We start from the raw sequence: 61,532 nt of genomic DNA on the forward strand, positions 1-61,532 counted from the left end.
GATGGTTAAAGTTTTCATTCCTTGGATGGTAAGAAGACTGGAGACAATGACTCCAAATTTGCATCGCAACGTATCAAATAAGTGAGTTATGCCCGGGGTGGAGACAGGATTTTGCCCCATGCGACGGCAACTAAACTCCTTATAATTCTCAAAATTTCTTGTGGGGGCAATGGGCAGATGTTTTTTTTCATCGTTGTTATCAGTTGTAGTAGTATATAAACTCTTATAACTTTAAAAAATTCTTGTGAAGACAAGTGCCCCGACATTACCCTCACTATAAGTCCACCCATGGCCATTGATCAAATATCTACAACTATTTTTGAGCATTTTAAATTTATAAATGGGAAAAGGTTGCTTAGACCAAGGGACCATGTGGAGCTTCCATTGAAGTGCTCATTTGAGTCATGTGCCCCAAATGACACCTCAGCCCTCTAGATTTTGTGATCTAGACTGAGTTTGAAAATGGAGATTTTCAAAAAAAAAAAGAAAAGGGCTTAAGTTTGAAAATGGATGCATGGCCATTGAATTGCCAAATTTAAAATTTAAATCCAATGATGAAATTTCTTTCTTTTTAAAATTTTTGCTTTTGGGAGTTCATAAAATTCTATGCTCTACATACATGTCATATCTGATCGTGATTTATTTTTGTGTCACGTGGACATGTGGTCCATAGAGATAGGTGATTCTTCTGTCCATATAACTATATTTATATAATAAAAAACACAATAGTTGTCTCCTCCAACGTTTAACTCCCATAAAACTTCAATCTTGAATGCATCTCAAGAAGTAATTTAATATTATTCCTTTTTTCTTTCATCATTTTTCAAGAATATCTCTTCAATTTTATTGCTTTCTTTCTTCTACTTTTTACTAATACTCCTCCACCTTCATTGCCTTTACCTTTCTATGTACATATTCTATGCTGAAATTTTCTCTCTAAATAACCAATCAGTCTTGGTTTTTTCAATACAGGTGCCATCAAGCCAGCTTAGAACAACAATTTCGTAACAACAAATTAGTGTTCATAAAATTGAACTGTTGAAGGGATTTTCTTGAAAAGGGAAAAGAAGATAAAAGACAATAAGGATAAAAATTGAGACAAAGGGGGATAACCATCCTGTTCTATAATAGAGCCGTTCCATATTGACTTCTTTCAACACTGCACTGACGTGGTGGTGTGCATGGAATCATAGATGCATTTGACTAGTATCTTGAGGAAAAGCATCTATGGCTCTGACATTCTGTACACACCTTCACGTCAGCAAAGTGTTGTCAGCTTAGCATTTTTCTTTATGGTGGAAAGAGAGAAGTTGTATAATATAATTCTGTATTTCTTTCAAAAGAGAGAGAGAGAGAGGGAGAGAGGAGAAAATTTGTTTAGTAGTATTCTGTTTTTCTTCCAAGTTATTAGGTGGCTGTACGGGAGGGAAGAAGATGGGAGGGTCATATGCTGACGTGTCAAACAAATCCGACCCCATCACACTTGACACAAACAAAAGCTTATATATTCATGCTCAACTCCTTGTTGAAAACACAAATAACAGAAGAAGAAAACCCCAAAACAGGAGAAAAGTTAAAGCTTGGATGGAAGAAATGCAGCGTTCCCTCGAGCAAACACCGATATGGGCAGTTTCCTTTGTCTGCTTGGTCCTCATTCTCCTCTCTATTCTCATTGAGGCTGCTCTCAACCTTCTAACCAATGTATGTATATATGTATGTATGTATGTTTTTTTTTTTTTTTGATAACCTTGTATGTATACTTCTATGCAAGCATGTCTGTGGAACTAATAACCTATTTGACACTTGAGATGCTTTTCTCTCTTTTAGTTCTTCAAAACAAGGAAAAGAAAGTCTCTCAATAGGGCTTTGGGGAAGATCAAAACAGGTCAGTCTGAGTCTCTAAATTTCTCTTAAAACATATATCAGTGAGTTATCATTATAGTTTTAACATATGGGAATTTATTGCTTTTTCTTTTTGGCTTAGTGTAGAACTAATGATATTGGGTTTCATATCGCTACTCTTGACGATCAGCGAAGTCCCCATATCTAAAATCTGCGTAACCAAAGCCATTGGGAACTCCTTCCTTCCTTGCAAACCTCCCCATGATTCTAAAGAACCAGAAGTTTTCACAGCAACTCAGATTATGAATTCAAACTCGTCGCTTCCTACTGAAATTATAAATGAATCCTCCTGTGAGTCAAAGGTGAGGAGTAACACGGTGCTCAAGTTTTTCTAATAAAAAATTCTACATAGATTTTTTATTTCTATTTCAATGTTTGTAAAATTGGGTTTTGGCTATTCCAATTGGAGGACTGATTGTATCGATGTCTTGATTGGTGATGGACACAGGGAATGATTTCTCTATTGTCAAGGGAAGGGGTGGAGCAGCTCCATATCTTCATCTTTGTATTGGCAGTGTTTCATGTTCTATACTGTGTCCTAACCATGTGTCTTGGGACAGCTAAGGTAAGAATGTCGCATTCATGAAATTTTCCTTTAAGTAAATAAAAAATTTCGATTATATTGGCGTGTTTGGCTGCAGGGATTTATATGTCTTGACCCAATTAAATATTAATTAAAGGGCAAGAATTAAAGATGGTTTAGTGAGAACTTAGTTACATGCATGACCCTTGCACAAATAAGCTACAATAGTCAAAGGTTCCAAAGTCCACACAACCTAATATCACTTGATGATGCAAGTCAACTTCGTTGTATTCAAAGTATTAAGCATCAGTTTAAACTTGTGTCAAGAAAATATATATTTTTTATGAAAATAATATTGAAAAATATCTTTTTTCAATGGCTGTAACATTGTTTATTTGATAAATAGTAGAAATTGTTTTGGTCACGGAAAATTCAATAAGGAATTTCACATGACCCCAATCTACAAATTGCACAGCACCTAAAGTGTGTAATTTTGTAAATTGGGGAGGTCCTCAATACATGTGGCTTCATGTGATCTCTTCATCCGGGATTCCATGAAATCCTGGATTGAATTTATGTGAGTAATTTTACTTTTTATTTTTGAAAAATAGGGTGTTTTACAGAAAAAAAAAAAAAAAAAAAGTTATAGTATTTTAGAAAAATTATTGAACCGGTCGTGTTTTTTAATATACTTACAAAAACAGCAACCAGAAATATTTTGTGATTGTTTCCTTTTGGAGTCGTCCTACGGTACTGCCTTCATTGGACACTGTTTCAACACTGAACTGATGTGGCTGTTCACAGATAGCCACGGATTTCTTTTCTCGAGATACAAATAAAGAAATCCACAATTCTCTGTGCACCACTACATCACTAATCCATAGGATTTTGCCCACGTTGGGGCAACCAAGAGTGGAAAAAATTTTGTGGGGACAACTAAGGCCTGCTTGGTACTGCGTAAATCTTTTGTAAATGCAAAAGATTTACACCGCAAATGATTTGCAGTACTTTTTGGACTGCAAACTATTTGCTGAAATTTGTGAAGGGCTTAAGAGGTTCATGCAAAAAAATTCAGAATGTAAACAAGTATTTATAAATTAGATTCCAACAAATCATTTGCATTTGCAAATGATTTGCTTCGTACAAGCAGGGTCTTAGTAAAAAAGAAAAAAGAAAAAGAATATTTGTGAGGGCAACTAAGAGTGAAAATTTTTTTTGTGGGACCAACAGTACCGGCAGATTTTTGTATCCACCATTAAAATCTGTCGCAATACCTCACTAATCCGTAGACTTTGAAAATTATTGTGAGAGCAAGTGCCCCCACTCTAAATCCACCCTTGTTGAACAGTGTCCAATGAAGTTAGTTCAGAATTTTTCTTTTCTTAAATATGGCTGGTGCAGCAATATGTGGCAAAATAATGACAGTGTTATTAATTTTTTATTTTTTTCTTGAAAATTTCTATTGCATGGGCCCGATCAGCATCTCTTGATTTATTTTATTTCATGGTATCTTTCTTATTTCTTACTTCTTTTTATAATATATTGAGGTTGTTTTATTTTCTTTGACTTTTATGTATAATTTTTCATTTTTAAAATGCTTAGATGAGGAAGTGGAAAACATGGGAGGAGGAGACCCGAACACTTGAATATCAAATTGCCAATGGTAAACCTTTAAATAATCTTCTTTTTGAAATTCAATTATCTTTTTATTATTTTTACATTCACTCATAGTTCTTTATTAAAATCCAGCCGTAGCAATCCGTACATTTAGCTGATGAAGACAATGGCCAAACTTACAAACGATTGGGATGGTTGGCATTAGGGGCGGAGCTAGAATTTTGCCCATGTGGGGGTAACCAAGAGTAAAAAAAAATTTGTGAGGGCAACTAAGAGTGAAAATAAAAATAGTTGTGGAAGCAATTAAGACTGGGAAAAAAAATTATGGGGGCAATAAGGGCAAATTATTTTATCCATCGTTAAAATTTGTACCAATAACTCACTAATTCATAGACTTTGAAAATTCTTGAGGGGGCAAGTGCCCCCACTGTAAATCTGCCCCTAGTTGGCATCACCAATATTATAATACTATACTATGTTCTTATATCGTATTTAGGTACCTCTAAGGACTAGTTGAATGGTAAGGGAGACTGAATGTGCTCCCCAGGTCACACCTTCGAATCTCTATATGCCCCATTCATATAAAAGTGACTATATTTAACTACTGTTTATTGTGAATATGTACCAATTAGTCTCTTAGTAAAGAATAAGGACCAATTAAGCCCCACTTAATAAAGTATTAATCTATTAAGGATCTTTTGAAGAATATTTTAAGAAAAATGCCTAAAATACCCTTGTAACAACTTTACGTGATTTGATCTAAAAATATATTGAGTCAAATAAAAAACTTGACAAATTTTTTTATTATTAATATTTTTGTGAAAATTAAAAATGATTTTTATTTATTTATTAAAAGTTATTCATAAATTTAATATAATTTTATTTAACTCATTTGAGTCAACTTGCTAATTTTTTAGTTGAATCAAATCGATAAAGATTGAAACTGAGTTTTAAAATTATGGTTTATTTATTTAAATTTATTTATATATTTTAATGAATCTAATATCAATAGATGAAATCAGTTTGATAATGATGACCATACTCATCTCTATTATGATCGTCATTATTGTAGTTATCGTCATCATCATCTATGTGAGTTAAAGATTTTACTAGTTTTGGGAAGAGAAAACAATGATTTTTTTTCTTCTTTCATTAAGATTTTTTTTTCATTGATATGTAAAAGATGACCATAATCAAGGGCATGTCATTAACTTTAAAACATGGGAGTGTCACAAATATTATCAAATAAACACGTTTCTTTAAATCCTACAAATCCTTGAAAGGGTAATTATGACATTTTTGCTTCAAAATTCCTTTTTAGACTAATATTTGATCAAATGAGCATTAAAGAGTCCATAATTTTTCAAAATGGACTTTTTGGTATATATTTTCAAAAAATAGGTCTTTGCAGTCATTGTCCCTTTTTGGTTTCACCAAAAACTCAAATATACAGATCCAAGAAGATTCAGACTTACTCGTCAAACATCATTTGGAAGGCGACACCTGAAGTGTTGGAGTGGCCAACCTTTTCTGATCTGGCCAGTAAGTTTTCTCAATCTATTGTTTTAATTAATCATCTATAATATATGGACAGAATTGTTAGAGAATTCTAATATACATATTAGAATTGATAATTAGAATCTTTATACTAAATTGAGGGAAAACTTTCAAGCTCTTATCCCCCTTCAAAAATTTGGTAGAACCCTTTCTTTTAGATGTATGATACGTGGTGCTTTGAGGGAGGTATCCCAAATATAAACAAAAAAGTAGGGGGTGTGAAATATTCACAAAGATTATGCATGTAGGAGGGGGATTCCTCCAAAATTTTGAAGCTGGTCGTTTAAAAGTGGGACTCGTAAATTGGAATCTCTTTTCTTTTTATTAAGAGTATGAAATGGTTCAATTTCTGATTTCTGATCATTTCTGAGCCTCCACACTTGCTCTAGTTTCATGGATCCAAACTTGAAATTGAAAATCCTAGGAACTACAACCAAAATATATAATATATTACAAAGGAAGTTCGACATACTATATATTAAATATTTGTAATACCGTTCAATCTTGTTGCACTTTTTAGTTTTTGTTCCACTAATTGTAGATCAAGTATTTATTGCTTGATTGACTTATTCACACAACCAACGAATCTAATCGCTGCTCAACATCATGGTATTGGTGCTACACATGATCAGATACATGAACACTCTTAAAGAAGAATATTAACATTTTTTTTTCTTTTTGAATTAGGTTTGCTTCCTTAGACAATTCAGCAGTTCCGTCACCAAATCTGATTATTTCACCCTCCGCAATGGGTTCATCGTGGTAAGTCCAATTGAGCTACAAGACTACATTGTAATGTGATATAAAGTGCATATTTTGGCCTGACTAGTATAGTCTACTTGTAATCTGAACCCAGTCCCCTTCAGTCTTGGTTGGATCTAGAGCTGATACCAAATATCAATATGTAAAATAAATGGGATACTTCCCCCGAACTCCTTTATCGCGATCCTTCTAAGGGTTATTGGAAAACTCGTTATTTTTCTCATTTTATCAGACTACCCATTTATTCGGAACTTGACTGACTGCTTTCATTTCTACTTTCCATAAGCAGGCACGAGCTCTTTTTTTAATCCGAAACCAACGTTAGTAACCCATTGAGATGCCAACACAAGTTTACAGTGCAGTACTAATGTTTGCCTGATTATAATGTGTGATTATTTAGGCGCACTTTACAGAAGGGAGCAATTTCGATTTCCAAAAGTTCCTCGCTCGAGTTTACGATAGAGATTTCGTACAGGTGGTAGGCATCAGGTAAACTTCACATAAAATTACCAACAACTCCAATTCACACAAATCAAATAAACTAACACACATATTGCATATACACGTAAGTGATGGAAATGTAAAATTCAGCATTATAAATATATAACTCCTTACATGTTTCTGCAGCGTCTGGATATGGATATTGTCAATAGTTTTAATGGTTTTCTCTGCACATGGTACAATCTCTTCTCTTTAATATATAATCTTGTTTAGATTCAATTTGTTTTATTGTTCAAAATCTGTTTCTCACTTAATTTACATGCAGGATTCTATAACTACTTCTGGCTACCCTTTATTCCTTTACTGGTGAGATCAAGAAGCATTATACTTCTGTTATTAATTGACATATAGTAACCAATCAAAACTATTTGTACAAAAATAACATCTTGTTGTTGTATCGAAGCATATAAATGTTGACTAATTTCGTTAAGGTTGAACTTAGTAAAATGAAATGGTTGAATAATTGAAAAATCGGATTATTCAGGAATACACATTGAATCCTCAACCATGCATTGAATTTATTTTGTTAACTTTTTGGTGCAGCTTGGTCTGATTGTGGGCACAAAGTTGGAAGTTATTATAACTAAAATGTGTCTGAAGAGTCATAAAGAGACGGTCGTTCGAGGGGCTTTGCTTGTCAAGCCTAATGACGATCTCTTCTGGTTTGGTCGACCACAATGTATTCTTCATATCATCCATTTTATCTTATTCCAGGTAAAGAATTAATAGACCTTAATGACCATATAGGTGATATATCTATGTCATAAATTTTGTGTATTTTTATATATATGTTTAGATCCTGAACATATATTGCTATTGGGCCTCCTTGCAGAACTCCTTTCAACTAGCATTCTTCACCTGGACATGGGTAGGTATCTTAATTAATTCAAAGTTTAAGGGATAATAATGAATCCAAGTAAGTACTGATCACTCTAGTCGACAACAACAGTACGAGTACGGCTTAAGATCTTGCTTCCATCGAGAGACAGTTGACATTGCTCTAAGAATCACCATGGGTGTGATCACTCAATTCCTTTGTGGTTATGTGACCCTCCCTCTCTATGTATTAGTCACGCAGGTACGTGGGAACTTATATGAACGTGTTAACTTGCTTAAAATGAATTAAATAAGATAATATATTGTTATCGAAATTAATCATAATTTATTTTTACTAATTAATAATAAAATTTGTGTCATGTACAAGTCCCTCCTACAAGTAATTTATGTTCTTCTTTTGTTACTTTTAGAATAATTTAATAATATTTTCTAAAAGAATATATTTCTTTCGAATTTTATTGTATGCTGGAATTTTCTCACCAAAATCTGACTTTTATGTACCTGATATTTTATTAATTTGGTTGATATTTAAATGGTCGGCATTTACCGTTCACCAAAATCTTTCGTGATGTACCGAAATATATACAAGAAGAAACTATCACACAAAATTTCATATTGGATCTTGCGAAAATAGAAACATCTTGATATATTTCTTAGAAATTCATAAAAATAAAAATAAATATTTCAATATAATACTATATGTACTTACCCATATTTCCCACCATCTTTATCACAATTTAAGATATGACAAGGGTAGTTCCATTCAGAGGTGCACATTGCAAAATTAACCCAAGTCTGAGACTAGATTACACTATCTTTCTAATGAATCTTGATTTCACTGTTGTTTGTTGAGCAGATGGGTACAAGCATGAAGGCAACTGTATTCACCGACAGTGTTGTGAAGGGTCTTAAACAATGGCGCAAACTTGCACGACGGAACCTGTCACGAAGCAAATCCAATTCAACGAAACATTCAACTGACGCCACCGAAACTTCATTGTCTGACATAGAGTCGGGTCTTCAGGAATACGACCATGTCCCTCCCCTGCCACTCACAAGCAGTCCTACACCTGAAAACACTGATGAGGCAACACAACACAAGATCATCACTAAAGGTACCTATGACGGTGAGATATCCTTTGGGACCTCTTGGAAAGAGTTGGGAAGTAGGAAGGAAATTGAAAACATCACTTCTTCCTTAGATGAAACTGCATCGGATATCTAGACTTATTGGGCTAATGTCCCTCTAATATTATTATCTTGTACATTAATCTTCATCTTCTATTCATCATCATCATCATCATCATCATCATCAAAGCCTTATCACAAGGATTTGGGGTCAGCTAAATGAATCTCATTCCTCCATTCCACTGTCCAATGCCATGTCTTTTGTTATCGAAAGTGTATGTATATTTATTTTCTTGAGGATGTATATATTACTCCCATGGGAGCTGGGAAGGACCACGACCCAGCACTATACTAAAATAATTTTGGAGCCACTAGAATCCTGATCAGCAAGAATGCCATGAAGAATAAAAGAAAAAGGTTTAATTACAAATTTTGGCAAGAAATTCAGATGATAATTTTCTAAATTTTGATTTAGAAAAGATGATTTGGGCATGATTTCTTGAAAACCATTAGCATTGAACTTGAATACATGCAACTAGAGCCATGGCCGAATCTGTTAAAATATGAATTATAAAGATGCACACACTTTCAATAACCCAATGGTTGTGAAAAACATCTCGCGCAATTAACCAAATTATCTTCTGCCAGTCAAAAGATATTGAGAAATTGCAAAATCAAAAGGGTAATTTAATTTATTAAACAAATGTTTTTGTACTTTATATTTTATTTTACTTAAGCTTGAATCCTCAACTGTCAGGGAAATAAATTTGTCATTAAATCTCCCTTGAATCTAATCTTTTTTAAATTGAAAGTTCGTTATTATGAATAATGTTGAAGTGACCTCAAGATTGTATCTCACATCTAACTTTCTTGACATAAAAGTGTATAGGAACCATAGATGTTTTTTCACTCATATCTCGATGAAAGGCATTTATGGTTCTTATACACTTTCACGTTAGGAAAATGCGATGTGACGTAGCATGTGAATCAATAGATATAATAGGTAAAGAAGTAATCATTTAAAAGAAAATAAAGTATGAAGTTAAAAAATAGAATAATTTACCAAAACGGTAGAGTTTTCGAAATTAATTCCTAAAACGGTACACTGTAGCAATTAATTCCGAAAACGGTAAATTTACCGTTTTCGGAATTAATATTTTTTACCAAAACTGTAAAAACAGTAAAATATATATATTTTTTACCGAAAATACCCTTTTTTTGTTTTACATATATATTTATAATTTTAACCATTAAAAAATGAAAATCCAACTAAAAAGTTTCACTCTCTTTCGGTAATCCAACAATAATATGTATTTATAATTTTTTTTTACCAAAATCAATTTTATTTTCGTAATTTCAGTCAAAAAATAAAAAAGGGCATTTTCGGTATAAAAAAATACATTTTACTGTTTTTACCATTTTGGTAAAAAAAATTAATTCCGAAAACGGTAAATTTACCGTTTTCAGAATTAATTGCTACAGTGTACCGTTTTCGGAATTAATCGAAATGTTGTGCATGTTTTGGTAAATCTGCCTAAAAAATAAGTAATTAAGAGAGAAAATATAATTGAATTGATTAAATTTCATTTTTGAAACTCTTCATATACATAATTTCGTCATAACAAGTTAAAAACATTCTAAAATATCAAAAAGTAATTTTTCTAAATTATCTATAAATGATAGAAACTTTCTATAACTTAAAGAATAAAAACGAAATTAGAACAAAAATAAAAATTAGAAAACAAATTAAAACCTAAACAAATTAGAAACTAAACAAAATAGAAACTTTCAAAAGTTGAAATAGAAACCAACCTACTTCTAAATAATGTAAAACTAAAATAGCCTAAATGCATATGACTAAAATTAAAATTGGGTTGAGTATTGACCCAACCAGATCAACTCGAACCAGGTTGGTCAAATCCGAGTTGACTAAATTTGATTGAGTCAATTCCGTCTGAAAATTTTGATCTTCCTCTGGTAGATGTCTTACATCAAATATGAGGTCACTCCAACACGATTCTATTCTTATATTTCTTAGGAGAGTTGATATAGTTATAGCGCCGTGTTGAAGTGACTGTGTTATTCACTTCATTTCACACAGCGCTAATGAGGAGGTGTGCACAGAACCATAGATGCTTCTCACACGTATCTTGAAAAAATATATTTATGCATGGTTCCGTACACACCTCCATGTCAGCACAGTGTGAAACCCAGTGAATGTCGCAGTCACTCCATCATTTTCCATAGTTAATATTCACTCTATTTCAAATGGTGAGTGCATGTATAGTAAGCTTGGATATATTCTTATGAGGTGAACTTTCCAATTGGTCATTTGACCAAGTTGACCTTTGGTCATACGAAAATAGTGCAACCCTCCATCTCAACCATTGTATTTTGATATTTATGATTGATTGGATCCATCAGATGCCTCAATTACAAAATTAATGGGTTGTGTAAACCCATTAAAAAGGGTGCATTACAAATACAATCCATCCATAATATTGGGTGATGGGTCAAGATATCAAAGAAATAAGCAATATTTTTCTATGTAATTTGTGGATCTGTTGTAGTAGTGCAAATTCAAACAGATTTTATCGTGTGCTACTACACTTTATTATATCCTGGAATCGAATTTTCCAGTAACCTTCGAAACTGTGGAGGCAAATATCTTCCGAAAGAAAGAAAAACGAAGAAAAAGATAACAAAAAAGAGGCCAAAAACCAAATCTCCCTAATTCTTCATACCAAAAACTAAAGTTTCTCAATTATACCAATCCTAGTTGATTGAACCCAATTACCTTAGATGACTCAAATTTGAACCCAACCCCTAAAAGCCCAACCTAGGAACCAAATAATCCAAATACATCATTAAACTTCAACGGAGCCCAAAATTTATCCGATGGCTTAGATTATAAGATTAGCTCATACCACAAACCCAACCTGACTAGTTTGGCACAAATTATCCTAAACACATCATCTAACTTCAAACCAATCTAAATCCCTTCAATGGCCTGGATCTAAGCTAGACCAATGCACCTTAGCAACTTAACAAATAATCTAGACCACTTTTAAATCTATATGATAAATTTCAATCCAAACCCAAACACCTTCAATGGATCAGATGTCAGACCTTCATATCCTAGGAACCCAGCCAAAGGTCCAGATCTCCATAAAACATATGGAGAGAGCAATGGATTAGTTTTAAAATAATAATAATAATAATAAACTATGGACCTTAAGTAAGGACCCAGTTCAATTCGGGTGGAACCCAATCCTAATAGCTTCTATTTTCATAACCTAATCCTCGAATCATGATAGATCTAAGTTAAGGTCTGACTCTTATTAGAAATTCAAAGTCAAATTTAATTTCCAATCAGTAAAACTAAGTGGCAACTCCTGCCTTATTACCTCGTACTATAAAATAAAATAAAAAAAGATAAATAGTAGGAATCAATTTAAAAGTGATTGGACTCAACCCAACAATGGGTCCAAGGCTTCCACATATAATAGGTAAATGAGGCCGGATTATATAAAGTCAGGGTGGAGGATTGAAACCCTCCTCCCACACCTCAACGCTTGCAACGTAAACCACAATTCAAAAAATTTTGAAAATCAGAGATTTTAAGCATTAATTCCATGGATTGTGGCTTACATGGCAACGTTTTAGATGTGAGAGGAGGGTTTCTACTTTCTAACCCCCACCCTGAGTGCATATATACGATTCACACTCTAGGTAAATATACATATAATCTAAAATTTTAGTGGAACATTAATAATTTATATTTTGTACAACCATATTCCTTCCATAAATATATTTAAGAGATAACGTATTCTACACATGGTGTCAACGTAACATAATCCTCCTTTATCAAGGCTTAGCACCAATGTATAATGTAAAGAGGCCACCACAAACAGTCCCTAAAAATCATGTATATTAATTAAAGCATAAATAAATAAAAATTAAAAGGTTTGATTATTTATATATAAATATAAATATTAAATTAATTTAAAAATATCCTGAAATTTGCAATTCAATCCCAACCATCTGCATAATTGGCAAATTCACCAATTATTTTAGGATATATTAACTAGGAGCATATAGACGGAGATGACAGGTGGGGTCAAGAAACCTATAATTCCTTATACTCTAATGTATCTTCTACCTGCTGTGTCGGTTGTATTTGGACACTAGTACCCCAGTTGCCACGTGGTGCCAGGCTGCCAACCACTAGGGTGAGAGCAATGAAATTAAATGGAGTGCAACTACCTTCAAATTTATTAAAACAGCATAAATGACCAAAATATCCTCGCCTTGACCCCGTGAAGCTAACATGGGAACAACCAGATTAACAATTAATTATTACTAATTCAATAATAATTTAAGAATAAGATCTTGGAGACCAAATGTTAGGTAATTCATCCAATACCAAGTGAATGATACTTTCCGATTCATACTCTTTGAAATGTTTATTTGGAACTAATGAATCAACTACGTACTTCTGTGAATCACTCCGGATCTAGGGGTGGGTTGTTCCAAAATCAGATAACGATTATGATCATAAGACTCTCTATCTTTCTAAAATCCAATTAGGTCGACAAGTCAGATCCACTGCCGCTAGCTATTGGTATGGACCTAGAACTACTTACTCTTTTCATAATAATAATGAAAGTGTTAATCCCAAAGGGTTGACTCAATAGCAATTTCAGACTGATAAGCAGTAAACACTACATGAAAATTAGAAAATTCGATAGAAAAAATTGACGGACAAAGGTCCACGAATTTTAGAAATTAAATTTTGACGGTCTAAAACTGTCAAAATTCTTGATGTTCACAAATTTGATGGTTTAAAGCTATTGAATTTCTTCCATCCTTCATTAATTTGATAATTTTATCCCGTCGAAAAAAAAAATTTGACAATGAAAAATTCAACTCCAATTTAACCCTTTGGTCTGTCAAATTTGGATTTTTTTCACATTGTGTAACACCCGTAGGCCGTGCGTTCAATACCCAGTATGAGCATTAATTCCTCAAAGGCCACCCGTGATGGTGCACCCTCAATTACCTGGTACGAGTGATGTGCAAGCATTGCATGTCCCCCTACACTAATCTTTAGACAAGACCATGGTCTATATATTAGGCAAACCCCAGATTATCAAAATAATAATGGAAATGTTATTTTGAATTTTTTATGTCAATAGAAGGAATCTTGTTTTCCTATTCAATTTTATTTTAAATTTTACCTTAATTAATTTCAATATATTCATATATTGTCTTATTACCTAAACTTCTAGGCCTTTTATCTTCCTCATTTTTTTTTTTTCAGAACCTTGGACTTAATTATACTTTCTGTCAAGGTAAAACTGATCTTCATTTTAAATGATTAAACCATTAGTCCTAATTGATTTTTTTTTATATATAATAATGGATATACAGTAATTTAGTAAATGAGGGCATCTATAGTAGGATATAAAGTGACAAAAAAAATTTGCATTTTATTCATTTGTTTTGCTTGTAGGGTTTGTCTTGATTCAGCTTTATAGACAGCTCATTCCAACATGTTCCCACCTCCCACATCTTATCCCATAAATCCCCCCATCCCATCTCCAACACTCACCACAACTCTCATTACTCCCATGGCCTCTCCATCACCTTTAGCTCTCATTCTTCTCTCCCTAACACCATTTCTCTTCTTCATCACTCCTTTACAAGTCCATGCCCAATCGGCTCCTGCCCCGGGACCTCCCGGCCCTATCAATCTCACTGGAATTCTCGACAAGGCTGGCCAATACACCACTTTAATTCGCCTCCTTAAATCAACACAAGTCGCTAACCAGATCGAAAACCAACTCAATTCATCCGACCAAGGCATGACCATATTTGCTCCAATCGATAACGCATTCAACAACCTAAAGGCCGGAGCACTTAACGAACTCTCAGTGCAACAACAAGTCGAGCTTGTGTTGTACCACATTTTGCCTAAATACTATAGCTTGGCCATGCTTCAGACTGTTAGCAACCCGGTACGAACACAGGCAACTGGCCAAGACGGCGGAGCGTTTGGCCTTAATTTCACTAGTGCTGCAAACCAAGTGAATGTATCGACGGGTATTGTTGAGACTCAGCTTAACAATGCACTTCGACAGGATTTCCCATTAGCGATTTATCAAGTGGATAAGGTGTTGTTACCATTCGATCTGTTCGGGCCTAAGCCTCCTGCAGCATCTCCAAAACCTTCGAAAGCTCCTTCAGACGCATCGAAGAAGTCCCCAACATCATCAGGTGGAGAGCCCTCGGCATCGGAGGACTCGAATTCGGGTTTGAAAGGGAGGAATGTTGGGTTGGGTTTGGTTAGTGGGATTGGTTTGATTTGCATTAGTGTTCTCTGGTGAGGGGAGATATGGATGGTAATGGTATATATGGTTGTTCTTCGTGGGATAATTGCCTCCACTTGTTGTTTGGCATTCATCTCTATATTCTTATTGTTGTTGTTTTTTTCCTCCTTTTTTTTTTTTTTTTTCTATATTCATGTCATTATTTTAATTTTTTTTTCTTTATTGTTTTGTGAATTAATAATTGATCTGGTTTTTTTACATTGAAGAATACGAGGCCCTTCTTTTATTTCTTTTCCTGTTTTGGACATAACTAACACTGGTGAATTTAAGCTAGCTACTCTCATGGTTTACATATAATGATATAAATAATTATAAATGTTTTTATAAAATAAAATAGATTATAAGATTATTTTTTATTTAAATAATTAAAGAGTCAATGCACACGATCTTGGTACACAGCTGACGTGACAAGGGCACAGAACCATAGATCGTTTTACGTGATTGGTTTGTCCAACATGATATTTATGTGCATCCTATCACAAGCAAAATTACAAATGAGGAGTGAAAATAAAGAGTAAAAATAGACTAATTATATGTTTTTGGTGTTTCTATAGACTAATTACATCAAATTTTTCTTAGATATAACTTTCTTCTTTTTTGGTGCAAAACAGTGTTGATCATTTTTGTAAAAGAATATAAATAATTACAAAATCGGATGTACGATCAATACATTAACATTGAAAAAAGGATTGATTCAATAATTTCAACAAAATACATAGATGCTTCAGCAGTAAATAGATCCCAACACCCTGTATAGAGCTGGCAATGGGTTGGCAGTGGGTCAAATGAAAATGTTTCCATATCTTTAATCCCTAACAGTATATCCGGTTATCCATATCTGATTTTTTACCCACTTATGCTAAGGATATTCATATCCAACTATTTATCCATTTTTTTAAAGAATATACATATCCCACTTGTACTCAAATTTCAAGCGAATATCCAAGTTGGATATGTATAACTCATTGTGAAGATGATGGAAAAACATTAATTTTGGGTTATACATATATTTTATTGTGGATTTACTGTATTAAATTAGGATAAACGGATATTCAAATTAGATAGGATGCATATCCATATCTGATCATAAAAAAAATTTGGATAAAAATAATAATGGACAAATTTACCTGAATTCTTAATCGGATAAAAAATTGTACCCATACCCATATAACTCAGGTCAGAATGAGTTGAGGCCTTAACCATATAGCACTCTCACCACGGATAGTCATAATAAAAAAAAAATAAAAAAATAAAAAGTAACATCCCTACCCTCTTGTGATCATGGTTTAGATCTGATTTAAAATATATATATATACTTAAAAAATGTGGCTACTGAACTCCCAATTTTTCAAGGGTGAGATTTTATTGTATTGTTGATATGACATTCTTTCAACTAGGGGTGTCAATGGATAGCCGAAATTCAAATTCGAATTCGAAAAATCGGATATTATCCGAAATTTTCGGATTTCGGATTTGGATTCGGATGTCATTTGAAAATTCGAATGCGTTTCGGATACGAATTCGGATATCACGATATCCGATTCGATAATATCCGCTCCGATATAATATATATATCATGTATTTATGTTTTACAACAAAATTTTTACATATGTATATATGGTGATGCGTATTTGTGTTATACAACGAAATGTTATCTTTAAAACTTTATCTTCTCTAACCAGCTAAAATGAGAAACCAGTGATGGATTCGGAACGATGAATTTCGATCGAACTTCGCAACACTGTCTTCTCCGGCCGACAAGCATCAGGTACCTCTCTCTCTCTCTCTCTCTCTCCGATCTGATTCGAACCAGTCATAATTTTTTAAGAGGAAATCGAGGGTTTCGAGTTTCGACGGTGCGAACTCCGACACATCTTCGGGTCATCTCTCTCTCTCTCTCTCTCTCTCGTCTCTCTCTCTCTCTCTCTCTCTCTCTCTCTCTCTCTCTCTCTCTCTCGTAGCTCTCTCTCTCTCTCTCGAATAAGCGGAGTGATTTTCGGGGGTTTCGACACTGTGCGAACTCCGACAGATCGAAGACGATGGTATTTTGCAGGATTTTTTTCGAATCGGATATCCGATATATTTTTCTGATTCGAATTCAAATGTTTGTTAGGGATATCCGATCGGATTCAAATTCGAATTCGGATAGTATTGTTTTTTTTCGGATTTGAATTCGGATATAATAGTATCTGATCGGATACATATCCGTTGACAGGCCTACTTTCAACCATTCAAACAGTGTTATAGCGATCTATAAGAAACTTGTGCTACAGAGGATCCACATTCAATTAGTGCGTATAGTTACTACGTACCACAACTAGACAACCATAAAGACATCTTCATCAAACTTTTGATGACATTGTTCGAAAGTCCCCAAGTGTCACAATCTTTGGATCAATTGATATGCAAATTCAGCCAACGCTTAGCCATTTGGTGTACCTACACACTAAAATTAGAAAGACTGGATTGGTTCTCTCTAAAGGTCAATTCCATAAGTAAATTAAAATGAATATTTGCTTATATTGAAGGGATACTAATTTTGGTGTATATGTCTATCTGAGGTGAGCACTTTCTTAAAGCAGTAATATAGTGTGTATGAAGTTAACTCAATTCGAAAAATATTTGTTTAAGTACTCTTCAATCAAGTCAGATATTATTGGTAAAGCTACCAAATAATGGGGACCTCTACATTTATGAGTTGGTGGACCTTTTCTATTATACTTAGCACCAATGGTTTAAAACCCTTGATATCAGTAGTCTAGTCAGTTAAACCTACATTCAATCATTGGATTGAATATTTGTCAAATTGGTTGGACCTATTTCGAATTCTGATTTAATTCGATGGGACCTTTTCGATACCTTTATTTATATTCATGAAAGGATATAATACTCACAAAAATCAATGGTTTATTAGACGAACAAATTTAATTACAAAATCCATTCAAACTTGGTTGGACCATGGAAACCGATATTAAAAATTTAAACATTGCTTACCACACTTCAAATGCTCCCCAACACATATAGTGAGTGTCGGTGAACCAACCTTTGATTGTATGTTGTAACGTCTATTTCTATCGCCATTAGTGATGGCCATATGGATGAAATTGGAGGAAAGAAATTTAATGGTCACAACTCACGAGGGGCACTTTTTCGAGCTTAGCTGAAATAAGAAAGAAAAAAAATTGTTTTGAGGAGTTATATTTTGAAAAGGAGAAATTTCTCAGATGTCCGAGAAAGATTGATAAATTACTCTAAAATATTTAGCTTACTTAAAAGATATACACCTCCATCACAGAACTATGATCATTTGCCTTGGGATACACAAGAGAAAGATTAACGATTCTACATATCCCAAGACAAATGATGTACGGTTCTGTGATGGGGGTGAAGGTGAAAGGGGAAAATCATTCTTCAACTTAAAAATATAATAATGATTTTTTTATGCACCCGAACCATAGATGATTTTTCTCGGGATACACAACTGAGACGGGGCGTCAGAAAATCACCACTTTTAAAAATATATATGCTTCTTTTAAAATCGGCCAACCCACTTACCCCACTCTAGAATTTGAATGATATTGCTGAGTCAAGCTGGATTGGGCCTATTTCAATATTAAAAGCAAATCATGAGCTGGCCTAGGAATGCAAATTTAGCCCACAAGCATACGGCCCAGCTTGATTTTTCCACATCAAACCTGGTCCTCCCCGTACCAAGTCCGGTCCTTGCCCAAATCGTAGATTGTGCCTAGGTTGTCAAGCCTTGTCTGGCCCAAATCCTGGTCCAAAATTGAGCCCAAATCAATTAGAATAATGATGAATGCACGCGGTCTTAGTATGCGGCTGACATGGCAAGGTTTAAGGATGTCGTCGTATGGAAATAGAGAAAAAAAATTTAATAACTTTAAAATAAAAAAAAGGTCATTTTTAACCGTTGGGCCTGTCAAATTTAAAAAATAAATAAATAAATCTAATCTAAGCCATGAAATCTAGAGGATTGTGGTGTCATAAGATCAACATGGCAATCTATGTGGTCCTTGCAAACCTTAGTAAATTTGGGAAGAAATATCATTCTCTTCTTTACAAGGTAGATGTTGAAGATGAAGGGTTTTGGGTCATTTTCAATTAGCCTATAAGGAGATTTAAAATAAGGTAACTCAAATACTCACCAAATGGTCCCAGCCTTAAGCGCGTTATTGGCTGGTGTGGGTTGGCCTTGGTCTTGACTTTTTCAACATAGACGCGATCCAATATTGTGTAATCCTGATCTGACCCAACCTGTTTTGCATGCCCAAACGGGCCCATTGATAACCCTTCAGTTTAAGCCATGGGCGGCTACAGTCATGCTCGTCAGCTAGAGCGAGAGCTGTCAATGGATCAGATCAAGCCCAAAATTCAATCCATTTCGATCCGAATCTAAATTTTGGATTTGAGGTCCTTTAACGATCCAATTGATACTATATCCTATCAAATATAGACCAACCATGTCCCAAACAAATAGGCCCCAATCCAAAATAGTGTAAGAAATTATTTATCAAAGAAATTTTGTAAAATTATTATTTACCAGAACACACCTCAACACTTCAATGGTAGCTTTAATGGTGAATTTGTCTACTTCAGCTAAGTTGGGGCATTATTGTGGCACCTGGCAAATGTTCTCCAACGCTCAAGTTAGTATCTAAGTTGCAAAAAGTAAGGGTTACAGAACGGAATCACAATCCAAAAGTCTTTTCAAGTATGACTTCCTTTTAATTTTATAGGCCTATCCCTTGTTTTTACCATATTCGTTGACACATCATTTCTTTCCTCTTTTGGATATTTGGGTTCATTAAGAGAAATCCTTAATAAGATAAAAATAGGTTTATCTATCTCAACCCATTTAATAATTATGTCAAAAAGTTAAATCCGAATCTAACACATTTATTAAATAGGTAATTTGATCCGATCCATATAATCTATTCAATAAAATTATAATCTTAAGTGAAAAAAATAAATTCAATTTCCACCACCAGAAAAAAGTTCAACATTCTTAAAATTTTATCATCTACATCCTTGTAACATAGGATCATGTTTTCGGATGCCATAAGATAGTGCAGTTTTGAATCTTTCCTTATTAATTTAGTAATGTAAGTGTTTTTCTTATCCAAACTAAAAACTTAAACCTTTATTTATTTGAAAAATATTTTAAAACATCATCTATATTTTATAAAATTTGAAAAAAAAATAATAATAAATAGAATGTATTATGAATAAGTTTTGTGAATTCTAGTAAAAAAAATAGAAATTTTAAAAATCATTAAATTATTGTTAATATTTGAGAAACCTCCAATGTTTCATGAGTTAAAACGATATGTTAATGACACAATATTTAAATGTGTCAAAATGGATTGATGTCCCTAACTTAGACCTAGCTTGATTAATAAATCGTGTTAGACGGGTTGACACTATTATGACCTAAACCCACTAATTTTGTGTCATTTTGGAGCTATGTTGACAAGTCATGTTGAGCACTCTTAAATAGAAAGTTATCTATTTGAGAATAACGTAATCAACATGATCATTCCTTAAGAGATTCTTGGGATACTTTCCTAATCCCATCAAGAGCTTGGTTCATCTCAACCATCTGCTCTCCTATTTCAAAAAGTGATCAATTCACCTTAATCAAACTGAGCTGATCTAAACTGTACATATCTTGGGGTTGAACTATGCTGAAATATAATTCTTCCAATCCTTGCAACCCCTCTTGAATCTTACCACGTGTAGGGTCACGATTCAATCCAATTTCTATCATATACAATTTTATAAATTTTGCTTAAATATATGAAATTTATTAATATTTTACATATTAATGTGAGATTTATTCCTAATATTAATATTAATGTTTGATATTTAAAAATGATCCAATAAGGATCTGATCTTATTGGGTTGGTTCTTGGTCTGATCCAATACTTATTAGATTGACACATAACCATTCTGATCCGATCCAAATCCGAACCATACAAAGAACTTAATCCATTATCCATCTAACCCATATAAGGGACAAGATTGAGATTTTACAACTTCAACCGCATGAGAATTTGGTATCAATCTTTAAAACTTGAAACACAAGACCAGAACCCCAACCCTTAAACCCTAAACCCTAAACCACCTGCAAAAACTCCTTCTCTCTCTTTTTTCTCGAATACGAAAAAAAAAAATTAATGAATTTCAAGAATGTTGGAGTCCCCAAGGTTCCAAGTGGAGGTGCAGCTTCTGCTCTGGCTAAGGTTGGAGTTGTGGGTGCGCTAAGTCTCTATGCAGCTTTTAACAGTCTATATACAGTTGAGGGAGGTCATCGTGCTATCGTCTTCAACCGTATCGTTGGTGTCAAAGACAAGGTTATCTTCATAGTTTCTCCCCTATATGGATTCATGAAACTCACACATCGATATATGTATGGAAAATCAAAAATGGGATCAACCCATACTTCTGTTTTGTTTTTTTGTTTTTCCTGAAAATTGTGTTGGATGGAGATTTCATGTGTTACGAATTTGACTTGTGCTTTTGAATGTATGGGTTTGCTTTAATAGTATAGGTTTTACAAACCATGAATCCTAATTTAAAAAATAGATATAATTATTGAATTGGGTATGATTCTTAAGGTCCCAAATGTGCAAGAAAATTATGGAAATTTTGGAGGGATTTTCACCTCAATTTTCAAAAGGATTACTCATATAATCACCAATAGAAGTCTTGAAGATAGGCAAGCCTCCACAAAATCTAGCGTGCGACATTCTTCCGTCCCCTGAATGATACATTCAATCAATTAGATACATAACATGGGTTTGTGTACTTTTTTTTTTTTTTTTTTTTTTGCGGTTGTTTAGAAGTTAAATGAAGTTTAGAAGTTGGATGAGAAAAGGAAAAACTATGATGCTGGAAGATTGGGTTTATTTTATGCACGCTTCATCAATAGATTCATAATATGTCTCTAATTTTTTTTTTTTTTCTACTGTTTTGGGCAGGTTAACTTTTTCTTTTCGGTGATATCTGCTCACCAAGATTATGTGTACAGGTTTATCCCGAAGGAACACATTTGATGGTTCCATGGTTTGATAGGCCGATTATTTATGATGTCCGCACACATCCCCATCTCGTGGAGAGTACTTCAGGAAGTCGTGATCTTCAAATGGTATTTTTTTGTTCCATATATCATAGGAAACTATGTATTTGTGATGATGTATCAGTAATATATAATTGGCTATTTGTCAAATTCTCTTTTAAAACCTTTACCAATAATTTGAATTCTTTGTTTGTAAACATTTCTATGCTTTGCTCATCTATATGACTAGGGCATCTTTGGTTTGATTCTATTTCTATTGATTTGTCTTTTCCTCTAATTGACACAGTAGCATATACAATTACTCATCCTTTGAAATGTGGTGTGGTGATTGAGTCATAAGTTGTGGTAAAAATCATAATCACTGTTGTCATTTAAAAAAAAAAAAAAAACCTCAAGATGGAATGATTATGTTCCCATTCAGTTACTTTATTTTTTAGATAAGCAAATCCATTCATTTAAAGCCATTTTTTTTCTTTGATAGGGATAAGGTTAGTGGTTAGGAAATGAAGTTGGGTTCAAGGGGGTTTGAACTTAGGATGTGGGAACAATACTCCACACATCAAAAGCCATATTTTCTGTTAAGTCATTTCTTTTTTTCATCTATGCTTTCATTATCTCAATCCACACCATTTTGATTTTCCACTCATTGTTTTAGAGCCTTCGACCAACATGTTTATTTTCATTGTTACCATTATTAATCTTCATTGCACATTATGAAACCATCTCAATCAACTATCTTATTTTATCATTTATTAAGCCATGCTACATTTTCATGAATGTGTTCATTTATGATTGTCTTTTTTAGTCTTTTCATTCATTCATTCCAACATCCTTTTCTTTGCTATGCTTCTATGTATGTGTTTCTTGATTATCAAACATTTAGCTCCATAAAGTATATTGAATTTGCCTTATAAAATTTTCCTTTAATTTGATGGGAATATGTCAACCATGTAGCACTTTAGAAGTGCATCAGCCTCTAAGTGTATGGAAAATATTCTCTTCAAGATTTCCATTCTTACACAAAACAGAGCGAAGATATCAAAATTTGTCACTTTAGTTGTTTATTGTTTGGCAGTTCTTTACTAGTGCACTATTTAGGTTGCATTCCGTGTACTCTATTTTGGTAAAACTTATTTTAAATCCCTTGAATCCAAAATGATTATTCATATCCCCCTCATAGTCTCATCAACTATCACTTACTCAGCTACAAATGATATATACCGAGAACACCTTCATGAATATGAACAACTACTTCATCTATTACTAGAGCCAATTGCCTTGGACTTGGAGTGATGCTTTAATGCATTTCACTATTATCGTTATTAGGGGTGCAACTTGGTCCTGTTCAAACCGAGAACCGAACCAAACCAATAGCTTTGGGGTGGTTTGGTTCAGTTTGGGACAAGTTGCAGTTCGGTTCTGGGTTACGAAAATGGAGAACCGATCAATTTGGTTCGGTTCTTGGATCAAGCTTGTATAGAACCAAACCAAACCAAGAACCGAACCCCTATGCCATAAATAAATATATATGTATATAATAATTATTATGAATTATTTTAGCAGTTAGGACATATATTAGTGGTTTTTATGGATAAACTAAGGATTTTTTATGGATAGATTAGTGATTATTGTATGCAATTTTATGTTTATTATATGTTTGTTTTTTCATTAAAAAGTATTACTTACAATTTATAGAATATTGGCAATCCGTAGAACCGATCCGAGCCAAACCAACTTTAGTTCGGTTTGGGTTGGTTTGGTTCTGGTTCTTATTTAGTGGAACCGACCTATGTTGGTTTCAAATTTGACCTCAAACCGAACCAAGTTGCACCCCTAATCCTTATATCCGCATAAGGATTTTTTTTTCTTTTTTTTTAAATTGGTTTAAGTGTGAAAGAAGGGTTTTGATCCCAAATTTTAATACCCGCCAAATTAACTCTATAGATACTTTGTTATTTGATTTCTCTAAGCAAATAAATAACATGTGCTTCCTCTTTTCTTTAAACTTCTTCATTGTTTGTCTAAGGAAAACGATTATCTCAATGGTTGACCTCTCTGACATGTATACCCTCTGGTCTCCCATGCATCCAAGCCTTCTATGCTGTCTCCCAGAATAACCTGACATCTAAAGCCCCATCTCTTCATATTTGATCGTTTTATGCATCAGATATAAATTTTATTTCAAGATATAATGTAAACCACTACAATGGCCGAGAGCACAAACATGATTACCAAAGGCAGCAAGCAAGAAAATGAGCTATTTTATAGCCCATGCATTATTTGTCAGAAGGAAGAAAAAAAATCCTGTTTCATCTACAGAAGGTGGAATCTCAGTATATGAGCATTCTAGCTCAAAGATTTTTGGTGAACAGAATCACTGATTCGTTTGTATTTTTAAAAACTTATCGAGTTCATGGAATCTCTACCTTGCAACATGTTTCATCTGCTTGTATTTAGCAAAGATCTTTGCAGTGATTTTTGATGTATTGCATTTTGATTTTCTCTCGAGTTCTTTGTCTAGCTACAGTTGTAGGATCAATAATTGGTTGCACATCTGCTGATGAAGAAACTAAATTGAGGAAGTTTATAGTTGTTGGATTGCCTCTATTGTATTTATGACTATGTAACATGGCTTTTCATTGTTTTGGGGGAGGATCTTGTCTCTTGTCTGCCATAATAACGTCTGGAATAATTTTTTTGTGGAACAGGTCAAGATTGGGCTTCGAGTTCTTACTCGACCTGTGGGAGACCAGTTACCTACAATATATCGAACTCTTGGGGAGAACTATAATGAGAGAGTCCTTCCATCAATAATCCATGAAACTTTGAAGGCTGTGGTTGCACAATATAATGCCAGCCAGCTTATTACTCAGAGAGAGGTACACATCTTCTGCTTTACTTCACAATGGTGAAAAGGGTAAATCTGTCATCTTTGAGTGTTAAAGATGCTACAGTTAACTATTGTTCTCCCGATTGACCTAAATAATTCAGCAAATCACATATAGCTCCAATCAATCCGATCACATTAACTTTTGACTTAATATGGTAGGTTGTTATTCCCTTCCTATGTTGATGAATGTAACTATTATAATTGTTCTTTGTAGGCTGTTAGTAGGGAAATAAGGAAAATATTGACAGAGAGAGCGGCCAACTTCAACATTGCTCTGGATGATGTCTCCATTACTAGCCTTACTTTTGGGAAGGAGTTTACGGCTGCAATCGAAGCCAAACAGATTGCTGCCCAAGAAGCTGAGCGTGCCAAGTTTGTCGTAGAGAAAGCAGAGCAAGACAAGAAAAGTGCTGTAATAAGAGCACAGGTGAGCAAAAATGTTCAATCTGAGACTTGGGAGTTCGGTCTTGATATTTACCTTGAAGTAACTGCTTATGCTTGCTTTTTTGGGATAACATCTCACAAATTTTCATTGCCAGGGAGAGGCCACAAGTGCTCAGCTGATTGGTCAAGCCATTTCCAACAATCCGGCATTTATCACTTTAAGGAAGATTGAAGCTGCAAGGGAAATAGCACATACAATCTCAAATTCTGCCAACCGGGTGTTCTTAGGTTCCGATGAGTTGTTGCTGAATCTGCAGAAAATGAACTTGGAGACAGCCAGCAGAAAGAATTGAGGACAGAATTTCGTAAATAAATAAACTTGGTTTTAGACAAATTGCTCAGTTAAATAATTTTGGTAGACGGAAAAATTTGGGGGTTAACAGGAACATGAGACTTGTATGACAAAGTTGAGACAGATTGTTCTGTTATATTTTTTAATCAAATCCGAACGAGTTTTCTTTTACTAACAAGAGCAGTTCAATTTAATGTATATCTCTGGCTTTCTCAGTCTGCCCAGGATTCCCCTTAGTCTCATTGCTGTTTTTTGAGTGTTTCAAGAATGAGCAGAACACAATCTTATTGAGATGTGACTACCGACAAAATTTCTAAGTGAAACGTTTGTTGGGTCCATGAATAGTATTTTGAAAAACTTAATTCGACAAACACAATGAGAACACCGGTGAGAACATGTGCAGTTGAAGGTTTTAGAAGGATGGATTGAGATGATAGCACCAGTGAGAAGTACACTTCCTTGCATGTTGAAAAGGTTTTAGAAAGATGTGTTGTAGACAGAGAATGTCAATGAAATGAGGTAATATCGAACAGGGTTTGTGCCAATCAAGTCACTGAAAAATGATGATTCTATTGACAAAAGATTGATAGATTGTTATTCACATTTGAACCCAAATTAGTTTCTTTAATGGGTGATATAAAAAAATGGAGTTTCTGTTGAAATTTACTTGGTGAACTGAAAGAATTCAATGATGGAGATGTTTAGGACTTCAAGGCTCGAATCAAATTTGATCTCTTTTAAACAATTATTTTCAGTTCGATGGAGGTTTGAATTTTCATTCTCTCCAAGTTATGAATCAAGATCTATCTCGCCTTGACTGTTTCGATGGACAACACTTCACCCGATGACAACAAAAAAATGTTGTTCTTCCTCACTACTTTGAACATTACCTATGTTCTAGAAGATGATCCAGAAGTCATTTTTTATTCTACTCAAGAAGACAACACTGAATTAAAAGAGAGGCGCAAGAAACAAAAAGCGGACGACTTTTTGTGAAAAATCATATTCTCAATGCACTCTCCAACTCGATTTCTAATATCTATCCTACTCCCAACTCGGCTAAGTAACTATGGAAAATTTTGAAAAATAAGTGCAAAATTGAAAAGGCAAGTAACCAAAAATATTTTATTAGTAATTATTTTGATTTTAAGATGTCCAACGACAAATCGATTCTATCCCAAATACATTAACTATAATTGATCATTGGAGATCTTAGAATTATCAAAATCTTCCAAAAGATATTCAAGTAGGAGTTATCATTTCTAAAATTTACCAATCTTGAAAAAGTTACAAGAAAACAATGAAACATGAGTAGAAGAAGTACACATTAGAATTTCTACAGTGTCATCTTCGTATAGAAGAAAATGCCCGCAATATGGAACATAAAAATGATCAAACAGAAAAAATCAAAATAAACATAGTTGAGGGTGATGAGTCCAAAAAAATTGATTATAAATTAAAACCAAAGAAATCTGCATCATTCAAGAAGAAAATTGACAAGAACAAGAAGAAGAACAATAAATGTTTCTATTGCAATAAGCCTAGTTATTATGCATGAGAATGCCGATATCGAAAACAAGATATTCTGGAAAGATGCAAATACGATAGTGACTAAGGATGCAATGGTTGCAACTATTTTCTATGCTCGTTCACTAGCAAATGTTGTGTCAAGCAACAATAGTTTGTGGGTTGACACTAGAGCAACAAAACATTTTTGTAATAATAGAAATTTTTACACAAGTTATGTAACTTGTGGAAAGGTGCAAAAGTGAAGATAGCCAACAGTGCATTTTCCAACATTCTCGGAGTTAGGTCAATAAAGTTTAAATTCACTTCTGGGAATACTACCTATCTTGTCAATGTCTTCCATGTTCTAGATATCAGCAATAACTTCATTTTAGGAGACCTGCTTAACAAATCAAGTTTCAAACTTATGTATGAATTAGATAGACTTACCTTGTTCAAGAATAATGTATTTGTGGGATATGGTTATTCTTGTAAAAGCATGATTCGCTTAAATTTAAATAATAAAAGTTCTTTAGTTGTTTAAATTGTTGATTCATTATATTTATGGCATGGTAGAGTAGGACACGTTAATTATGATTCAATTAAACGTATGAGTAATTTAGGACTTATGTTTAAGTGTAATTTAGATAATTTTTCTAAATGCCAAACATGTGTTCAATCTAAAATAACTAGGAAATCCTTTAAATCTATTTAAAGAACTTTTACTATCTTAAAACTTATTCATAGTGATGTATGCAACCTTAAGAGTCAAACACATGAAGACAACAGATATTTTCTTACCTTCATTGATGATCACTCAAGGTACGTATATATTTATTTAATGAAAATTAAAGATGAAGTTTTCGAGAAATTTCGAATCTTTAAGACAAAAATTGAAAATCAATTTAATCACAAAATTAAGATTCTACATTCTAATAGAGGAATTGAATACTATCCAAATGAATTCATTAATTTATGTGAAACTCATGACATTATCCATCAAGTTATGGCTTCTTACACGCCACAACAAAATGGAGTTGCAGAAAGAAATAACGGAACCTTATTTAAAATGGTAAATGTTATGATTATCAATTCAAGTTTATATTTTTCATTAGTTGGTGAAGCAATTTTGTTTGCTTGTCTATTTGTTATATTTTAAATAGAGTTCCAACAAAAAAATAAAGTGTTACTCCTTATGAACTTTGATTCAAAATGAAGCCTAATTTCAACTGTCTCAAAGTATGGGAAGTCTTACCTAGAATTTATAAGTACGTGTTTATTGGTTATTCTTAGAATAACCTAACTTATCGTTTTCTTGACTTAAACACTGATGATTTCATTGAATTTATAGTTGTAGAATATTTTGAGGATTTAACTAAGTTAAGTCCTCATAAACCTATTTCTAAAAATTATATTCTTGAACAAGATAACACTAATCGTGACCCCACCCAAGCTCTGATGACCAATAAGATATTGAACCTAGGAAGAGTAAGAAACCTAGCATTAAACACACTTTTAGACCTGACTTGCAAGTTTATCTTGTTGAAGGAGATAAAAATGAAGTAAAAAACATGTTACTAAGTTTATATTAAATTTAAAGGGGAATGAACCCTCCACATTTTCTAAGGTTATGAACTCTAGAAATTCATCATTTTGGAAAAAAGTCATTAATGATGAGATGAACTCGATTATCTCAAATTAGACTTAGGTTCTCCCAGACTTGCCCTTAGGTGTAAAACCTATAGGGTATAAGTGGATCTTTAAGAAAAAAAATTAAAAGCAGATAGATCAATAAATAAGTTTAAAATTAGATTAATTGCTAAAGGTTTTAAACAGATACATGGGATAAACTAATTTGACACATATGCTCAAATAGCTCGAATATCATCTATTCGAATACTTATTTCTCTTGTTTTCAGTTATGAAATGATTGTCCATCAAATAAATGTAAAAAATAGTATTTCTAAATGACGATTTAGAAGAAAAAACTTATATAAAGTAATCGAAAGGTTTTGTCAGACCTAGTCAAGAGAAAAAAGTTTGCAAACTAATTAAATTTCTTTATGATTTAAAGCAAACTCATCTTTAATGGCATGGGAAATTTGACAAAATAGACTTGTCTCATGGTTTCAAAGTTAATGACGCTGACAAATGCATTTATTGTAAATTTGATAATAATGTTGGTGTCATTATTTCTCTCTATGTTAATGACATGTTAATCTTTAGAACTAATATTGATTGTGTGGAAGAAACCAAAAGATTTCTATCAACTAATTTTAACATAAAGGATTTATGGGAGGTTAACATAAAGCTAGGAATTAAAATCCTAAAAACAATGCAATGGTTTTGTCTCAATTTCATTATATTGAGACAATTTTGAAGAAATATGGTCATTTTGGTCATAAATCAACCCTTACTCCTATGGATCCTAATATCAAGTTAATGAAGAACATTAATCGTGTTAAAGCTCAAGTACAATACGCCAGTGTTATTAAGAGTCTTATGTATATTATGCATTGCACAAGACCTGACATGGCACACGTAGTAGGTGTGTTGTGTCGTTTTACTAGTAATTCAAGTGCCAAGTATTTGAATGTTGTATCTAGAGTTTTAAGGTACTTGAAGAAAACTTTAGGCTATGAATTACATTATTAAGGATATCCAAATGTACTCAAAGGGTATAGTGATACAAGTTGAAATAATGTAGAGTCCAATTCAAAATCAATAACTGACTGGATCTTTACATTAAGAAGAGTTGTTATTTCTTAGGCATCTAAGAAGCAGACTTGCATTTCAGACTCTACCATGATATCAGAGATGATAGCATTAACAAATTAATGTAAAGAGACAGAGTGACTTAGGAATCTAATGGATATACCAGACACCCCATTTTTGCCTATACCGAGCTCGAGAACACCAAAGACTTTTTGAAAAAGGATTCGACTCGAGTCGATTTTCGAATGGTGGCAAGAACCAAGCATTGAGCCAACAATTTAATGGCATTTCTGTAATTTTTGACTTGGTATAGAGGTAACCTATGGCCAGGCTAACAACCAGAAAGTTTTGTTTGAACAGTATAGAGATGACCAACAACTAGAAGGAAATTGTATACTAGTCATTGGTCACCTAAAGTCAATTCTATTGGAACCCTATGTGCATTCAAATTTTGTGAAGGTTAATTACCCTTTAACCCACCTCTTAATCAACTTTTTCCTTAAGAAAGCCTTCATTTTTACCTTTTTACCCTTAATTCAATTTCATGACAAACCTACCACCAAGGTCTTCTTGTAAATTTATCTTTTCTTCCAATAATGATCCTTAGTCAATTTGGTCCCCACATGAGTGTAATTACTACCCTAACCTCAAGTTATTAGAACATAACCTAGGTAGTTTACACTTATGCCCCCTAGGTTTATCCTCAATTCTAGGAAAGTCAATGTAATTAAATCAAGTTCTAGAAGTGTTGACAATTTTACCCAACCTATAGAATTCTCTAAAATTTGTGGGTAAAGACTAGATTATCCCTAGGTTGTTAGAGAGTTAATTGTGCTAGATGACCTTAATACCTAGAGTCCTCATCAATATTTACATGCCATCTAGCCTAATTCTCTAGGATTCGACCCAAAGCCAAAGACTTAAGACCCTTTTACCCCTTTCAAATAAGTCTTTAGAAACTAGGACCTTTTACAATACTACCCTCTTGATCATCATGATTGGTGAGACCTTAGGTGAGTAAAAGGCCTTTTAAGTCTAAGGAAAGTAAAAGTCATTTGGGTTTTCCTATGAAGGTTTTGTTAAGAATATTGAAAACTCCAAGATTTAGGACAAGTTTATCCCCAATGGTCTCTCAAATTCCTATAAATAGGAGTCCTATTTAAGACAAAAAGAAGAGCTCAAGGTAATCCAAATTTCAGCCTAAATTTCTCTCTAAGGAGGAGGAGAAAGGTGATCTAAAATTTTGCCCAAATTCTCTCAAATCTCTCTAAGCCTTCCCATTTTCTCAAAACCTCTCTAAAATCCATAGAAACTCAACCCAAGAAGGAAAAAAAAAAAAAAATCAAGGTGGGGTTGAACCTGCATTCCCCCTCTTCCTATCCACTCTTTATTTTCTATTCAAGTTATTTTATATTCATGTTTTATTGCTTGTAATAATGTAGATCTCAAGTTTGGGGGTAGAGAGTAAGACTTCCTAGAGGCAATCTCCTCTTTTAAGCCCTCAATAAGCTCTCAAGAGCATTAAAGTAGTTGTCTCTAATTTTTAACTATGTTTAAATTCCTAGAATAGTTGTTTTACTTTCATTGCAATTTAAATTCCTAGAATAAAATTTTGTTTCATTTCTTATTTTAATGGCTTAAGGGCTAGAGAGTAATCTCTCATTGGAGGTAATCTTCCATTTTTAAGTCCATTGTTTGCATACACATAAGCACGCACATTCACTTTGCTTTCTTTTAAAAATGACCAAAGGTCAAAGGTGTGGATCTATCTAGATCTACACCTAAATTCCTAAGCTAACAAAAACAGTCCAAAATGGACACATGACATGCATAAGGTCTTTAGCCTTCCCATGGTGGTATCCAACTCATGAATACCCCTCAAAGGTTAAACCAATAATAAAATACTCCTAAGTGAAGACATAATATCTAAAAGAGCCTTTGGATCCTAAAAAGGTGAAATCCTTTTGAATTCTCACCAAAATCGTAGGTTCATAAAAAATTCTAACAAGCTATATTTTCATTTTAGCTATGCTCATTGCTTTATTTTATTTTTTTCCTAAAATAAATTATAGCTCTTTTAAAATAAACTTGGATCCATGATAAGGTGGAATCCTCATGGATTCTCACCAAAATTCTAGGCTAACAAAATTTTTAGCAAGCATTTACTTTTAGTAAAGGCTTGCTCATCATATTGACTTGCCCACTTATCAAAACAAAATTATAGTTGATTTTCCTTAATTTTCTTTCTTTTTTAAAATCAAGCTAATGTTTCAAAATCACACCTATGGTCACATATTAGTAATCATCTTAGAATGGGTGAGACAGGGTACTTAAAATTTTCCTTTTCCCTTAACCAAACCTCCTTACCATAGATATCTAAGTAAACCACTTCTCTTATCTTTTAGATATGTGAGTCACTACAAGCCAAAAATTCGATTTCAAGAAAATAATTTTTATAGTGTCTATTCACACTTTAATTGAATGGTGACGACTTATAAACTCTTGTAGATAAGCTCAAACCTTCCCAAAGGTTTCGAAGCCCATGTATCTACACCATTATGAAAAAAAACTCACTCTAGCTATAATGATCAACTATGATAGCTAGACAACATTATACAAAATTAAAAACAAAACGTATAATGAAAAATCAATGCACATTACCCTTCGACATAATTTTGTAAAACAATTATTCAAAAGTAAAGTAATTACAGTCGACTATGTGGAATCTAATAAGAATTTAGCGGATCCTTTAACTAACTACAGGACTTTCAAGAGATATGATATCTAAAACTACTAAAAGAATAAGACTAAGATTTATAAAATAAATCACTTACTTTGTTGGGAACCTAACATTTGTCTTAAAAAGATAGACAAGGTTCAATGGGTACAAACAACTTAAATGAGTGGTTTAATAAGATATTAAAACTAAGTTTACCCCATTTCCTATATCTAGTGTTGGTTTCTGCAAGAAAAATTATGGATGCAAATCTTTAATAAGTTCTAAAATCTTTAGTAGTGATTCGCAGAATCACTCCAAGTGAACTTACCTATATGAATGAGGAAATCAAGTCATTTTTTATGAAAACTAGATCATTTCTAGCGCTCATGAAAACAGGATATAACACATGATCATTATTATGCAAAGTAGATAGAACTCTCAACCTCATGGAGAAAAGTATGTGTGAAAAATCCAGCTTATCTCTAAAGATCCTTGGTTCAAGACAAGTTCACCACAACACCTTGATAAAACTTTCATTATTTACACTAAGTGAAAGTTTAAATCTAAAATATATCTCTCATTTATATACTAGTTTCTATGATGATGCCAATTTTTTGTAAACCAATGTAATTGTTTAAACATTCTTTAGTTGCAAGAACTACGAAAACTTGATCTCTATTTGAGTACATAGGTAGTAACTTAAGTGGTACAACTATTTTGATAATATTTTTTTATTTTTTTATTTATATTTATATTTTATTAAAATATTATTTATATTTTGAAATAGTAGGGATTTGTTGAATGATTTCAAAATAGTTGAATAATTTCAAAATAAAATTCAAGTTTTTGTGATTTATTTTTTTTATTTTTTTAAAGTTAGATTTTAAGGATTTATATATATATATATATATATTTGATTTAGTTTCACATTACTTACAAGTGAGAAAATGGTATATCTTATAAGAAGCAGTCAACATAGTTAATCGTATTTGTATCATACTTTTAAGGTTTTAATCCGGTGCTTCGAGGTAGTGCAAAGCACTACCGGCGCAGTCGCATCATGCGAAAAAACAATTGGGCATTTAGGAATTATTGGGAGCTTTAAGACGTACTTTGCACTTTGATCGTCGTGAAGAGCCTTAAAGTTTTCAGGTACGAAAACATCTAACAGTTGTGGTTGATCTGTCACGTGTGATGCACGATCACGTTAATATCCGATCAAATACGATAAATCAAAATAATACTTGATCGAGAACGATCAGGTGCGTTGGATCAAGTTAGTACCCGATTAGAATCGATCAGGAATGTTAATTCATGATTGATATCCAATTAGGGACAATCAGATCCATTAGATCAAATGACAACCGATCATACCCAATCATAACCATTAAATCACACATATTCAACTAATAGGTGTTGATTAAAAAGCATGAGACACATACCTTCGATACGATGCAATCTGAGATCAAATACAATCCATGGCTAGTAAATCAAGAGACATTAAATCATGACCCTTAAAAGGCACGAGACACACTAATTATGATTCAGCATTTAATGGTGCTGCTGCTGATTGTTCAATTTTCTATCTAGCATTTGAGGTCAAACAGAACTTCTCTATAAGACAAAGGACATGAACATGCAAGTAGATATGTTGAAAAAACTAATCCAAACGCTGGCCCAATTAAGCTTTGGTGGACGAGTCTTCCTAAATTATATAAGTTATAATACTCAAATTGTATCCAACCATGAATCAAAATCATCCAAAATTTTCGTAGAATGTGAGGCCGATGAGGGAATAACTGATGGCACATCTTTGCGCTCTCTCTGAAGCATTGCATCCGAATGGTTCGTCAGATGAGATGTTTCCTCCAGTAAGTTATCAATTGTGTCATCAAGATCAACAGCGACATGCACACTTTTAGAAGCCAATGGGGGAATAACTGACGGCACATCTTTTTGCTCTCTCCGAAGCACTACATCCGAATGGTTCTCCAGATCGGATGTTTCCTCAAGTAAGTTATCAATTGTGTCATCAAGATCGACGGTAATTACACGTTTAGACAAGTTGAACCCTTGTCCGAAAGGTTGTGAACTTCCGTATACTGAAGGCCGTCCCTCTAATAATGAGGTAGAATCATATAGTTGTTGCATATCGTTCAAAAGCTTCTTGTTGGTGCCATTCTTGCTGATGCCATATGGATCAAGAAGCTTGGTTTCCCCTAATGAGTTGAGAAGCATGTCAAGCTCAGACTCTGCAGCCAATGCCTCGAATGCTGAGGTTTTCTTCTCCAAGTCTGCAACAGCATTCATGTTGAATTGTGTTACAGAATCAACTTCTCTCAGATCAGTTTGCTCTAGTTGCATAGAATCATCCTTTACTGGATTTACAAGTTGGGCACCTCCACGAGGGAAATCTGGAACTGAATTGCCCCTTCTAGTTATGGTAGAAGGTTCAGCCTCACTCTTCACATCAGCGTGTCCAAGGAAAGCAACCTTATCCGGACAATGTGTATCTGCCCCAATTGCACATGTTTCTGCCTTCTCAGATTCCTGACTGATGGTTTCATGTGACATGTCTGCACGCTGTGAAGTAAAACATGAGGTTATAAGGAATATAAGATATTAAAACTTCTATAGCAGATATATGCATAAATTATGGACTGCATAGCTGCTTGTGCATTACAGATTCTAGACTGCATACGCTTAATATAGGAACTCTTGAGCTTCCATCATGAATGGCACCACAGGTTCAACAAATGTTAATTGGGAATATAGTGTTTGATCCGAATTGAAATGGTCAACAAACTTTTGAAAGTAATGTCTGCAAAAATGGTTCTAAGATATATAAATATACTAGAGTTGCCGTAGGCACGGGCATCCTCTTTCGGGTTAAGGGAGTACAAGCAAAAAATAATAAAGTTAGAGGGGGTATTATTAAAAACCTTTGAGGTTAAAGGAGTAAAAGAGGAAAGATAGTAAAGTTAGACAGAGTATTATTAAAAAAGAGTAATAAAGTTTGAGGGGTATTATTAAAAATCTTTGAAGTTAAAGGAGTATGAAATATAGTAAAAAAAGGGGAGGGGGAGACAATAAAGTTGAAGGGGGTGAAGAGGAAAGACAATGAAGTGATTGATGTGGACCCCAAATGAAGAGGGGGAGGGGACATTTATCACCCATAAATGTAGCAAAGGTGGGCCTCATGGCTGTTTTTTATTATGTAGATATTCTACTTCTTGATGCCTCTTCCAATCTGTCTGCCTCCGTCACTTGTGGAAGTGGAACCCTCACAGTTAAGGTGGCCTAAACTGGCTAAGATGACCAACCGGGGAGGGGGAAGGGGAGAGGGAGGGGGGAGGGGGGGAGAGAAGAAATAAAAAGTTGGGAAAATCCATGCTTGCACCGAGCATGTTAAAATAATTCCAGATTTAAGAGTGTCAACACAGTACCACAAAATACTCAGATGGTAATGTACATGAACCACCAAGAGCTCATTTCCACGTGTGCACTTATTCACTACAACAGATTTTTAGTTCACTGGACCATATTACATATTACAGATAAGGCAGTGTGATCATCTTGTCAAGTTATTTAAGGCCCATATTTCCTGTCAAAAAAATATAAATACCTTAATTTTGGAACAGATTGCATGTTTAGTTGATTATCGTTCCAATAACACCAAGGCTACACAATTCTGACACATGGTTAATCAAGTACGCCTTATACAAGTTAATGATGGGATTATCATATTTCGAAAATTTTTCCAGCAAGTTCCAATTGAGTCCTATTTCTAAGAGTTGGAGCCATAAGATCTTTTTTTTTTATTGAATCAAATAGAAGTCTCTACCCTTTGTAGACTTGGTTTAATTCATGGTAAATTCATAGACGAAAGTGACATACCTATAAAAAATTATTTGAATGTGAAGTAATGAGAAATCTATGAGAAATGGTTGGAAATTGTTTAAATAGATACTAATTTGTTTTCCTAGTGAGCTTATTTTTCAAGTTCAACAACAGTTTGGAAAAAAAATAGGAGAGCTTCCTTGGGGTCTGACTATCCATCTATTTATATACCAAATGTACATTATTTTACAAAAATTCTTACCACTCTCTTCGCTTTATTTTATGTCTTCTGTCGCTGTGTAGCACCAATCTTCATCATATTAGAACTGATATACAAAGTCAATTGGGTATTTATGAAATTTCTAATCCCTATAGAGAATATTTGCAATTACTTTAGTAATAACATGGAAACTAGGAAGATGTGTAGATTCAAGTGATATGGGATGTGGAAAACACATTAATCATGCCTAGTTTTCTTCAATAAAATTTAAACTAAACAAAAAAACATGTTAATCATTACTTGTTCCTTCTAATTGAAAAGAACCATATTTTGAAATGTCGTAAACAACTGAAAAAAAGGTAAGACATGTATATTAGACTCTTTACTGGCGAAAATGTATTGTCTAAACCACGTTTTATATTTGCAATAGCCATAAAATTTCACTAATCCACTCTACATGTATCAACAAGCAGGGGAAGGTTATTATATGCATCAACAAATTAAGAAATCATACCAGCTCTGGAGGTAAGATATCTTCTTCGATAAATAGCCTTTTAGAAATATCTGACTTTGCAAGTTGTGCCGCAAGAGAGTGCAGATCCATGGAGAGAAATGACGCCTAGATAGACAATACAATACAATAAACACATGAAAAGATCGGATATAGGAAATCTTGTGGTCATGTTGAAAAGCAGAAAGTAGATTGAAATTAATGTGAGAAATGTTTTAAAATATTATCGCAAAAAAAATCTAACTAGCTTTGTTAGTGCTAAATAAATAAAAAGTGTAAGAGAAGCACAATAGACTTTTCTTCTCTTCCTCTTTTTTTAGCAAGATAATGCAGTGACATTATTACTAAAACTACTACCATTGCATGCCACAGAGAAACACTAGGGCAAGTTAATCCCCTTCTACTAGAGCAGAAATCAAAAAGCGAACATTTTTAAGTTTTTTTTTGTAAAATTGATTCCATTTAATTTAACTTACTATATATGATGTGTACACACACATTATGAAAAGATCAATATAATGCATGAATACATGTATGACATACTGAATACATAATGTCATGAAAAAGTATCAAGTTGCCAATAGTTTGGTTCACTTAGAAAACACAAAGGGAAGAGAGGAAATGATCCCTCCCAGTTTGCTTTCTGCTTTTAGATGGAAATAAATGAAACTAAAGATATAAAACATGATATTTATAAATAATGAAGGCACTAATGAAAATGAAGACCAAATTCAATCATCTGCTTCTATATAAAAAGCTAATCATGAATGGGAAACAAATCACAAATCTATGAATTGTTTGGATTGCACATTTTGCGCCATAAAACAGATATTTTACGAGTTTTTTAAACGAAAAAATATCTTTTCCTTTACATATAGCATTTTCTGTGCATTGGAATCTGTTCTTGATAGTTTCTCCATTTATCAGTTACAAATAACTTCATGCAGACATACAGGAAAAAGAGAAAAAAATAAAAACAAATATTCACCTCATAACCTGTGGTTGAATCGTCATCCACAATGAAATTATCATCTCCAATCCAAGATAGAATGCTATTTGCCCTGACAGAGAGCATTGAGCTTACTCCCTGATTAAAATCTAATTAAAAAAACATATCTGTCATGTGTGTTATTCCACAATCACACTTTTGAAAGTTTGTGAATTTACCAAATACATAAATCCATATCCACATTATCTAATTTGAACACAGGCAATATTTTCATACAAATAGCAGCATAATAGAAAGATATAAATGAGGATGTGGCAATGGGTTGATAACAATATAACAACTCAAAGGAACATGAGTGTAACCCATAGCCTTTGGAGACTATTATTTCTTTTTTATTAGTACCTTTGGAGACTATTATCAAATTAAGAAGGCTGACAAAATGTTGCAACAAATATGGCTTTTTAATTAGTTAAATTAGTTTTCTGGTTCAAGATAGATACATTTTTCCTTATGTATCATCCTCATACCTTCTTCTTTTCTTTTCTTTTTTTGATTTGTAAGACTCTTTTTAGTGAGTTTAGTAACTCAGTGCTGGCAGGAATCGAACCCAGGTCTATGGTATCATCGTCCATACAATCGTGCATTCTCAATATGACCTAATCGATTACCATGGTAGTAGGTCAAATTGTATAACATGCATGCCAATAGAAAACTTCCACAGAAAGTCGAAATTGTACGATGTGCATCCCATGAGAAAACATCCATAATGGCTTAACCATCCTACTTAATTTAATTCAAATTGCTATGAAGAAATTTATTCTTTTGGGACCCATCAAAAAGTTTTCCTTTACAATTAGGTGAGGAAATCTTCATGGCAATTAAAAAAACAAACAGCAACTAGGACAAAGAGAAGGCTATTTGCATATAAATAGATTTAATGCATGAACTTTGAGGTAATGTCAACCTCTATTTTAATTATTTTCTATAGAAAGATACTTTTAAAGAGGATTGGTGTAATCCGTCCAACATAAAAATAGCAAAAATAACACATTGGAATATAGTGTAAATGTGCCAGCAAGTCAGACCTCTCAAATGTGACGTCTCAAGCACCACATACCCATGTCGAACACTTTTTTTTATAGGTTCAAAAACTTTTTTTCAAAGAAAAACAACTTTTCTTATCACAAAATTTCTATACCCAATAAGTGTCAAAGACTACCCAAGTCTTTGATATCAAACACTTCACATCTTTGCCCAAATGCTTCTTGATGTAATAGACATAGTAAGTGTAAAGGGTAAAATCGGTATTAGACACATGACGTAAATAAGGCAAATATTGGTCACATGACAAATTTAATGCGTATCTTGTGGCTTCAATTTATATATTTTGAATTAGATTTTATTTGTAATCTTATCCAGAAATAGAAAGTCTTCTAATTGACTAGGGAGTATCTATTTCTAAATAAGGATAGATTTAGTAAAGAATCTTGGATGGTTTGTCTTTCCATTTTTGGGTTTGGCTTTTGTATCTATATAAAGAGAGCTTCTAGGTAAAAGGAAGAGGAGGAAAAAAGTTGAGGAAGCTAGGTTTTGTAAATCTTGTATTGGTTTCAAGAATAGTGGAATCGCTCTTCGGAGCCAGGGACGTAGTCCGATTTTGGGACAAACCCCGTGAACAAATCTTGTTTTTCTCTCTCTCTCTCTCTCTCTCTCTCTCTCTCTCTCTCTTCTCTTTGATTATTTTTCTATATGATTTTTTATCATTCGTGTGCATCAAGAACAATGAAGATCAATTGTTAGGGGTAAATCTCAAAGAATCGACAACATCTGAGATTTTACCTCTATAACAAGTATCCTCGAAACACAAATATAACGTCCAAATATACGATAAGGGCGTTATCACTTTCTCTTCCCTCTTTCAATAGTTGGCATATAAAAGACTATTTTCCTACACCTTTAATGGTAATATTACTGTGTGCATGTTAATATTTTTGTGGGTGCTAATTAGCGTACTACATAAAATATGAGTTGTTCATAATGCTCATGTAACTATTAACTGAATTGCAACACAAACATGATTATCCGCCATTAAGAGAAAAAAGCTCTATTAAAAGAAAGGCTCAACATGCTCCATAATGTTCATGCAAATTTTCTAAATGCGTCCTGGCAGGGCCGGCTCGATACAGGTTGAGGCCTAAGGCGAAACCTCATAATGATGCCTTTTTTATATTTGATATATTACTATAAATAATAACAATTACCTATTTAAATGAATAAAAAAAAAGGTTGGGATCCGTTAACTCAAGGAAAAAACACATGATCCCAACCTTGTAAACACTAAATCCAACTATTGAGATTTATCCTCAAAATAAGTATCATCAAGATTTGTGTTATTTGGATACATGTAAATTCTTATCATTGGATTTCATGTTCACACATTTGAGATCATGTGTTCTCATGAGTCATCAGAACCCGATCCAATAAAATTTATTTTTCTGGCTTTTTGTGATGCAATGCTAATTATTTTTATTTAAAAATTTTAAGGGCTACTCAACTGATCCTGCGTTCTGGAAATTCATATCGATTGACCTATGACTCTCGTTGAGTTGTGTGAGTAATTGGGATATTTGAAGTACTTAACCAGGAACTGTGAACCCAACAAATAATTGACCTAGTTTCGAGTTCACAGGCTACTCAACTGATCAATTTGCTTAACCTATTGACTTGTCTCAAATTGTATAGAAACCAAGCTACCCATTTAACCAAATTAGATGCTTAACCAGAAAAGTCAGGATGAGTATGAAATTTCTTTTTTTTCCTTTTTTTTTTTTCCTACTTTGTGAATTTTTAAAGCCAACAATAGATTCACAATGAACAAAAATCCTATCAAAATAATCAGAAAAAAAAAGTATATTTTGTAGAATTCAAAGGTGCGAGGACATACGAGGCATAACGTCATCGATTGAAGCGAAGATGTCCGAATTAAGACTAGATTGAGACTCCAACTGAGATTGAGCCTCAGAAATTAAGTGAGCAAAGTCGGCACCTTTACTCTTCGGCACAACAACATCACTGGTACGGTTTGTGCCTGCGACTTCTGAATCCGAATTGATTTCTTCGTCGTAACGATCCCAATTGGTGGGAAGCGCAGACGAAACTTGGCGGGATTTCTCTCGAGTTTGCTTCGCTAATGGCTTCTTCGAATTCCCATCTGCGGGAGCGGCAACTGTTGTTGTTGGACTTGGAGTTTTCAATTTGGGATTTTGGTGAGTTTTCTTAAGATGTTGGGAGTGAGCTCTCTTCGATTTGGCCAGAGATTTTGCATCCATTGCAGGAAATTTTGAGCTCTGTTGTTCGTCCTTGTTAGGGTTTCGATCAACAGATCTGTAATTTAAGAGCGAAAATCGAGAAACAAAGGAGAATTAGATGATGAGCGAGAGATCAAATTAAAAGTTCTGCTAGGGTTTTTCGTCAAAAAAAAAAATGTATACGTTAGGGTTATTGGAGATTGTTTTCGAGGTTTTGAATAAGAGAAACTCTTTCCTTACTAATATAGTGAGGAAAAAGGCCTTACTAGACCTCATCTACCGTCAAAACTGCCTCGAGATGTTAATCTAGGACCTTAAGATATGTTTTACATCTGAAGGAATTTTTGTACCCATGTCGAGGTATTTTGACGGTGGATGAGACTTAGTAAAAGCTTTTTTCCTCACTACAGTAAGGCTAGTCAGACTCTTTGAAGAATATATATATTAGGTTTCGAATCAGTTATTTTATTCTTTCCGTGTGGATAACTTCTGGTCCAGCTAGGACACCAAATCTGATTTCTGGTGGGCCAGATGGTCATGGACACGCGAATCATCTTGTACCGGAGATCTGAATGCCTTGGGATGCATGCTTGCACTTTTCCATAAAAATAGTGTATCCCGAGGGAAGCATGTATCCTGAGGCGTAAGTATCTACAATTCCCGAACTTGTCCACGTTGTGGAGTTATATTTTCAGAAAAAAAAAAAAAAACTCTATTCTGATTGACGAGTCATATTATCAGAACGCTTATCTTTACTTGATAGATGAGATAATTCTTCAATTTTTAAAATTTTTCATGAGTTAAAAAAGAAAAACACTTACATGACTAATTCAAAAAGTTACCTAATTACTCCTATTTGTCCATTAACAGGGATGTGGATCTCAAAAATCTTAATAAAATAAAAATTATTTTAAGTGTTAATTTTTTAATTTTAAATTTAGGGGTTTAGTGATTATTTATTTTTATAAGATCACACAAATCACATATACCAATAAGCCAAGATAATTTTTTGTGAGTGGCCAAGGGCAGAGCCAAAATTTTGTCCATATGAGGCCTATTAAGAGTGAAATTTTCTTTTTTTTGTGGGGACACTAGTGATAGATTTTTTTATCCATCGTTAAAATCTATTGTAATTACTCTCTATTTCTATAAACATTGAAATTTTTGTGGGGGCAAATGCCCTTACAATAAATCCACCCTGTGAGTGGTTAATGATTGGACTTCAACTCAAGACCTCTCCTTTTTTTGGAGGGAGGCTTAGCCAATATACCCAACACTCATTGGCTTCAAGATATCCTCTATCCAATCATTGGTCACATTGACTCACCCAAGATCTAATCTTTTGAAAGCTCGCTAAGTTGAATTGAATTAGTATTTCTCTTTCTTATAAATTTAATTGATTCTTAAGAATCTAAATTTTTATTATTGATATGTGATAAGAGTTTATGATTGAACATTTATTAGTATAATTTATATAAAAAATAAATAAATAAAAATATTTTTTTATACAAATATATATTTAAAGAATCATTACTATTATAATGAGAGAAGGTGAGGTAAAAGTGGCTGGAAAAAAAAATAAAAAAAAATTGGATCTCTTAAATGCCCTTACTTTTGTATTAAATTTAATATAATTAAAGTCATTTTAGTAAAAACAAAGAAAATTGCAACTTATTGATTAGTTTTCAAAATTATAAAAGTATCATTTTTTTTTTTCACTATCTAATCATAAAAAATCCTTTAATCAATATTTTAGATTTCAGACAAGCCCTTTTGATATGCCAACCTTCTCTAGTTTATTTAAATCAATTTAGAATGATTTGACTTGAACTGTCGAAAACAACCACTACATTTGGATAGACTTCTTGACGACTTGTGCTCCTGTGAGGAACTAGCAAACGTTTGGATAATTTTTACTTTTGCGTAGAGATATTTTTGGTCTTGCGGGAAAGATTTTTTTACTCTTTGTTGAAAAGTTCCAAGAACCTGTTCTTCTGTGGAGAGATTTTTTGCTCTTGGGGAGAGTGATTGAGCTTTTACTTTTGCGCAGAGAGGTGTATCCACGTAGGCCCAACCTTACTTCACACATAGAACAAGCACGTAACCTTAAACCGCCAGAAATAAACTTACATCCAAACATTCCCAAACAACTAATCCCAATCAGAACAGAGTTTTTTCTGCACTTGCAACCAAACACCAGACGAACCTCGACTCATTTTCTGCCCCAGAAGACCAGAAGGCAATACAAGAACAGCTCTTCGTTTCTTCAGTAAAACTAGAACAGAAATCACCCAAAACCAATGCGATTCACAGACTCTCCAATAATTGAACTCCAGGTGCGCAATGCGCACCTCTCCATCGAACAAGACAACGGCTCTATGCACGTGGGAACCTCCGTGTGGCCCTGCTCTCTCGTCCTCGTCAAGTTCCTCGAGCGATGGTTGCTAACCTACACCTCCTCTCCTTCCACTCCAAACCCCTACACTCACCTCCTCGACTTCTCCTCCAAGCGAGCTATCGAATTGGGCTCCGGATGTGGGCCGGCTGGCATGGGCCTATCCTTATTGGGCCTCGACATCATCCTCACAGACATCGCTCCTGTCATGCCTGCTCTCAAACGAAACCTCAAACGCAACAAACCCACACTCGGGAAAACCCTAAAATTCGCTCAGCTTTACTGGAACAACCCTAATCAGATCAAAACCCTAAATCCTCCTTTCGATTTCGTTATCGCGGCCGATGTCGTGTACATCGAAGAATCTGTTGGTCCACTTGTTTCTGCAATGGAATCGCTGGTTTCTGATTCTGGATTCGTGTTGTTGGGGTACCAAGTGAGGTCTCCGGAGGCTCACAGGTTGTTTTGGGAATTGTGTGAGAAGGTTTTTGTGATCGAGAAAGTTCCGCATGAGCATTTGCATCCAGATTACGCGTACGAGGAGGCAGATGTGTATATAATGAGGAAGATCAAAGTAGAGGGAACCTGATCGTTTCAGGTGAATGTTTTGTATGATCTTAATATGAAAATTTGAGATTTTTGAAATTGTTGTTTGTTCAAGTATTTACAGTTTTATGATATATTTCTATACATCAAATTTGAGATCTTTTAGTTTAAAATTCTTCAATTAGTTTGGGAATTGTGTATGTGAATTATGTCTGTATGGGAGAGCATTGAATTCTGTTTCTTTCATGCCGTAGGTTCTCTATAAGACACAGATTCAGCAATCTATATTACTTAATTGCTGGCTCTTTCTACTAAATTTGAAAGTTGGTGTGTTAGTTTATCTTTCAAGATTTAGAAAATATGTTTAAATCGGAATAATAGGTCCCGTCATGGATACTTAAGGAGTGTGTGCTGTATATTTAATGTTGTACGACCACCTTTACCTACTTGGAAGATATATTTTCTGCGAGTTATTATGTAGAATGCAATGTAGGTTGGATTTATCTGCCTATTTAGTCAATAGATGACAGGTCTTGTTGTGGATATTTAAATAAGTGTCCTTTACTTATTAGAGAAAAAAATAGCTTACAATGGTACACAATCACCTCAGCGTAGTTCAAAGATGTTATATTTTCTTAGAGTTCTTATGAATGCAAAATATATTTTGTCATTTTTTTTAAGTACCCAAATGCATTGAGGACCAGCTCTTCAATTTAATTATGACCTTTTTTAGGTCGCACGCAAACTATTAATGCGTGACCTTTGAACATGCTTACATGCATGCAGATTTACACAAAATGGTAATGTACAGGAATTTGAAATTTAAGAAAAAACGTTTGGAGCACTGTGAGTGAACAGGGCAAAGGTGCCAGCATCCAAATTATGGGTGTTTGGATCACATGTAAATTGACCGTGAGAAAATATAGTGCAATCATAATGTTGGTTGAAATCAACATGGCATAAGATGCTGCATGATAATCTCTACCTTACACTTCTTAAATGATGTCTAGTCTTCTCTCGATCTCCCTTTTAGCATTTGGTAGCCAAAGGTCCTTCCCCGTCTTACAATGGTATTCCTCTCTAGTTCAAGAGTCTTCCTTATCTTGTGCTTTTTGCAACTATGTTGCATTTGCTCTTGCTGTCTACTGAGAAATGCCAGTTTGATTTGGGTCTATTGGTGGTGCCACTGTAGAGGCAGCCTCTCTTTGCAGCTGCAATAGAAATTTTTTTAAACTATAAAGATAGTATTAAAAAGCCAAATTTAAGGATTTACAATAGGTTGAGATGACCTTTTTGAAAGAACCCAAGAGAAAGAGAGGGGGGAGAGAGAGAGAGAGAGAGAGAGAGGGGGGGGGGGATAAAGAAAGAAAATTACATACTACAACCTCATGTTACATTGAATCCCATCTAAATGCAATGTCCTCAGTGAATAATACTTTCCATTCCTTGAGAACCAAAGACCATTGAAACACTAGAGGGGAGCCTTGATTCTCAAAATGATTTATGAATGTGTTTTTTTCTTTGCCTTCAAATACCCTTAGATTTCTCTCTTTCCAAGTTCCTTAGTAAATTGCTAAATGGAGCAACCCCATAGAATCCTCCCTCTTGATGAGAAAGCTAACCCTAACTTTAAGATTGTCAATAGTCTAGATCTCTTCAAGGAAAGTAGATTACAAGAAAAAGTCAACTTTGATCGGAATTTAGAATTAGGTAATGAATAACAACGGAAAAGAAATCCTACGACCTTTTATAATTTTCTTATAGATGGATTTGATTGAGAATGTTCATTTTAGGTCCTAGGTCTAGGATCTCTTGTCCACAAAGGAGGCATTTATTGGCGTACTCAGCATATTTGAGATGCTCAAAGGCAGAGTTAATATCCTAATCGTTGAGTCTTCTTCTGAAATCTAAATCCCAATACAAGTCCTGAGCATACCAAATCATGAAGTCTAAGCTGAAAAAAACCCCTTTGCATGATAGGACACAGAGCACAGGGAAGGAAAACTTGAAAGGTCTCTCTCTACATTACATGTCTTCTCAAAATTTTATTTTATCACCCTTCTTACTTGGAGTCTAACAGTTAGAGCTCTAATGAACCTTTTGTTGCATTTACCATGGGCAATGTTACACAAATGTAGGTGTAAATCATTGCACAGTGATCTTTGCTGCCTTCTCAAAAGATGTTTAAAAATTTTCCCACTCTTCCTTTTTATTGTTGGCAGACAAAGTCCTACCAAGTCTTGCTTCAATCATCTTCTTCTCGTCAATAGTCAAGAATCTTCAAGGTATTACTAGGTGGTAACTACAAAAGACACTCAAAAGCTCAAGTCTGCATCCCAATGGTGATTTCCCTGAAGAGTCAAGGGAGGAGAAGAGCACAAATGATAAGAGATCAGATACCAAAATTCCAGAAAGTTCATTACCTCACCCAAAGAAGGGATATATACCTACTTCCTCCAAAGTGTTTGTGTTCAGCTGATGCTTGTTCCTGTCTATAGTTATTCCTTGGAGATCTTGGGCTTTTTGTACCTTTGGTCAAATCTGAATGTAGAGTTTGTGGGAACTACTTTCGATGACTTTGTTTTTAGATGAAATTCCTTGTGTAATCGTTGATGTCTTGGTATTTTTTCGCTCGTTTTTGCTTCACTTTGAGGGGCTACCTCGGCCTTCTCCTCTTGTATTTTGTTCGTCTCTTTTCTTCAATATATTTTATACTTATAAAAAATAAAAATAAAAAACTGGCCAAAGGGAAGGATCATCAGATCGTTTAGGCCTTGGGTGACCATGCAAACATAGTCACCCAACCAACCCTATTGTTGGGGTGACAAGCCATATTATGAGTCTCGAAGTAGGATGAACTCTTTCATGTCCAAGTCGACCATGCTTGGTCAGTATAGTTTACAAGTCACCCTTGCTTGGTCTATATGGTTTACCTGTCGTAAGACTTGTTATGACAAGTTGATCAAGGGTACCTAACAACTAGACAAGACCCACCACAACAGATACGTTGGGAGTATTAGGCAATCAAGTTGGCTTTGTTTGTTTTCCTTGAGTGGGTCCCATATTTATTTTCATAAACGACACGCAGATGGCTAGGAATACATTCATATTTTATGCTCCCACAAAACCATTCTTCTTCTAAACCATAGATTCACCACCATCTACTGCCCCTCCCACACTCATCAATGATCATTGTAGTAAAGACTGAAACAAAGGGCGAGGTAGACAGGAAGGTGAGATGAAATAGGGAAATAAAGAGAGATGTGATGGCATTACACCATAGAGAGAAAATAGTCAAGAGATTGCCTGACTTAGGAGAGGACCTACACCACCTGCAAATTGCAATGATGATCTAAATTGTAGTGGTTGTGAGATGGGGCATAGCTAAGGTGGTGTTTGATTCCGCGTTAAAACGACACTTTTGCGCTTTTTATGGGTCAAAAATGCAAATTTTTACATTGTTTACCGTTTGTTATAAAAAATCACATTTAATATCCGCTTATTTTAACGTGATCTAGGTGCATTATCAACATTAAGGGTATTTTGGTCATTTTACCAGAATACAGCAAAATCCAGTAGTTATATCAAACAATAATTATCAAATTCTAGTAAACAGTACAACTCTTTTACAAAACTATCAAATAAGCTTATTTAGTGTTTAAGCTTTTTACTATTGTTTCTGACAATTATTTTTAGTCGCATAATCTGACAGTAAAAGTTGACAACGTTATCAAATGGGGCCAAAGTTTAAGTAGATAGTGAAGGTGTGTAAGGGTTCTATTTATAAGGAAGATGAGGCTTTTAGATAGCCTGATTTGTGTGCAGGTTGATTTGTGCTCGAATACAATTCTTTGAGGTGGGAAAATATTTCTAAAAGGGTTGTGCATTCTATCACCTCAAGCGCAATCTAAATCGAGACCTGCCAGTGTTCTATTTATAAGGAAGATGAGGCTTTTAGATAGCCTGATTTGTGTGCAGGTTGATTTGTGCTCGAATACAATTCTTTGCGGTGGGAAAATATTTCTAAAAGGGTTGTGCATTCTATCACCTCAAGCGCAATCTAAATCAAAACCTGCCAGTGTTCTATTTATAAGGAAGATGAGGCTTTTAGATAGCCTGATTTGTGTGCAGGTTGATTTGTGCTCGAATACAATTCTTTGAGGTGGGAAAATATTTCTAAAAGGGTTGTGCATTCTATCACCTCAAGCACAATCTAAATCAAAACCTGCCAGTGTTCACCAATATGCATGATATTTCTTGCAACCCAAGCAGATCGTTATTATTGTTGGAGTTGTTTTATGTAGATTTCTTTTCCATTATCAATTTAAAAGGAAATTTTTTTACAAGCAGATAGTAAGACCGGCTATGTTTTATAGAATTGAATGTTGGGCAATCAAGAAGTGTTGTGTTAATAAATTGAGCGTAGAAGAGATTAGGATGATGAGATGGATGAGTAGACAGACTAAAAATGAATGCATTTGGAAAAATGCAGGAGTAGCTCCAATAGGCTTTAAACGAAGATAGAGCCCGCTAAGATAGTTTGGGCATGTTCATCGAAGGCCAACTACAGGTCTGGTTGAAAGAAATATTAAAGTTGAAGGTCCTAAAAGTGCAAGGAAGAACCAAAAGGATGTGGATGTGGATGAATCCGAAATGTATTAATTGATGTTAAACTCTAAACAAGAAGTTTATGTTGTCTGGTTTTGACAAGAAAAGTTCAAACTGGCTACATTTTCCCACAAACATGAAAAAGGAGGCTTTGTTAGTTTTTACAACCAAGTAATGGTTCCTTGCTACTTAAAATGAATGGAAATCGATTAGGAATCGTGAATAAACTATTGTTTGTGACATTGACCAATTGAATGGTCTGCTTAACCAAGTCACACCTATTTAAATTCCCTGAAGGCCTCAAAAAACATGTTGGAAAAAACTCTGTAGTCAAGTTGCCAAATTGATGTTTCACAACTTGTCACAGACAAGTTGTGAAACTTGTTTATGTAACTATCAAAGAACCCCTATTTCAAGGCTATTTGATAGTTATAAGAATAATAATAATAATGTGATTACCAACTTTTGAAGTTGCCATTTGAGATGCCAAATATTTTCTAAATTCAACATTTTTTTTATAAGTAAAAATTTATTGATAAGATGACGAGAAGTCCTCAAAGAGAAAAACAGACAATGATCACTCCCTAATTCGACATATTAACTCATACAAATTTTAAAGGAATTTGGTTTAAAGGAAACCTATCATTTGGAGCATTTTGTAATTTCACAGGGGCAAGTCGTTCAGTTATCTGAGTGAGAAATGTTCTCCCTCTCTCTCTGCAGGAAATTTTTTTTTGAAAGAGCTAGAATTGTATATAGATAGTGTTGCCTAGGCTCAATCAATTTCTGGGATAAAATTCAGTTGGATTACCCAACCAAACCTAACCGGAAAGAAGAAAGAAATCAGTTGGGTTTTGATTCAACCCAAAATACTTTGTACTACAAAACTGCTTAGGATATGTTTGAATGCACATGAAAAATAGGGAGAAAATCAATTTCCATAAAAAAATGACATTTTTCAAATGTTTGATTGCACATATTTATGAAAATTCATTTTCCATTCCAATCAAAAAGTCCACGAAAATATGGTTTCACTTTCCCACCCATGTGGGTGGGAAAGTGAAATCCACCTATATTTTTCATTCACAATTCTTTCCCAATTATCTTCTTCTTCCTTACCACCACCATCATGATCACTATCACATTAACTTCGCTATCATTATCATTGTCGTCGTTGTTGTCACCATCTCCGGCCATCTCTCTCTCTCTCTCTCTCTCCCTTTCTTCTCCTTCTCCATCCCTCACCTCCGCCGCCACCACTACTACCTTGTTCTCCCTTCATCTTCATCATCATCTTCTTCCTCACTTACTTCTGTCACCACCGCCACCACCACTATCACATTCTCCCCTCTTCTTCCTCATTTGCCTTCGCCGTTATCGTCGCCACCGCCACCACTACCACATCGTCCCCCCTTCCTCTTCCTCCTCATCTTCTTCTTCCTCTCCCCCTCCTCTCGTCTTCTTTCTCCTCCTCCTCTCCTTCTTCTTTTTCTTTTTCCTCGTATAATTTTCTCATGATTTTATCCAAGTAAAATCAAATAATAGAATTTGATTTTCCAACCACTATTTTTCCATGGATTTCAAATTTCATGGAAAGTCAATTTCCATGTAATCAAGCATACTTAGTGTTTTTTGTTCCGATGTTACATAAAAACCAAAGTTTTTCAAGGTGAATTTGGTTATACTCTCGTCTTTTCTTTTCTTTTTTCTCTTCCTCTTTTTCTTTTTCTCTGTTATAGATAGTACTAGAATAAGAGTCAGTGATTTTCTAACTCAAATATTTTCACTTGGTCTGTCATGGCAAGGGCACAGAGCTGTTGATTGTTTTCAAGGGGAATTTTCAGAATACACAAGGAAAAAATCGAACAGTTTTGTGCCCTTACCATGTCAAACCAAGTGAAAATACTCAAGTCAGAAAATCATTAGCTAATGATTTTCTGACTTCCCCCCCCCCCCCCCCCCTATGCAGTTTTGTATCAAGAGGAAAAAAATCTATGGTTCTAGCACATGCCACGTCGGGAGAGTGTGTCAAAGGAGGTGGGGTGCCCAGAAAATCACGACTCAATAGTATTATTCCGTACAAAGAAGGAGGTGCCAAAATCCCCTTGAACCCACCTTTACCTCTGCTTTGAGGAGTGCTGACCACTAGTCCCCTGCTTGCCTAGCAAAAAAAGAAGAATGTATCCCTATAAAGAGGAGAACGTATTGAGGCAAATTTTCCTGAAGAGTCCACCAAATCAAAAGATAAAAATAAACATCAAATAAATAAATGAAATGTTAGATACCATGGTTTTATTTCTCAGAATCTTCTTGGACAAGAAAAATCCTTTTTTGAACTGTTAACCAGAGGGGCATCTCAAGTTTTCATTCTCGTCTCATTCATGAATGATATTGAGATGTGTCTTGGACTATGAATCATCTCGGTCTCAGATGATATTTAAAACCATGGCTGAAACCGAGCTTCTTCAGTTAAGCTGGAGTTACCTTGTTAAGTTAAAAAAAGCTTTGTTCTTCTAATTCCTTGAAGAATATGGTAAAGGAAAGGGAATTGAATCTTCATCAATGGGATCTCTTCTATTTTTCAAAGTGTTTTTTAAAATGGGAAATGTGTCCCAGATGGTAATCGAAGCCCGATTGCCATCCTAATTAGATTATGAATTTTCTGTCAACAAATAAGGGTGCTTAAATTGTTTAATCAACAACAAACATCAGTGTTTCCATTAAAAGGTAAAATCTGATAAACATGAAAGATAGGGTTGAGGCCTACTCTCCAAATGAGGGTGTTGTATCCATCCTCAACCATCTTTCCTTTGTTTTTGTTTTTCTTCCTTGATGGTGTACCTAGCAGCAATTTCCACACAAATTTAGAATCAAATTGTTGATTTGCAAACACTAAAATCAAACAAACAATGTTGGGACAATTAGAAAAGTTTCAGCAACTTAACCAACAACAATGATAACTTGGAGATTATCACACGCCACTGCCCATCACTCCCATACAACTACATCTTGTTTGCAGATGGGTCTCCCTTCTTTAAGTTATAGACCCGAAACAGAAACTTTTAAATAGATTACAACAACAGCGATGAACACCACCAACAACAAAGTCTTATTCCAAAGATTTGGGATCGACTAAATAAACGAAACCTGTTCTTCATTCCACTCTGTCAAGAGTTGAGTGTTTTGCAATTGTAAGTAAGGTGATATTTTCTTTCACTATCTTCATCCACGTCTTGCTCTCGTTCTTTTAATTCAAAATTAATACACTTTCACATGATCTCCATTTCATCTTTTTCATCAGTAAGAATTCAGTCCAGCCTGTTTGATTTTGTCGTTTGATCCTCAACGCCCATCATACAAGCATATAAGGCCTCCACCTGCAAGACCTGGGAATTATCCTCCCAATGCAAACTTGAATTACCATGTTCATGGATAGGTAGCGCGGTCGTGTTTAATCCAAGTAGCATTTCATGTGCCTTTGTAACTCTCCATTGAGTCTACGAACCTCTTTCTCGAGTCTCCTCTTATCAGCCAATGCACTCTCTAGTCTTAGTTGAATTGCCTTGTAGTCGAGTTCAAGTGTCTGGGTCTTCCACCGAGCTCGCTTGTTTTGGTACCAAATTGCAACTTGTCTCGGTGGTAGCCCGAGGTCGCGCGCAAGTTGGAACTTGCGCTCCAGGTCGAGCTTCTTGTCATGGTTGAAGCTTATCTCTAAGAGTCTCACTTGGTTTTGGGTTAGACGCTTTTTGTGGCGTTTGGTTGTATGAGTGTGGTTTGGAGATTGAAAGAAGTCCATTGTCAGAATGAGTTTTGGGGGAAATAATGGGACTTAGAGAGTGATTGTGTTGAGGTTCTCTTACAGAGAGGTTTTGGTGGGCTTTATGAGAGGGAACGAGGGAGAGTTGGGATGAGGTTGGGGCGGCTAACTTCTAATTCATACACGCGCATGGTTTTCACGTGGGAGCTGCCCCACAACTTCATTCAAAGAATACGATTGACAACAGCAACAAAAACAAAAAACAAATAAAGATATTCTATTGCCACACCAAATTTTAGAGCACCCCAATTTAATGATATTAAACCTTGAAGATAAATAAGTTTTTTAGTTATAAATTTGTAATTTTGTACTTAAAATCTGAATGAAATGTTGTAGTTAAAAAAAATAGTTATGATAATAAATTAAATAATGCATATTTTGTGTTTCATCCTTAAGCATGCTTTTATGACTCTTTCTGATTGGATCAGCACTCATGGAGTTCAATTTGACTCCCGACTCCAACAAAAAACTTTGCAAATTGGTTCAAACCAATTTTGACAAAAATTGAAAAAAATATATATAATATATATATATATATAATATATATATAATATATATAAATATATTATATATATATATATATATATATATATATTTTAATATGAGTTAATAGATGATACTCGCAAAATCTCATTATATTAATTATGAATAGTTAGTAACTTAAAAAACCATCCAGAAACATGATAACAAATGGACTTTGGCTGAATTTTAAAAAAAGAACGAACAATTCTAACTTTTTTTTACCCGACAAGTCAATGAAGCGATCGACTATTAACATTAGAAAAAACTCATTTGGTTGCCTCTTTAACTCATCTAATCACTATTCAATTTGTCAAGAATTGGTGGTAGCGAACCAATTTCTTATATGCATTTCCTATTGCAAGATCATCCAATTAAAAATAGTGTCGTGATAATCTAACTTGAAAAATCGTACTCGATCTGTATTTGGTTGACGTGGTAAGTGCACAGAACCATAGATCTTTTTCTTCAAGAAACATAGGAAAAAGTCTATAGTTATGTGCACATGCCATGTTAATAGAGCACAGATCGTGTATGTTTTATCGAGTCATTTTATCATTACTCTTAAAAATAATTAGTTTCTATCTTATCTGAAAGTGATATTTTGATAGTCGTTTCAACGTGGTCCACAATATGGGGACCTCGACTTTGCCCAATACAGTGAAATATAGGCACATTCCATTGTGTGGCCTATATGGCCTAAAGTGGAACCCATGCATATCATGCATTGTAAATTGACTTTCATAGACTATGATTTTGTTCAAGTACTAGCCTTGGGACACATGCAATACCCGCACATCACACACACCAGATAAGAGAGGGTCATGCACATCACACGCACTAGATAAGTGAGAGTGTGCCCTCGCGGGTGGCCCTTGAGGAATTAATGCTCATATTGGGTATAGAAAACATGACCTACGAGCATTAAACGCTTATCAATCCAAAATTACCATTCAGCCAACCCCTCAAGGTTTGGGGCCACAACTCTTAAACCATCTTATAAAATATCTCATATATATATTTGATTTAAACGAATTCTAAAATTGAGCTATTAATTAAGGTTTTGTTTGATACATGGAAAAATGCAAAATTTTGAATTAGAATAATATTTTACAAATCAAAAGGACAAAATTACAAACAATGTGAAGCATGAAACAAAACGTGTAGAATTAAAAGCCCTTACCAACTTGTGTGACTTCCAAGTTGCAAAGTTATATATACAATAAATAATAATAAAAATATGTTAGTATTTGCTTCAATCATAAATATAGGAAAATTATGGTCAAACGAGTTGACTAATATTGTAACATGGCGAACCATATAATTGACCAAGGACCTCCTCCACATAGCATCATTCCGATCATCTTCCCTACTTGTACAAAATGCCTCGAGATTCAGAAATCAAGATATTCGAAGAAGATCCAATGGGTTGAACATCCAATGCATCTGGTCGAAAATAGCGGGCGTTTTGCTACAAGGACAATGAGGTGACTTTGTAACAAACGTCATTTTCCAACTATTTTTTATTTCTCTAAAGGGAAAGGTGGTCCCCCCCCCCCCAAAGTTTTTGCCTTTAAAGGACATTATCTTGAGAAAATGGACTAATGAAATTCCTTCACATATTACCCAATCACAGCTACCTTGATAAGACATCATACACGTGTCATCTTGATATTTGAGTCATATTTCAGGAATCTGTGACAATGATGGGATGAATCATGTCGACTCTAGAAATCCTAATCCAAAACCGTGGAGCTTCATTCCCATTGAGTTGATTCATAGACGAGTCGTGATAATCTAAGCCAAAAAATCATATTCGATTTGTACTCGATAGACAGCAAGTGCATAGAACTGTTTGATCTTTTTCTCCGGGATGCACAAGGAAAAAAAGTCTACGATTCTGTGCACTTATCACATCAACCGAGTACAGACCATGTATGTTTCTGCAAGTCATTTTATCAATAGTTTTTATAGATAAGAGCCAATTCTCGATTCGAGAAGTCAAAATAACATCAGCACTAACACTCAAGCACATGCTTGGGATTTATTGTTTCGACTTTGAAAGCCTAATCTAAAGTCTCCTCACAAGTTGGGAGCCTCATCTGCATGGAACCAACACTTTAAATTAGGGATTTGAATAGTTATCATGACTTGTTCAATGGTACGATGTACAAGTATATCTCGGACAAAGAAGATTGTGCATCGATAGAGTGTTTGTGATCAATGACAAGTGAAAAATGAAGGACCACTCAAGATTATACTAACATGCATTGCAAACGAAGGTTGGCACAATCCACGGAACACACAACAATGACAAGCAAGCCATGCACTACCAAGAAAGACATGGTCCCAAGAAAAAGAAAACATGACAAAGAAGCATAAGTTATAAACATAAAGGGTGTGAAATAATTTCTTAGTGATCAAGATGTATGGGTTTCATATAAAGGACCAGAAGAAGATGTGCCACTTGCCCTTCCTCCCCTCAGTTTATAATAATTAAGGGTCAAAGTTACAGTATCTTCGAATTATTCATAAAATTAACTCTATGAAATTATGGATTAACTTAATCCGAAATGAAATCACAAGCACAATAAAATCAAGGATGGAGACTTGACCTTAGTATCAGTATCACAAATCTCGAGATGTGAGGCGGAGAAATCTACCCCCACATAGTTAGCTAACTGAGGTTATGATAAAAGTACAATATGTGAAAGGTTTGAGTACAAATCAGGGTTGACAGTAAAAATAAGATTTAAAATAATTTTTATATTTAAAATGTTTCAAAATTAATTCATGTAGGTTGAGAAAAATACCCATATAGTCAGACATTTGTCGAGATTGATTTCACATTGGAGAATCGTACTTTAAAAAAAAAACAATCTAAGTTGAGAGTAATGGTCAACTTGAGAAAATGTTTTTTCCATGATCAAAGAAGAATCGATTTTTGTCAAAATTCAATTTATCAACAAATGGAAGAAAGCAAATATTACTAATCGCATTATCTCAGCAATCAAACAGTACCTAAGGGCTTCAAAATTCAATATGCTCAAAGCTCAAATAAAAGGTTTTATTTATTTATTTATTTTATTGATGACTCTATTAAAAAACTTGATAATAATAAAAAATATTTCCAAACAATATCATTGAAGTATAAACTAAAATCCTATTTGATACGTTTGCATGATGAGATCATGTCGTTAGGAGGGTTACAATGTCCACTTTGGGCGTTTGTTTGATTGGTTTGAGTTTATGAACTTGTGTCCAGATGAGGTTCAAAGCTTACGTCTTTTCATTAAGTGCATGAACCCCAAGTCAAAGAAGCTTCTTGCCTTCAGTGCAACATTTAAGTGGCCTCCCGGCAACTTGCCCTACATGACATTGGAAGGTTGGACCTACCATTTCATGGGTCCCACTCCGGGCCGAGCTGTCGAGGGATTGAGCCCATTCTGACCATACTGGACAGGCCCATTTAGGTTATGTGGTCTGTGACACTAAACCCATTTACTTAGAGGGTAGGGCTCGAAGTTGGGAGTGTTTTGTTGACAATCACCCGATCTCTCTCATAATGAATTATCTTAAGAACTTTTGATACAATCATTCGATTCAAAGATAAGGAAAAAATTCAAGATTTTTTTGAGTGGCCAGAGTCTCCCTCCAAAAAGAGAGAGGTCTTGAGTTCAAGCCCCCTCGTTGGCCACTCACATGGATTTATCTCGACTTACTTGGTATGTCTGGTTTGTGTGGTATTGCAAGTACCAGAGGAATTTGTGCAAGACATGATGCTCTAAGAGGCCAGTTATTTCGTCCTTACTAGTTAGGTCTATTGATCAAAACCCCCCATCATAAAAATAAAAATAAAAAATTCAAGATTTTTTAAATGGGCTAAATGATTAGCAGTCCACCCATAAGCTGAATTATCGGGGGGAAATTGTGCGTAAATGAAAATCTTCCAAAAACCAATCCAAACTGTTTCTTCTTGATTGTTATATCTTCTATTTTGAAACGTTAAACCTCCCGATGAATCTCAGTTGTGATCATCCTTTGTTGTCCACCCTAGTAGGTAAACTATGGCGTATGGGTCCCTCTATCAAAATTAGCTTTTTTAAGAATTTATTGTGGTGAACCCAAATCATATGTAGACTATATTTTTATCGCATTTTTACCATTCTCAAATTTCCAAGACTGTAACGCTTTACCAGAGATAAGTCCTAGACCCACTCGTTTGAGAAGCAGAGCGAGTTGTAGTTTCTATGTCGTCCTCAAGGCTTTTAACAGACATCTCTTATGGGTGTTCACTTAGCATTTATTTTTTCAGGATCGTCTCCCTAATCTTATTCTTCTTTTCATATGCCATAGCAGAAGTACCACTTAAAGATTTGAATCAGGATAATCTGACTACCCCACGTGGCACACTCAATCAACTCTCCTAACGTGACAGGTTAGGGAACCGTAGGTCTATACGCCTTGAGATACAAAACTGCACTTCCCCATAAAACCATGTATCCCGTCGCATACAGATCTACGGTTCCCAAAGTTGTTGCGTCTGGAAAGTCGATTGAGTGCGTTACGTGGGGTAGTTAGATTATCACAACTCAAGATTTTCATTCACTATTTTTTAAGGGCAAGACAATTGAAGTACCATTAACAATATTAGCCCACTTGATCCCATACCGGAGCCAGATTGATCTTGATTTTGTTAGGCCTAGTAAAATTGATTTATTAAATTCTGGCCCATTAAGACCCATATGTGCCCTCTTGGATTATAGATCATTTTCCCGTTATTCATTTAACCAGATCATCATGAAGGATGCTATATAACAACATTAGAACCATATGTCTGTCTGTGCACCCAAACAATTTGGATGAATGATTCGTAAAAACCTATGGAGTTATGATGTTTACATTTCATCGATCATTGTTTCCTCATAGGCTAAGTAATCGTTTTCCCCTTGGCTTGGATCCTTTACCCTTCTCCACTCTTAACAAGCTTACCATTAATATTCGATTTCATGGAGAGTTATTTTCTATGGATTTTGAAATTCATGGAAAACTTGAAATGGCAAATGGGTAGGGTGGAAAAATGTAATTTCTGATGTTTGATTGCATTTGGGAAAAATACCAGGAAAAAAAAAAAATTTCAATTGAGGGTTGAGGAGGAAGTGGAGGAAGAAGAAGAAGAAGAAGAAGAGAGAGGGTTTTAACGGCGGTGACCGCCAACAATGGTGGTAGTGACGGCATCAATTGTAGATGGCCACAACGACAGTGATGGTGGTAGGAAGAAGAAGAAGAAGTAAGGATTTTGTGATTTGGGGTTGAAAAGTGAGGGTGAATTTCATTTTCCCACCGTATAGGTGAGAATATGAAATCCTCACCTTGCAGGATTTTTTTGAGAGGGTAAAAAATTATTTTCCATGCTAAAAAGCAATCAAACTCCAAGAAAATGATTTTCCGCCCTTAAGTAGGAAAATGTTTTCCCACTCACTAGGAAAAGGATTTTCCCACCTCTGAATGTTGCTAATTCAAGCTTTTAGCTCCAATCTCAAAACTAAAACCCAACTCTCTTTCTGACATTTTATTAGGTTCAATCAAACTTCAAAAATAGTATTTTCGTTAAATTCACTTTCCCACACTGTTTGGTTTCTCCAAGAATTCATATTCTCTAGAAAACAAATTCCTTGTCATCATACAGACGTAGTGTCCTCTGTTGTCTATCATCACAGGCGAATGGTGATGATACAAATAGTCTATCAATCCATCAAAATTACGTACCAACCAATATGCATCTATCTTTCCATTCATATAAATTTTCAATCCATATGCTTTGGGCCATGGACCATCCAATCTTTGTATGTTTCACCATTCTCATAGCAAATTTTCCCAAACTACAAATTGCTGACTATATGGTCCAAAACCCCAAACTTAATAGATTCTGGTCTTGGATTCAGGCATTTTTCGTAATGGGCTTGGACTTTTCCCATGGACATTGGGAAATAGGATTTTGAGTACTTTCATTTGAGCTTTCAAACATGTATTTGGTGGGTTTCCGAGCCCATGATGAAAAAATGTTTAAATCATCAATTAAAGTTGATCTTTTATTCATATGCACTGTGCACCATAGGCTACTTAATTCACTAATCAATGGATCAAACTAGTATATGCCATTTGGCACACAAAGGAGACATGGAGCATGTTAGTTTTTCAACCCCTCAAAGTATAGTATCTATATTTATAAAACTTAAGGGCCCGTTTGGATACAAGAGTCAGAAGTACTTAGAACATAAGTACTCTTAGAAATATTTTTTGACGTATTGTCTGGAATAATTTTAACAGAGTTTTGTGTTTGGATGTAGGTTATGAGAAGTACTTTTGATAGAGTTTTGTATTTGAAGATTATTCTGGATTCTATTAAAATGTCCATTAATGACGGACAAGAAGAGAAGTTGATGCAAGTAAATCGCTAGGGTTTTTTATGAATATTGAACTAGTTGAGAAAGAGAGAGAGAGAGAGAGAGCTTGTAGGTTGAAATGGGTTTCACGATGATGATGATAATGAAGGAGCGTGGAGGGCGAGATGAAGGAGCATCGAGGGTTTCCATGGGTGAAGGGTTTTTGTTTTAATGAGTTGACGAGGGTTATATCGAGTAAAATGTAAAATTTCGTGAGGGTATAATTGGAACTACAATACTTATATTTGACATACAAAATTGCTTCGCGTAAAAACAATATTGAGAAATACTGGTCTGGGTACTTCTCTTAGAAGTACTATTTTTACTCTTTTGTGGAATTACTTCTCTAAGTGCTTATGTATCAAAACGATTAATATAGTGCTTCTGACTCTCCACAGGAATCAGAAGTACTTTGAGAAGTCATTCCAAACAAGCCCTAAGATTCAATTTTTTTTTTTTTCAAATAAGGTTTTGTTTAAATAGATATTATCTAAAGAATAAAAAAAATGACTATAAGTGTTCTAAGATGATAATGGAAGAGATAAATGAGTGATTCCAATGTTCTATTTTCTTGGGTTATTAGGATGGATTGACTTTGGATGATCAATCAAGAAATAGGTTTTGTTTTTGGGAGATTTACCCAACAAACCCAAGTGTTGCATTTTTATTACAAAAACTCCCTTGGACCTCTGACAATTGTAAGAGAACCTTACTTTATGAAGTTTGTTATCCAACAAGCGTCACTTCATATCAAGTTTGTTACTGTGTAAAGCCTGAGGTGGGCATCACATCATAAAATTCAAATTTATGTAATTAATTTGTTACTTAATATATCTTAGAGTGGATTGTAATGATTGAAGTATGACTCAAAAATCAATTAGATTTGATCAAAGTATGTGTATTGTTGGGTCTGTCCAAGGTAATTAACCCACTTATATGGTACTTCTAAAAAGGGTTTTGTTTTTTTGTTGTAAGAAGTCTAACTTTAATTTTTTTTTTTTTTATTTAAAGAGAGTGGAGAAAGAAAGAAACCCAAAAGATGAGAGGTTGAGGGGTTTGAGAATATTGAGATTTAGAAGAAGGTGAATTTAAGTGATAAATGGAATCCTTATATTGATTTGCCCAATTTTTTCATAGCGAAATCGAGTTCCAACACTCATACCTTCATGGACATAGCCTTTTAGGTGAATCACATAAAATCTCATGTTGTGGAATGTGTTTTTACTCTTTTTTTTTTGTGTGATTGTTTATCTTCTTTGCATTTGCTTTTATTAGTTGGGTTATTCTTCATTGTCATTATCAAACAAGGTCTTGAAAAGTGTAACATATAAGATGTTTGGTTAAGTGCCTGTTTGATTAAATTACTAAGTGAGCTACTTAAGGGTGTTCACATACACAACAAACCACATCAATTTGTAGCATCTAAAAACATGATATGATGCTACAAGGTTAAAAAGGACAAAATTCTAAAAAAAAAATTAATTAATTA

General features: G+C 34.3%; 6 protein-coding genes across 6 annotated transcripts; 4 read left to right on the plus strand and 2 right to left on the minus strand.

The window, feature by feature from the left end:
• The first annotated feature begins 1,584 nt into the window (after positions 1-1,584).
• On the plus strand, positions 1,585-8,924 carry LOC147411222 (MLO-like protein 12). Its single transcript, XM_086431897.1, has 14 exons — positions 1,585-1,701; positions 1,828-1,885; positions 1,990-2,204; positions 2,351-2,467; positions 4,028-4,088; positions 5,496-5,584; positions 6,287-6,361; positions 6,762-6,850; positions 6,989-7,038; positions 7,128-7,168; positions 7,406-7,576; positions 7,695-7,730; positions 7,812-7,940; positions 8,556-8,924. Exons 1-14 carry the CDS (start codon positions 1,585-1,587, stop codon positions 8,922-8,924), a joined length of 1,617 nt encoding a protein of 538 aa, XP_086288023.1.
• Positions 8,925-14,376: 5,452 nt separating this feature from the next.
• FLA13 (FASCICLIN-like arabinogalactan protein 13 precursor) lies at positions 14,377-15,417 on the plus strand. Its single transcript, XM_086446170.1, has one exon. It carries the CDS (start codon positions 14,383-14,385, stop codon positions 15,214-15,216), a length of 834 nt encoding a protein of 277 aa, XP_086302296.1. The 5' UTR covers positions 14,377-14,382; the 3' UTR covers positions 15,217-15,417.
• Positions 15,418-21,316: 5,899 nt separating this feature from the next.
• Positions 21,317-26,115, plus strand: LOC147411224 (prohibitin-1, mitochondrial-like). The gene is made up of 5 exons (XM_086446178.1): positions 21,317-21,593; positions 22,271-22,387; positions 25,027-25,197; positions 25,423-25,635; positions 25,748-26,115. Exons 1-5 carry the CDS (start codon positions 21,417-21,419, stop codon positions 25,943-25,945), a joined length of 876 nt encoding a protein of 291 aa, XP_086302304.1. The 5' UTR covers positions 21,317-21,416; the 3' UTR covers positions 25,946-26,115.
• Positions 26,116-34,283: 8,168 nt separating this feature from the next.
• Positions 34,284-41,921, minus strand: LOC147411225 (phosphorelay protein). Its single transcript, XM_086446189.1, has 4 exons — positions 41,349-41,921; positions 38,444-38,553; positions 37,459-37,563; positions 34,284-35,467 (listed from the first exon to the last, which is right to left on the minus strand). Exons 1-4 carry the CDS (start codon positions 41,731-41,733, stop codon positions 34,613-34,615), a joined length of 1,455 nt encoding a protein of 484 aa, XP_086302315.1. The 5' UTR covers positions 41,734-41,921; the 3' UTR covers positions 34,284-34,612.
• A 1,978-nt stretch (positions 41,922-43,899) lies between these two features.
• On the plus strand, positions 43,900-47,222 carry LOC147411226 (S-adenosyl-L-methionine-dependent methyltransferases superfamily protein). The gene is made up of 2 exons (XM_086446201.1): positions 43,900-44,705; positions 46,876-47,222. The coding sequence occupies exon 1, from the start codon at positions 44,013-44,015 to the stop codon at positions 44,694-44,696; it is 684 nt and encodes a 227-aa protein (XP_086302327.1). The 5' UTR covers positions 43,900-44,012; the 3' UTR covers positions 44,697-44,705; positions 46,876-47,222.
• A 5,347-nt stretch (positions 47,223-52,569) lies between these two features.
• LOC147411227 (homeobox-leucine zipper protein ATHB-52-like) lies at positions 52,570-53,057 on the minus strand. Its single transcript, XM_086431903.1, has 2 exons — positions 52,767-53,057; positions 52,570-52,647 (listed from the first exon to the last, which is right to left on the minus strand). Exons 1-2 carry the CDS (start codon positions 53,055-53,057, stop codon positions 52,570-52,572), a joined length of 369 nt encoding a protein of 122 aa, XP_086288029.1.
• Between the last annotated feature and the right edge of the window lie 8,475 nt (positions 53,058-61,532).

This window comes from Akebia trifoliata, chromosome 1, assembly GCF_017979445.1.
Source record: "Akebia trifoliata isolate Shusen 1 chromosome 1, ASM1797944v1, whole genome shotgun sequence".
NCBI classification, from domain to species: Eukaryota; Viridiplantae; Streptophyta; class Magnoliopsida; order Ranunculales; family Lardizabalaceae; genus Akebia; species Akebia trifoliata.

Excerpts from the sequence above, each read along its gene's own strand:
- LOC147411222 (XM_086431897.1), top strand. The coding sequence starts at position 1,585 with ATGGAAGAAATGCAGCGTTCCCTCGAGCAAACACCGATATGGGCAGTT. Across the intron at positions 1,886-1,989 it reads TTTGGGGAAGATCAAAACAG|AACTAATGATATTGGGTTTC; the intron begins GTCAGTCTGAGT and ends GGCTTAGTGTAG. Across the intron at positions 7,577-7,694 it reads TCCATTTTATCTTATTCCAG|AACTCCTTTCAACTAGCATT; the intron begins GTAAAGAATTAA and ends GCCTCCTTGCAG.
- FLA13 (XM_086446170.1), top strand. The coding sequence starts at position 14,383 with ATGTTCCCACCTCCCACATCTTATCCCATAAATCCCCCCATCCCATCT.
- LOC147411224 (XM_086446178.1), top strand. The coding sequence starts at position 21,417 with ATGAATTTCAAGAATGTTGGAGTCCCCAAGGTTCCAAGTGGAGGTGCA. Across the intron at positions 25,198-25,422 it reads AGCTTATTACTCAGAGAGAG|GCTGTTAGTAGGGAAATAAG; the intron begins GTACACATCTTC and ends TGTTCTTTGTAG. Across the intron at positions 25,636-25,747 it reads GTGCTGTAATAAGAGCACAG|GGAGAGGCCACAAGTGCTCA; the intron begins GTGAGCAAAAAT and ends TTTCATTGCCAG.
- LOC147411225 (XM_086446189.1), bottom strand. The coding sequence starts at position 41,733 with ATGGATGCAAAATCTCTGGCCAAATCGAAGAGAGCTCACTCCCAACAT. Across the intron at positions 38,554-41,348 it reads AATCGATGACGTTATGCCTC|ATTTTAATCAGGGAGTAAGC; the intron begins GTATGTCCTCGC and ends TTTTTTAATTAG. Across the intron at positions 35,468-37,458 it reads ATATCTTACCTCCAGAGCTG|CGTGCAGACATGTCACATGA; the intron begins GTATGATTTCTT and ends TTTACTTCACAG.
- LOC147411226 (XM_086446201.1), top strand. The coding sequence starts at position 44,013 with ATGCGATTCACAGACTCTCCAATAATTGAACTCCAGGTGCGCAATGCG.
- LOC147411227 (XM_086431903.1), bottom strand. The coding sequence starts at position 53,057 with ATGGACTTCTTTCAATCTCCAAACCACACTCATACAACCAAACGCCAC. Across the intron at positions 52,648-52,766 it reads AGAGGAGACTCGAGAAAGAG|GTCTTGCAGGTGGAGGCCTT; the intron begins GTTCGTAGACTC and ends GATAATTCCCAG.